The following is a 72089-nucleotide window of genomic DNA, read 5'->3' as shown; positions in this document are numbered from 1 at the left end:
TAATCCTAGTAAAAATTCCCTGTCTTAGGTCAGTTAGGATCACCACTTTATTTTAAGAATGTGAAATGTCAGAATAATAGTAGAGAGAATTATTATTTCAGCTTTTATTTATTTCATCACATTCCCACTGGGTCAGAAGTTTACATACTATTTGAGTGTATTTGGTAGCATTGCCTTTAAATTGTTTAACTTGGGTCAAATGTTACGGGTAGCCTTCCACAAGCTTCCCTCAATAAGTTGGGTGAATTTTGTCCCATTCCTCCTGACAGAGCTGGTGTAACTGAGTCAGGTTTGTAGGCCTCCTTGCTCGCACACGCTTTTTCAGTTTTGCCCACAAATCTTCTATGGGATTGAGGTCAGGGCTTTGTGGTGGCCACTCCAATACCTTGACTTTGTTGTCCTTAAGCCATTTTGCCACAACTTTGGAAGTATGCTTGGGGTCATTGTCCTTTTGGAAGACCAATTGCGACCAAGCTTTAACTTCCTGACTGACGTCTTGAGATGTTGCGTCAATATATCCACATCATTTTCCTACCTCATGACGCCATCTATTTTGTGAAGTGCACCAGTCACTCCTGCAGCAAAGCACCCCCACAACATGATGCTGCCACCCCCGTGCTTCACGGTTGGGATGGTGTTTTTCGGCTTGCAAGCATCCCCTTTTTCCTCCAAACATAATGATGGTCGTGATGGCCAAACAGTTCTATTTTTGTTTCATCAGACCAGAGGACATTTCTCCAAAAAGTACGATCTTTGTCCCCATGTGCAGTTGCAAACTGTAGTCTGTTTTTTTATGGCGGTTTTGGAGCAGTGGCTTCTTCCTTGCTGAGCGGCCGTTCAGGTTATGTCGATATAGGACACGTTTTACTGTGGATATAGATACTTTGTACCTGTTTCCTCCAGCATCTTCACAAGGTCCTTTGCTGTTGTTCTGGGATTGATTTTCACTTTTCGCACCAAAGTACGTTCATCTCTAGGAGACAGAACATGTCTCCTTCCTGAGCGGTATGACGACTGTGTGGTCCCATGGTCCAGCTTGCGTACTATTGTTTGTACAGATGAACGTGGTACCTTCAGGCATTTGGAAATTGTTCCCAAGGATGAACCAGACTTGTGGAGGTCTACCATTTTCTTAGTGTATGTAAACTTCTAACCCACTGGAATTGTGATACAGTGAATTATAAGTGAAATAATCTGTCTGTAAACAATTGTTGGAAAAATTACTTGTGTTATGCACAATGTAGATGTCCTAACCGACTTGCCAAAACTATAGTTAACAAGAAATTTGTGGACAGGTTGAAAAAAGAGTTTTAATGACTCCAACCTAAATGTATGTCAACTTCCGACTTCAACTGTATGTTTAATATAAAATATTCTCTTTTATCTGTCTCATAGTCTAAAAACAAAGTCCTACCTGAATTCAGACGAAGCAGATTCAAATTCAATTTCAAAGGAAATGTGCCTATCATTCTAAAACCCATGATCTCAGGATACATCAAAAGTATAAGTAAAATCCAATTATTGGAAATTGTATTTATTGTACATTTTTCCTTAGAAAATAAGCTGAATGAGTGAATGACAAAGTGGAGGCAAAATGAGGACTAGTTCCTCTGCTGGTAAAGCAGTAGAAAGACACTATGGCAGGAGTCCAGCCTCCTACAGACACACTCCAGGCATGCACTGCTGGTTTAAGGTTTATACCTGTATTCATATGTATAGTACACGCTCACAGGTAAAACTACATCCCCCTAAGCATTGTAGACTCCAGGTTTCATTAACTGAAGGAACATAACGTTTTTAATTTTATAAAATCACAAGCTGAAACTTTATGTTTTTCTGAAGTTGCTAAAATTCAACAACTATGTTATGTTCTGTATTTGGTTATGTTTCGTGGATCTATTATAATATGTTGGTAATTTTGGGGAGTCTCTGAAGCAGGACAAATAAGTGCCATCTGACAGCAGTGCTAGCTTAGTTCCAGCGTGCTCACTGACTCATAAGTGATGAATAATAATAATTAACACACCAATTAGACATCTGTTTTATCTCCAGCGCTGTCGTGAGGATAAATTGTTTACAATTGAAGTAAAGTGATCAATTGAGCAAAGAAACACACATCATCCCTTCATGGGCAGCGATCAACAGGGCGATGGGCTTCAAAGTGATGTGCTGTGGAGTGGAGTTTGATTGTTTTGTGAAGAGGTGCCCGTGGAGCTTGTCATATCTAATTAAGTGAAGAGAGATAAGAAGCCAATGAGCTGGATTGAGCTGTGCGCACCACAAGTGGCACTTAAATAACCACTGGGTGTCAGCACCAATCACATCACAGCCTCCCTCTGACAACTAAATCAATGATCTAATTGGCCAGGACCATGGCCACTGTAACACCAGTATTAAACACTCAGGACTCAGGAACCAACCAGTCAGCGCTTGTGATGTATGATTAATAACCAGTTAAGGGTTCAGGGACAACCTCGGGAGGACGGTGAGGGAGCCAAGGACTTTTGTTTGACCACAAGATGGCACAGTTAGACCATAAAAAGTCAAGCAACTTAATATATCATCCGTTGACGGGAGTTGATGTTTCAAACTTGGTTTTCTGTCTCGCCACTTAATTCATGTAATTCATTATACTAACACAAACTGAGGATGGAGAAATTAATTAACGTTCAATGTCATCATAGAAGGGCCATCTACTTGGTATGATTTGAGTGTAAACACTGATCAATATTGCCATCAGTGTGGGAGTTCTGTATTGTACTGTACAGTGCATGATGCACGTTTTGTCAGGCAACACGGTCAGGAATGCAGACTACGTCCATATTTAGAAAAGAGTGGAATCGCTCACCGAGACCTCTGACCTCTCCTTGTCCAGGTTCACAGGGGTCACATGACAGAGGGACTCAAACACAATAGCAGGGGAGGGAAATATGGGCTTGTATTTTTTTTAAATTCCTACCGGACTTCCGAGACATTTCCCCCTGGGCCAGGGAATAATGAACGTGTCGATAGTCGGGACGAAACAGACAGGCAGGCAGTCAAAGTCATGAATCAGCTGGCATCATTTTTATGGATGTATACAAATAAATGTAAATTGAAAAAAGGTCAACAAACCGAGGTGTAGCTAGTTTTCAGTCTTTCCAGCTTCAGTTTGAAGTGATTGTGTTAGATGTGTTGTTGGTTAGCTCAAATGAACAACAGTGTCCTAACGAAAAATGAAAGAGCACATTTTCTATGCCAGGTGAAACCGCACCTAATTAGCTCATTGTTATGGATGTATCCAAATAAATGTCACTAGAAAACAGCTTAAACAAATGCAAAGGCAGCTACTTTCCTGTTATTCTGGCGGCACTTTCTGACGTGACTGTAAGTTAGTCGTAGTTGGCTAGCTAGAAAGCAAGGTATAAGAACATTGATAGCCAGTATGGCAATGGAACGTTTAGATTTGTGTGTTGGAGGATATACTGGCACGGTTTTGTCTTGGGCCTAACACCCGTGCCAATATATCCTCCAAACACCGGCTTCTCGGGCATTATCACATAAATATACGGGCTCTGTGATTATGTATATTATTAGGATCTCCATTAGCTGTTGCAAAAGCAGAAGCTACTCTTCCTGGGTTCCACACAAAATATGAAACATAAAGCCTCAAGGGTTCTGATGATGACCCTAGTTATATCACATTGTCAACACATTTTCACCCAGAGAAGTGTCAAAGAAGAGGGCAGACATATGCTGAATGTAAACATCCGTGGACACGTTGAATTCCCATGGGACAGCAGGAGATCGAATTTTAATATTGTAATGAAACAGGCAGGGAGCAGGTCTCGAACCCTCGACCTTCTACGCCCGAGGTCCGGCGCGCTATCGACTGTGCCGCAAAAGCATGCTCGTGCGGCAGAGTCGACTTCCGTGCTTATGAACCCAGGGTCGTTACACTACTCCCTCCTTTCAAAGAGCGCGTCCTCGCGCTAGCTTGCGACTCTACGTCTTACAGGAACGCGCTCACCGGCCAAGCACACGCACTGTCGTGGATGCAAGGTCCGATCACTTCTGACACCAATGTAATGAAACAGGCAGGGAGCAGGTCTCGAACCCTCGACATTCTAGCCCAAGGCCCGGCGCGCTATCGACTGTGCCGCAAAAGCATGCTCGTGAGTCGATTTCCGTGCTTATGTTACATAAGTACATCGTTACAATATTGAAACAATTTTGCAAATGTTGGCGAGACAGAGAGCAAAGTTTATACAAATCTCCGCTGTTAAAAACTAAATGTTAGTCGAAAAGAAATGTGAGATAATGTCTAGATGCTTTTTATAGTGGAGATCAAGTTTATAAATAGCTTGGCTGATGAGACAAGGCTCCAAATTAACAACAGTTCATATCGTCTATCTCTTTGTTGTAATTCAACACTATTATTGAAATCTTGTTCGAGCATTCCATAGGAAGATCACATATGAGCACCAAGCCATGGCACCAGAGTAAGAGCAACACAACTCATTCCAGAGGCTCCTGTCTACTGTACGTTCGCTGCTTCCATCCCTGTTTCCAAGGCAGCAAAGCAACCTGCTTTCGCATTCATAGAAATCCTGCCCATTAATTTCCAAGAACCCTAGATAAGTTCCACACTGATGAAATACTTATGTGCGAGGAGGAGCAAAAGCAATCTTTAAGGCAACAGACACCTTCAGTTCATTCTGTTGTGGCTGTCTGGGGTATGTGGAGGGTGGGTGATCATTTTTTCCCCCTGGCTGTGAGTTCCTGCATCTCAATCAGACTGAGAAAACAGCAATCTGGCCAAGGTGGGTGGGATGTTTTTTCACAATCCACCTCTAGTGTCCATATGACATCTAGACACAGGAACAGAGTGAACACATATAGGCTTCCATCAATGGAATCAATGACTTGATGTCAAATATCTGATAGTTATGCAAAAGGAGAATGCTAATTTAGAGGTTTTACAACTCCAAACTGTATAACGCCTATCCAAAAGACCAAAGGTCTAAGCTCAGCCCAGTGTATTAATCAAATTTGTTCAGTTCATTTGGTCTATCTTGTTTAACATCCCGTACATGTAGAGACTAAATCACATAGGGCTTGCTAGATTACTGTATGAATGATTCACCAGCCCACTGCTGACTGCGGGTGCCTGCAGTGCTCTCTGGCTGCTCTCTGGTGGAGACACTCAGTATGCAGAGACAGAGTCAGAGACATGCCAGCTGGCAGAGTGGAGGGGCAGTTTGGCACCCATCACACCTCTTGTAGGTATGACACATCAGACAGGATCATAACATCCCAACCTGTCCTTCCCCCGGGTTCTGACTGACATAAAATCCATTCAATGGGAGTGATGCAATCCACAGCGGAGCCTGCAATAAGACTGGAGCTCATCCATACTGTACATAACAACTCTGCATCGAATTATGGTTCCCAGTTCCCTCTGGAATGAAGCATGTGGGCCTGACGGACTGACTGAGTCAGAATGGCCTTGGAAAATAGAAGCGTGACATGCATGGAGCGATGCAAAACATTCAGTTCTGAAGCCCATCACCTCACTACATTCATAAGTAAACACTTATGTACCAAAATGGCAATTAGAGTAAAGGTAAAGGTAAAAGGAAGCTTGTCCTTACTTGAACATTACTGAGCTTTTAACATCCCCACCACTCTCATTATAATTAACATCATTGTCATTATCAACAGCAGCAGCGAATGCAACTGTCTACATGATTGTCAACATCCATCATCAACACCACGAAAATCAATCACACTATAAACACACACACGCACACACAACGCATGCGGATACATAATCATACTACTCAGGGTGTCATATTGATTTGAAAGCTTCTATAAACAATCTCCCAGGCAGGCAGACAAACAAACACTCAGAAATCCCAAAGGAAAAAGAGGAGTCCTTATCGGTGAGTTGATAAAATAGCACTTCAGTAGCAGTGTTGCCATATAGCAGAGTAGATGGCTCATCACAATCACTGAGCTCTCTCTGTCTCTCGCTCTCTGCCCATCTCCCCGCTTCTATCTCTCTACTCTCTCTTTGCCTAGCTCCCTGTTTCTCTCTCTCCTTTATCTTTCTCTCTGTCTCTCTCTACTATCTCTGCCTCTGCCCCTCTCCCTGCTTTTCTCTCTCTGCCTTTTTAGCTCTCTCTGCCTCTCTCTCACCCCCCTCTCTGCCTCTCTCTCTCTATCTTTCTGCCTCTCCGCCTCTCTCTCTCTCTTTCTCAATTCAATTTCAATGTCATTTCACTTTCAATTTAAGGGGCTTTATTGGCATGGGAAACATATGTTTACATTGCCAAAGCAAGTGAAAAACGATAATAAGCAAAAGTGAAATAAACAATAAAAAAATTCACAGTTAACATTACAATCACAAAAGTTCCAAAAGAATAAAGACATTTAAAATGTCATATTATGTGCAAGTATTAAAGTACAAAAGGGAACACAAATATGGGTTGTATTTACAATGGTGCTTGTTCTTCACTGGTTGCCCTTTTTTTGTGGCAACAGGTAACAAATCTTGCTGCTGTGATGGCACACTGGTATTTCACCCAATAGATATGGGAGTTCATCAAACTTGGGTTTGTTTTTTAAATCTTTGTGGATCTGTGTAATCTGAGGGAAATATGTGTCTCTAATATGGTCATACATTGGGCAGGAGGTTTGGAAGTGCAGCTCAGTTTCCACCTCATTTTGTGGGCAGTGGGCACATAGCCTGTCTTCTCTTGAGAGCCAGGTCTGCCTACGGCGGCCTTTCTCAATAGCAAGGCTATGTCAAAGCATTCCTAACTTTGGGTCAGGTATTCTGCCACTGTGTACTCTCTGTTTAGGGCCAAATAGCATTCTAGTTTGCACCGTTTTTTTGTTAATTCTTTCCAATGTGTCAAGTAATTATGTTTTTGTTTTCTCATGATTTGGTTGGGTCTAACTGTGTTGCTGTCCTGGGGCTCTGTCGTGTCTGTTTGTGTTTGTGAACAGAGCCCCAGGACCAGCTAGCTTAGGGGACTCTTCTCCAGGCTCATCTCTCTGTAGGGGTTGGCTTTGTTATGGATGGTTTGGGAATCGCTTCCTCTAAGGTGGTTGTAGAATTTAACGGCTCTTTTCTGGAATTGGATAATTAGCGGGTGTCGGCCTAATTCTGCTCTGCATGTATTATTTCGTGTTTTACGTTGTACACTGAGGATATTTTTGCAGAATTCTGCATGCAGTTTTTGTCCCATTTTATGAATTCTTGGTTGGTGAGCCGACCCAAGACCTCACAACCATAAAGGGCAATGGGTTCTATAACTGATTCAAGTATTTTTAGCCAGATCCTAATTGGTATTTCGATTTTATGTATATTTTGATGGCATAGAAAGCCCTTCTAGCCTTGTCTCTCAGATCCTTCACAGCTTTTTTTTTATTTTATTTAAACAATAAACAAGTCAATAACATGGTAGAAAAAAGAGAATCTATATACAATGTGTGCAAAAGGCATGAGGTAGGCAATAAATCGAATAATTACAATTTAGCAGATTAACACTGGAGTGATAAATCATCAGATGATCATGTGCAAGAAGAGATACTGGTGTGCAAAAGAGGAGAAAAGTAAATAAATAAAAGCAGTATGGGGGTGAGGTAGGTAAATTGGGTGGGTAGTTTACAGATGGACTATGTACAGCTGCAGCTGCTCGGATAGCAGATTTTTAAAGTTGTTGAGGGAGATAAAAGTCTCCAACTTCAGAGATTTTTGCAATTCGTTCCAGTCGCAGGCAGCAGAGAACTGGAAGGAAAGGCGTCCAAATTAGGTTTTGGCTTTAGGGATGATCAGTGAGATACACCTGCTGGAGCGCGTGCTACGGGTGGGTGTAGCCATCGTGACCAGTGAACTGAGATAAGGCGGCACTTTACCTAGCATAGCCTTGTAGATGACCTGGAGCCAGTGGGTCTGACGACGAACATGTAGCGAGGGCCAGCCGACTAGGGCATACAGGTCGCAGTGGTGGGTCGTATAAGGTGCTTTAGTAACAAAACAGATGGCACTGTGATAAGTTACCTGTGGCGCTGATGTTTAGGCCTAGGTATGTGTAGTTTTTTGTGTGCTCTAGGGAAATGTTGTCTAGATTAATTTGTATTTGTGGTCCTGGCAACTGGACCTTTTTAATAACACCATTATTTTTGTCTTGCTGAGATTTACTGTCAGGGCCCAGGTCTGACAGAATCTGTGCAGAAAATCTAGTTGCTGCTGTAGGCCCTCCTTGGATGTGGAGAGAGGCACCAGATCATTAGCAAACAGTAGACATTTGACTTCAGATTCTAGTAGGATGAGGCCGGGTGCTGCAGACTGTTCTAGTGCCCTCACCAATTCGTTGATATATACTGTATGTTGAAGAGGGTGGGGCTGCATCCCTGTCTCACCCCACGGCCCTATGGAAAGAAATGTGTTTTTTGTTTCTCTCTCTCTGCCTCTCTCTCCTCTCTCTCTCTCTCTCATCATTGTGCCAGTTGGCATGCTGATGAAATAGAAACTCTACTCTCCTGAGACATAATGTGTACGGTCTCTTTCATAATTCAGTCTTGGTGAATGAATAAGAGGTCTACAGTAGGAATTAATCACATCAGTGGCTCGTCACCAAACATTTGTCAGCGTGTAGAGTAGACTAGTTAATCAGGGGAGGACAACACTGATACTGTATTGTCGAGCTATTGAGAAGCAAAAAATATACATTTGATAGTCCACATAGGGGATGAGAGGATAATTTGAAAACCAAAAAGAACAGCAACACAGATTAAGTTGCATGTGTACACTAGCCATGCATCCTCCTGTGTAACTAAACATGGACAAACAAAAGAAAGAGGATCATCGATTGGAAATCCTTACTGATTTCCAATCAATAAAGGATGAGCTTTTCTCTGCTGTGATGTGTTGATTCCAATGGAAATTCTCTTAAGCCTTTGGTCAATTGAGTGAATGAGTTCACGTTTGGCTCCCCCTCCCCCTCCTCCTCCCCAACCCCCCTCATCCCTGGATCTCTCATTACGATTGCTTTGCCGAGCACTCAGGGTTTTGTTTGGATGGCTCCCAAATGGAAACACACATTTGGAGTGGTGCCAGGTTGTCAGCTTCTTGCATGATTTGCAGTGTGAATAATGGCTGCTCGTCGGAGAGAGGCCCATCACACAGTACAAGGCAGTCAAAAAGAGTCCTGAATTCATTCAGGGAGAGTTTCACATTATCCCAGAGATGAGTATGCAGAAGAATTTCTGACTCTAAGACAAAAGGACAACTTTCGAGCACCATGCTTTAAACAGACAGGACCAATGCATCATCACCTCCCTATATCTGCACGATCGTACAGTAACTGCACAAAATGCAGTAACACTGAAAAACACCCTGTGCACACTGGAAAACATGACCTGGTCCATCCAGCAACAAGGCAGGTTGGAGAACACAACACAAACCCTGCACAAGATGCGTTCTCTCCAGAGTCAACCAAGCTCTGTGTGACCACAGTGATTAAGGCCTCAGACTTAAATGGATGGTGCATCCACTGCAATTTAGTCCTATTAATTATTAAGCCGGCGATGTTGAGTATTATACAGTTCACATACTTAATAAGTGGAGTTCAGTGAGTAGGTCAAGGATGATTACACACTGCATCAGACAGGCGGTGAGCAGCCATTTGTTCAGTAGTAATTAGCCCCAATAATAGAGCAATGCACTGCATTAAGTGAGAGAGGATAGGACATGTTCAACCACTTTAACACTGGGAAATTAAGACAATAATTGACAATAATGGTCAGCCAATTTGTATGAAGACAACACAATCTTTTTCACCCTCTGATAACGGTGAAACAACTGCAGTTGTAAGGTAATTGCACTGGTCAATCGTTAGTCCCGGTTTAGTCCTTAACTCATTCATTTCAGCATGACTTCAATCAAGCAAATATTCAGTAAAAAGAGACAACGGTAAAGGCTTTAAGCTAGCGTGGTGTAAAACAGCTTAGACAGAGACAGAGCCAGGTATCAGGTAGTCAGGCCGTGTAAATGGTCCCAGCGAGCAGGTGAAGCTGAAGCCAGGCCCCGAGGTGCAGACATGACAGATAGAAATGTGTTAGCTATCAGAGGCTGGGTTTCTGACCTCCAGGTATGTCTGCTTAACAAGCCTCTCAAGGCGCCAGAGTTCATCAATAATTTACCGCACGGCTGCTCGTGTTAACACTATCCTTAAGCGCAGTCATTATGTATAAGAAACACACACACGAACGTACGCATGAGCACGGACGGACACCACATGAGGTTCTGTGGCACCTTAATTGGGGAGGATGGGCTAATGGTAACGACTGGAGCAGTATGAGTGGAATGGTATCAAATACATCAAACGTGTTGGATGCCATTCCATTTGTTCCGTTACAGATATCATTATTATGAGCCGTTCTCCCCTCAGCAGCCTCTTGTGACGCACGCACGCACGCACGCACGCACGCACGCACGCACGCACGCACGCACGCACGCACGCACGCACGCACACACACACACACACACACACACACACACACACACACACACACACACACACACACACACACACACACACACAGATAGTGTGAATGTTATGAAATGATCCTCATTATCTCATGTCATCATGAGAAGGTGTAATTTTGCACATAATAATGGATGCAATGGATGGTCAGTATAAGAAAGAGGATTCAAGGCTGTCCAATTTCCTAGAAAGTATGGATTGTCTAAATTAAACTACATAATCCATTTCATTTCAGTTCCTGGCACAAATATGAAGACAATGCGTGGCAGCTGTAAAAGCAAATGTGTCCTCCCACAGACATGGTGGGAAAAAGAAGCCAAGTTCTTGAACAGAGATTTACAGTTCCAGTTTATGAGAACTGGGGGCTGCTGCTCAATAAATCCTTTATCATTGGGCTTTTATTGGGAGATTATTTATTCTCAGCAGACAGATGGGGATTGTGTTAAAATCATTCTGACTGCACCAAGATGTGGTGCCATCCATATAGACAGGCACTATAATAATTGTCAATAATTGAAATATAGTTAGTAGTTATGTGTCTATCACAAATCATGTCTGCTCCTAATGTGCTATTTGTGCTTTTGTCAACTCATGAGTGGGTAGCAATCCGGTATTCTCACCAGTTCAGCTGTTGCTGCTGGCAAAATAACAGGTGTAGACTAACAATGAACTGCTTACTTACGGGCCCTTCTCAACAATGCGGAGAGAATGATATAGAAAAATAATAACATGAGGAATAAATACACAATGAGCAACAATAATTTGGCTGTATACAGGGTACCAGTGCAGAGGCTAGTGCAGGGGTACGAGGTAATTGAGGTAAATATGTACATATAAGAAAGGGTATAGTTAGGGGTAAAGTGACTAGGCAACAGGATAGATAATAAACAGTGGGATAGATAATACATGTGATGAGTCAAAAGAGTTCGTGCAAAAATTGTCAGTTCAGATAGTCCGGGTAGCTATTTGGTTAACTATTTAGCAGTCTTATAGCTTGGGGGTAGAAGCTGTTCAGGATCCTGTTGGTTCCAGACTTGGTGCATCGGTTCCGCTTGCTGTGCGGAAGCAGAGAGAACAGTTTAAGATTTGGGTTTTTTAGGGACTTCCTCTGACAATGCCTGCCTGGTATAGAGGTTCTGGATGGAAGGGAGCTCAACCCCAGTGATGTACGTACTACCCTCTATAGCGACTTGCGTTCGGATGCCAAGCTGTTGCCATATCAAGAGGTGATGCAGCCAGTCAAGATGCTCTCAATGATGCAGCTGCAGAACTTTTTGAGGATCTGAGGCCCATGCCAAATCTTGAGGCGTTGTCGTGCCTTCTTCACAACTTTGTTGCTGTGTTGGGACCATGTTCATTGCTCAGCCCTCCGTTTGCTGTAGTCCACGATCAGCTCCTTTGTTTGCTGACGTTGCGGGAGAAGTTGTTGTCCTGGCACCACACTGCCAGGTCACTGACCTCCTCTCTATAGGCGGTCTAATCGTCATTGGTGATCTAGCCTACCACCATTGTGTCGTCAGCAAACTTAATAACGGTGTTGGAGTCATCCGCGGCCACACAGTCGTGGGTGAACAGGGACACGCAAATGTGAGTTGTTGTTGCCCACCCGCACCACCTGGGAGCATCCCGTAAGAAAGTCCAGGATCCAGTTGCAGAGGGAGGTGTTCAGTCCCAGGTTCCTGAACTTAGTGATGCGCTTGAAAGGCACTATGGTGTTGAACACTGAGCTGTAATCAATGAACAGCATACTCACATAGACTGGAGATCAATGTAGTATTGACTCTTACCTATCAAACTAAATGGTTTCCCCCATTGATTGCAGTGGAGAAATGAGATGTGAGTGTGGTGTGACTTGTATTCATGATAAGCAACGCAAAACTTTTCAGTGGAATATCTCAGCATGTATCCTCAAAACGTATCCTATTTGCTGGAGTTCCTTGTTGGAGTCAGAGAACTTAATAATGTTCAAAGAAGCAGTGGACCAACAGACTTTCTAAGCACCAGTTCAATTCCATTTTCTTAAGTGAATTGTCTGCGCGTGCATCTGGACAACATCAGGTATCAAAAGGACCATGTGATCTGTTCTGTCAGGTTTTACAGTTAAGAGTTCGAAGGACATGTGGGGCTTGTAGACCTGGGTGGAGTCCAGCGACAACCTTTACTGCGCTCAAGGCCACTGCAGTTGTGAAGGCGTTAACATTCTGCAGTAAAAAAAGAATCCACAAGGAACAGAAAGAAAATGCAGCAGATATCACTCTTGCAATTCCAAGGCATGAATAAACAGTTTCTCAGTGGTGTTGCTCGAACAAGCACAGTGCTTTAATTTCAGCTCTTGGATGGTACATTATATGGAGAGGCTCTGAGAGAGGTCTGACTGCTGAGGAGGGAGTGGGTTGAGAGCTGCAGCTCTATACAGGGCCTGGCAGTCTGAGGAGATGCAGGTGGCTGTCCGGACCCTGTGGTGGCCACCTCCCAGGAGCCTACTACCTCTCCTGCTGTATTATCTGCTCAATACACACTGATACCCATATTTCCAACATGCAATACATACACATAACACATGCATTCTGCAAAATGTTAACATCTACTTTGTTGGTTGAGAATGCTAGAATCATGGGGCAATCTGGGAAACGATAGAGAAAATAGCTGCACATTTTCACTAGACTAATTGGTGGGAGACAAATACAAACTTAGAAGTGAAGTCTGCATAGAGACAAAGAGGATGGTCTTGCTTTTAGACTAGCCTACCACGGACTCTGTTTGGAAGCAGTTAATATATGCTGTGTGCTGTCAAAACAACATTTGCTAGATTATTGAAATCATAGACAATACTTTGTAATCATACCCAATCAATCAAACTGGTGCTCGAATTATGTTTTAACCATGATGCTTGACCTTGCCACATGCTCTGGATTCCGTTTAGCTGACACGCTAGCTAAGAAATGTGAAGCTAATCATGCAGACGACCCTCTCTGTGGTGAAAATCAATAACAGTAAATATATCTGGCATCATTTTTACATGATAAATCAGGCACTACAAAAATATTGGGAGATTGCAGAAACAGACACATTCTCCTTCTGTTAAACACATTGTTCAACATTAGGTGTCTTCATTTTTTTCTTTGTATCAAAGCTGCTCTCTTATCTGCAACGTACAATCGTTCCTCACCATATGGATTCATTCACAGTGCAGTGCGGTTAAGTTTTGGCTGGAGGAGAAGAGGGGGTCTCCAGTGGAAGAGAGCCATCTGTTGGAACCTGAGTGGAGCAGAAGTCATTCTGAAGAGCGTCTCTCTCTAGGGGAGAGTCCGGAAGTGGAGTAAGCAGCAGGGAAGGCCAAACCCTGTCACTGGATAGCCCAAAGACATTACAATGATTGTAATGAGCCACAAGAACTACTGCACAATCTGAGACTAGAGCCACAACAACAGAGGTGGAATAGGAACAAGGTGTTATGATTCAACAAGGTGTAAAATTATACTTCCTTGGTCATATTTTGTTGAGGAGCGGTTGAGAGTCCGGTTTTGCAACATATTGCAAGCAGATGACGATATAGCAAGCAATTGGATAGCAATTCAAGTTACCTTTAAGTTTAACTCATTCAAATCAAAGTGTATTAGTCAGGTACACAGTTTAGCAGATGTCATAGCAGGTGCAGCAAAATGCTTCTAATCATCATGTATCTTTGACTCATCTGTGGTGTCTAGTCATCCAGGTTGTGACAGACAGCAGAGGGCTGCTGCTTCTGCCCCCGAGCCCCTCCTCATCCTACTGTCTGAGAGAGCTCTGCTGCCCTGCTGCTCTGTTAACCAGCCACTGGGGAGGAAGGATTTCCCCAGCAAAGATGACTGGGGGGTGTCTACCTGTAAGGATCCCCCGTGTCTCGTGTCACTGCACTGTGTAGAAGGAAATCCCCCTCACACACCCTCACCTCCCTCCCTCCCTCCTCATACACTCAGACATCTCAATCAGGTCTGAGTGATAGTGCGGGAGACGACCAGGCCGGCGTGACGGCTGATCTGTGAAGGCAGCCAGAGATAACTGATAAGACATGGAAGCCACAGCTCAGGACACTGCTCCATCAGAGGGGGAAATAAAGAAAACAAAATTCCCAAGGAATAGATAACTTTAACAATTTTATTTGTGAAAAACTACAAGCAAAATTCATAAATATACATTTCTATTTGAAGCAGAGGAAATAATAAGGTAGCCTATAAGCGTTAAGCCGTGCACATGCCAGGAAACATGTATTATTCAACATTGTATAAGCTAGTAGACAAGAAGCGGTGATCCTTTGAAATTCGCTCCATACATTTCCACACTAGTGAAGTAATGTGACCATCTCACAGGGTGACCAATGACACATCAGCAAGTAGTAAGAAAGAAAACTGAACGCAAACAAGATTAAACAAAAAAAAAGATTAATATACTGACCATACATACTTTTACTGAGCATTAACTTTAAAAGCATTGTACAAGACATTGTAAAACGGTAAAATGAAAAGAGCTTGTTGACAATTCCACAATAAATAAGTGATGCCGAGACAGATTTTTCACTTTAAAATGTATGTCAAACAAAAACCAATGATCGCAAAGTTAAACAAACCATACAACTTTATGAATAATTTCTTACCATTTTAAAACACATTTGACAAAAACACATTCACTTGAAGAGCAGTGCAGATGCGACACACTGGGCAGACGTCATTTCAACATCTAGTCTTGATTTACATTTGGTTGAGTTGTCAACTAAGATAAATTTAACGTGAAATCGAAATAAAATATTGACCATGTCAATAAAGTTGAGTGAAAAAATTAAAAACAAATCCCTTATGTTGGACTTCTTGCAAATCCAATGAGTTTCCCCGTTGATTCAACGTCATCACATTGAATGTTTTTGTTGAAATGATGTGGAAACAACGTTGATTCAACCAGTATTTGCCCAGTGGGAAAGTCTTGGAGAACAATGACGGTTACCAAACTTCGGATCGGCACTGTTCTTCATGTAAATGTGTTTTGTAAAATTTCAGTGGAAATTGTTAAAAGTAGTCCTTATGGATAGAGTTATATGGTTTGTTTAACTTTGCAATCACTGGTTTTCGTTTGACATACATTTTAAAGTGAACAAAGTGAGTCTCAGTATCACTCTTTTACTGTGGAATTGCCCTAGTATAATACATTTAAATTGGAAATTCAAGAGATTAATGTTACTCAGTCAATTAACAAGCAGTCTATATTTAGGTGTCTGACAAACAAAGCTAAAAAAAAAATGTAACCATCTTTACACAGTAAATTAAGGTTACTGGTCGCACAAGAACAGAACTGCTTGCGCGTAAAAGAAAGGAAAAATATATCAAATAAAACAATGCCATTCTAATAAAGTTTGCTATTTCAGATTATACATACAAGCAAAGTTTTATATACCCAGCAAATGGCCATTTTCAATAATTTAACATACAATGAATCAATTCTATAATAATGTCACAGAAGTCAGTCATGTGAATATGGTTGCGGGTAAGGCATGTGGAAATATGGCTTTTAAAGCCAATTTCTTCTGGATTGCATTACAAAGCAAAGAGTTAACATTCTCAGTAAAAATGTGACCGATAGCATATTTTTCTTCATATCTCAGCCAGACACCTCATTAATTCTGTTCACATTGCATTTTCTTTGAATATATCTGATCTTCTTCCTCATTCAATGTAGCCTAGAGACTCCATATCTTAGCACAAAATATAGAGTTTAAATAGATAATTATTACATATCATAATCATACAGCTGAACAGCAAAACGAAACTCAGGGAGGAGTCAGAAGAAGTTACAAATAATGCTTAGGCCATACAAAGTTGATTAACTTTCAACGGATAATTTTTTTTAGTAAACTGAGGCGTGTGAGCAAAAAATATATAAATAAAAAAAAGAATTGAACTAAAGCAACCTTAGTACAACACCTAGCAACATTACCAACAGAATTGAGCCTTTTGGTAAAATGGTTTTGGAATGAGTCACTTTCCCCCACCCTCCCCCCCATGTCAGAAGCTGGACAGCACCCTTGAAAACCTGTCCTGGCACAGTTCATTCAGGTTTAGGCACTGTACATTTTTTCAGTGGCATAGTTGTGCCATTTCTAATAAGTGATGTGCCATCTGAAATAAATAGCAGTCTCCTAAAGAAATCGGACCTACTCTCCCTATTATGATCAGCTTCAGCTTCTATTTAGCTGGAATTCTACATTCTTCACATCTCCCACTAACATACAAATTGGATTTTTAGAATGCTGAAGTTAACACACACATTGTCTTCGGGAAATGTGCCTTTTCTAGTTGCCATATTTATCTTTCTTTAGAAATGTTTACTTTGCAGGTTGACTAGCATCTATTGAGTTGTAATGTTCCATAAATTGAATGCCCAACTCTACTTGAAGTATCAACAAAACACGTTTTGTAGCCACATAATCCAAAAAGGAAGGCTCCAGCTTATCTTTTGCCCCAAAAATACTGCTCACAATTCTCAAATTCTTATTTTGATTCACAGCAATTGAACCAAATCCCAACAATAGCGAAGTGAATTGTTTGTTTCATCAACAAATCATTTAAAAGAATCGATACATATGAATCAAATTAATCGTTAAAAAAATAAAATAAATGTAGTCGAGAAATGTGAAGCAGGCATCTGTTAAAACAGTAAATCAACTTTGTATGGTCTTATTTGGACAACAAACATTGCTTATTCACAACACACAAATATGATTATCGTATCTACACTAAATAGATCGTAAAGCCTTTACTACAACACCTGCCCGGTGGACTCATGGTCACGGTAAGTTAGAAGGGTATGCCTACCTTGCCTGACCTGCTTTAGAGAAGTCTATAGGTAGAGATTGAACTGGCCTGCTCAGGCCAACTGGTTCTCTGCAGGGGGAGATACTGTACGGAGGACAGTGGAGCAGAGGCTCAAAGCACAGGGCTTTACATGGCTCCAAGAGCTTCTGAACACTGCAGAGTTCCCTGCAGCTCACTGCCCATTGAATGCTTTTCATTGCCTTTCATTGTTCTCTAAGTAGAGAAACTGACTTGTGATTGAAATAATGTTAGTGTTGTTATTTTCTGTTCTGCTTATTCTCAGGTTTATCTAGGTAAGTTCCTTGTAAAGTGGACAAGAATTACACCATTTAAATGGATTATATTAGTCTTTATTTAAAATGTATTTCATTTCACACATTTTAGAATTGCATCTCAAATTGTTATTCATTTGTCTATGTATCATGTCATTATGAAATTCCTTTGGTCCTTCAATAAATAAAACTAAGATATACACATTTATTCTTTATACAATTTAATACATTTAAAGAGGAAATTAGGGTCTATTTTCATCTAAGGAGAATGAGAATTAGAACCATTTAATTGGTTATTTAGGTAAGTGTTTACTGCTTTGAAAATGCAAAACAAAAATGTAATATTATTCAATTAGCTATATCATCTACTTGCAATGTTTCTGCCTTCACTTAACCTACATATTGGAGTCTTAAATATATCTTAGCAGAAAAAGTCACTCAAATCAATTCTCAAATCGTCATGAACTGTCCAGGCCTTTGCACTAAATAAACCGGGAAAAAACACAACTTTGTAAACCAGAGCATTCAAAAAAAACATTGGTAAAAGTTCGCTAAGACGTCTAAAAACCTGAAGTCCCTTAGCATCAGTTGGATATCATAAACGGTATATGGCATCACTATATTACAGTTCAAACTGTGGTCTTGACAGGTGGATCTGAACTTGACCTTTCCTTCAGTCATTACAGAAATAAAAAAGGTACCTCAACTGGCTAACCAATATTAAAGCGACGGAATGCAAAAACATCAACAACTTTAGTGTTTTTCACAATAGCCTACACTATAGAGTTAAGGACAGGAGACACAGATTGTATAAGATTGATATATAGCATCTGACTAAATGATAGACAAAGGTTTGGGTGTGTGTTGAGTTGACATTGTAGGCCCTTCAAATCAAAACAAAGCAGGTGACCTTTATATGCTGCACATTCACCTCTACACATCAACCTGAAAGACCACATGGAGGTTCAAACTAAAATCAGACACGAGTGTAAGAGAGTGAGAGAGTGTGCGAAAGAGGGAGAGAAAGAGAGCAAGAGAATTTCTGGGTTATTAGCACTTTTGTTGGATCGTGTGAATGACAGTCCCACGTCGGAAACTGTTTCACAGTGTATCGATGTAGCACCAGTGTGTAGTGGTCTCAAGCATCTTGTCCCATCCTACCAGTTCAACCATCAAAACAAGTGTCAAAGTGAGAGATGGGTACAACTACACAGCAAAGCCTCAACAAAAGAAAAGTCTCTCAAAGTATAAGGGTGCAACAAGTAATAAATAAGGGTCATGTTTCAGAGTTGCTAAAATGGTGGTGGTTATTGTGTACAGCAGATCCTTTCTTTCCACAAAAACAAAATGTCGGCCACACATCCACGTACAAATATCAAACAATACATACAAGTGTCAGGATGCCACCGGTGGGGGCGCTATTCCCATCAGCCCCACTCTCCCGCCTGGGCCATGCTCAACGTGTACCCATGATTGGACGTTTCTCCATTAGGCGCACGCCATGGTCTGCTCCAATCAGACCGCTCCAATCAGACTGCTCCAATCAGCTAGCTCTCTCAGCATCCTGGGACGGTGATGGAAGGAAGGCGGAGGCAGGAGGCAGGAAGGTGAAATATCTCCCCCTAAGGGATCCGATCCACAGAGTCATCACGGAGCACCTGGACTGTAGGGCTCAGAAGGACTCGTCATGCCCCACAGAGAGCTCTCCTTTGGGGGTGGAGGCGCGAGACGAGCTCTTGTCCATGCTCTCGGAGCCAGAGCTCTGGTGCCGCTGCTCGGAGCCCGAGCTGGACGTCACGGTGGACGAGGATGTGGACGAGGAGCGGGTCTTCTCCTTAAAGTCCGTTATGATGACCGTCACGTTCCCCACCGTTATGGCTAGCTGCTGAGCGGTGCTCCGGTCAATGTTCTTCAGTTTGGGCCTTGTCAGCAGGGGGGGAAACACAGGGTTAGGATTACATTGATAAAACTGCCTTACTAAGATACAACCACATTAAGGTGTGTAGTACAGTGTGGGTGGTTAGACCCAACCGCTCATTTCAATGTATACTACAAGGCCAACAGGAGTAAGAGGGAGAAAGTGGGTGGGTTTAGAACATGAAATAGCATTTATGAATCACTTGAGTTTGATTTTGGGATTTTGGCAACGAAGTCCTTTTCTACTTACCCAGAGTCAGATGAATTAGTGGATACCATTTTTAAGTCTCAGTGTGCAGTGTGAATAAAGTTGCTAACTAGTGTTAGCACAATTGCTTGCTAACATTAGTGCAATGCCTGGAAGTCTATGGTAACAGCTAGCATGCTCCCCTAGACGTCCAGTCATTGCGCTAAAAACTAGTTAGCATTGGCCCACAAAACTATGTCTAACTTCCTTCATACTGGATGCATAGACATAACAATGGTATCAATGAGTTCATCTGACTCTGGGGAAGTAGATAAAGTACATCATTGGCAAAATTCCAAAGTATCCCTTTAAAGCGGCAATCAGCAGTTGAAACAATAACAGTGTTCTTCCCACCTTCGTTTCGGGAAAAAACTAAGAGATGGGGCTGGAGAAATGTAAGCACAAATTCATATACAAAGCTATGGATCCATGATATTAAAAAAATGAGTTTTAACCATGTATTGAGACTATAGTGTTTGTTCACATTTACTTTTACAAACATTGGAGTAAAACAAGCTTATATTTCAGGTTCTCATGGGGTACGACAGTTGAACTAAGCTCATGAGACATTTATAGGTTATATTCTTCAAGCATCCATGGGAACATATTCATTTATTAGTCCAAAAATGGATGTAGCAACTGCTGATTGCCACTTTTAGAATATCTTGTATGAGTTCCAATTTAAAAAATGCCATGACAGGTTCTCACAATGTCCAAATGGAAGATAAGGTCAGTACTAGTAGTGGAAGACATCTGTAAGAGGAGAATGACCCACCTGGAGAGGTGAGAGTTGTTGATCTTGGTTGTTGACTCCCCAGACTGTATGCTGGGTAGGCTCTGATGAACGTCTGTCTTGGGTCTGCACAAAAAACACAGAGTAGTATATATATATATATATATATATATATATATATATATATATATATATATATATATATATATATATATATATATATATATATATATATATATATATATATATATATATATATGGGTTTTTTTCTTCAGGGGTTAGATCAGCTTTAATATTGCAGATAGATTGTAGCTTCCATCAATGTAATTGTCTGCATCACTTTCAATCCTCCATATCTTTTTTTTCCCAAATACACATACATACAGTCAGAAGTTTACATACACCTTAGCCAAATACATTTAAACTCAGTTTTTCACTATTCCTGACATTTAATCCTAGTAAAAATTCCCTGTCTTAGGTCAGTTAGGGTCACCACTTTATTTTAAGAATGTGAAATGTCAGAATAATAGTAGAGAGAATGATTTATTTCATCACTTTCATCACATTCCCAGTGAGTCAGAAGTTTACATACACTCAATTAGTATTTGGTAGCATTGCCTTTAAATTGTTTAACTTGGGTCAAACGTTTCAGGAAGCCTTCCACAAGCTTCCCACAGTAAGTTGGGTGAATTTTGGCCCATTCCTCCTGACAGAGCTGGTGTAACTGAGTCAGGTTTGTAGGCCTTCTTGCTCGCACACTTTTTTCAGTTCTGCCCACACATTTTCTATGGGATTGAGGTCAGGGCTTTGTGATAGCCACTCCAATACCTTGACTTTGTTGTCCTTAAGCCATTTTGCCACAACTTTGGAAGTATGCTTGGTGTCATTGTACATTTGGAAGACCCATTTGCGACCAAGCTTTAACTTCCTGACTGATGTCTTGAGATGTCGCTTCAATATTTCCAAATAATTTTCCTTCCTCATGTTGCCATCTATTTTGTGAAGTGCACCAGTCCCTCCTGCAGCAAAGCACCCCCACAACATGATGTGTCATGCACAACGTAGATGTCCTAACCGACTTGCCAAAGCTATAGTTAACAAGAAATTAGTGGAGTGGTTGAAAAACAAGTTAACGACTTCATCCTAAGTGTGTGTAAACGTCCGACTTCAACTGTATGTACATGTTTTGGGCACAGTATATTTTACATTAGTTATCTTGTTATTAAGTGCCAACCTTCAGCTCCATTCAACCTCTTAACACCATCCATATTGGATTCTATTTGCCATATATTTTTCAACTGTGCTGTTTCACAAAAGTTCTGAACCTTTCTATTTTCATTGTTTCTACAGATTGTAAATTGGAAATACACATTTTTGCTAAAATTATTATTATATTATTGATCGATTGATTATGACTTTTCAGATCGCCCAGTAGTGCTATCTGCAGGGTTAGCTTCAGGTAAATGTTGCAATTCTTCAGCCATTGCTGGACCTGTGACCAAAAACAAGCTGCATATGGATAGTACCAAAACAAATGATCTAATGATTCTGCCTCTTCGCAGCAAAATCTTCAGAGCTGGGAAGGTTGTATCGCACATATAAATAACATTCTATTGGTTGCAAGAATTCTGTATAATAATTTTAATTGAAAAATTAAAAGTTTTGAATCCGGCATTGTTTTGCTTATTAGTTCATAAACCATGCACCATGGAATAGGTACATCAAAAATCTAAACTATTTTGCAATCTATATGGCACAGCTGTACATGTTTTGGTCCTTAAATGAAATTGGTATACCTTTTTATATATATTACAGTTTTCTTTAACCAAATATGGTCTTTACTGTAGGGCCAACAGACAAGTTCCTTACTTTTTCCCCCTTCTACTTCCCTCTTCTATTTTTGCAGTAACGCTGAAATACAACCAAACAATGAGTTGGTTGTAATTTTGAGTAGAGCAGACATTTCTATATGTTTTAGTTAGCTGCATGTATGACAATTTACTTAGATTATAGCTTCTTTTTTTTTTTTATAAAAAAAAAAAAAATCAAATAGTATATTTGAGTTTAACCACAATATTTGTTGTATTATTTGTTCTGTCTTTTCTGGTGGATTAAATTGAAATCGCAACCAACTTTCAATGGCTTATTTTAAAAATAGTGATATTTGGGAAATAATGTGAGAGGTTATAATCTGAATTAAGGGAAAAAAGCCTTTCATGAACATGGGGTGAGACATTCTTACTAATTTACTAGAGAACCAGTTCGGATTTAAGTATGACTGAAGCCATTAGTGAGAGGTTTAATACTTTAATATTTAAGACTTTCTGCCCTCCGAATGTATAGTCATTATATAAATAGGCCTGTTAATTTGTCTTCCTTGCCATTCCAAATAAAATTGAATCTTTTTTCTCATACAATAAGAAAAAGACAACTGTTCTCCAGGTCTAGGCAAGACCATAAGCAAATAGGTAAACTGGGATATGACTAAAGAGTTAATCAGGGAGATTTTTCCACAAATAGAAGGGTATTTACCTTTCCATGGTAGCAAGATCTTATGTATTTTTACTAACATTTTATAAAAATGTATTGGAGTATCACGATCGTTATATGGTGGAAGAGAGGAGGACCAAGGCACAGCGTGATAACAATACATCTTCTATTTATTAAAGACGAAAATGAAGAACACTTAAACAAACGTGGCGCTATAAACAAATAGTGCAGACACAGGCAACTAACATAGACAATAACCCACGAAATACCCAATGAATATGGCTGCCTAAATATGGTTCCCAATCAGAGACAATGATCAACAGCTGCCTCTAATTGAGAACCAATCTAGGCAGCCATAGACATACAAACACCTAGACTGCCCCCGATAGTGGACCACCTTGATTTACTCCTCTCGACAGTTTAAAACTTTCTAAGTAGCCATTATTTACTATTTTACACCTAGGGTTACAATACACAATTTTAACCCATTTTATAAGAGATTCTCCAAAATTGAAATGTTCCAAGCATTTCTATAAAAACTCCAGTCATACTTTATCAAAAGCCTTTTCAAAGTCAGCTATGAATAGCAGGCCTGGTTTCCCAGATTTTTCAGTGTTTCCAGTACTTGCCTTATATTATCTCCAATGTAAAAAACCTGTCTGATTAGAATGAATAATGTCTGACTAACTTTTTAATTCTATGCGCTATACATTTTACTAGAATTTCCCCATCACAACACTGATAAGATGCCTCCATTGTTTAAAAAAAAAATGGACTGGATCTTTATATTTCCCACTTGTATCCTGTTTCAGTAATAATGAAATCAGACCTTGTTGAGTGTCTGATAATCTACCATTTACATAAGAGTGGTTAAAACATGCTAAAACGGTCCTCTGAGTATATCAAAAAAGGTTTGGTATACCTGAAATGGTATGCCATCCAGCCCTGGATTTTTCCCAGAGTTAAAGGCTTTAATTGCATCAAGAAGTTCCTTCTCTATAATTTCACCTTCACATGAGTCTTTCTGTATGGCTGTTCATTTAAAGTTATTAATAGAAAAAAGTCCATACAATTAGCTTCGGTTAAAGGAGTTGAAGGAGACAAATGAAAACACATGCCTAAAGTACTTTGCTTCCTCTTTCAAAATATAATTTGGTGAATCATTGGTGACTCCGTCATTTGTAACAACTTTCAGCAAATTATTTTTGGAAGCATTTCTATGTTGAAGATTAAGAAAATATTTTGGTGCATTTTCCTCCATATTCCATTCAGTTTGCTTTATTATTATAATATATTACACTTGATCTTTGTTGAATATGTTCCTCCATTTCTTTTTGTTTTTCCTCCAACTTATTCTGAGCCTCTATGGTACAGTTTTCATTGCCATCTATCTGTTCTGTTAGACCTTCTATTTCCTTTGTTAGTATGGATGCCTTTGACCTAAATTGCTTTTGTTTTAGAAAGGAGTACAGAATTGCATGGCCTCTAAAGGCACATTTAAAAGTGGCCCGTACAATAAGCGGATTTGCTGTACCTATGTTATGTCAGAATTTTAAAAATAAATTCCTCTGTCCTAGTTAAAAACAAGTTATCATCCAATAGGCTTCAATTCAATTTCCAATATCATCACCCACGTGGAAATTCAGTAAGAGTAATGTATATGCCAATTATTTGATGGTCCGACCACAGAGGAGTTCATTAGTAAAGTTCATGTCTGGAGAGGAAAGATACTTACAAACAATGAACAGACATCTTATTCCTTTATAAAACACACACTGACCTGATCTTTTTGATACTGGGTTTCTTGACGATGGGCCTGGCTGGGCTGCTCTCTTTGATGCTGGGTTTCTTGGCGAAGGGCCTAGCTGGGCTGCTCTCTTTGATGCTGGGTTTCTTGGCGATGGGCCTGGCTGGGCTGCTCTCTTTGATGCTGGGTTTCTTGGCGATGGGGCTGGCTGGGCTGCTCTCTTTGATGCTGGGTTTCTTGGCGATGGGCCCGGCTGGGCTGCTCTCTTTTATGCTGGGTTTCTTGGCGATGGGCCCGGCTGGGCTGCTCTCTTTAATGCTGGGTTTCTTGGCGATGGGCCCGGCTAGGCTGCTCTCTTTGATGCTTGGTTTCTTGGCGATAGGCCCGGCTAGGCTGATCTCTTTGATGCTGGGTTTCTTGGCGATGGGCCTGGCTGGGCTGATCTCTTTACCTTTTTCTTTCTCCTCCTCTTGCTCTGGCTTTTCTGCTTGATCGTTTTCCGGCTTCTCCTTATCGCTCTCGTCTTTATCCAGGGGAGGTTCTCCTTCTCCTTCTCCTTCTGGCTTCACTCTCTCCAGAAGCTCTCCCTCGGGGTGCTCCCCCTCCCCGTCCAAGAGCTCCCCGTCCGGGCCATGCTCCCTCTCAGGCCTCTCCTTCCTCTCCTTCTTGGGCGGGGGAGGCATCGCGTACTGTTGAGCCACCTGCTGGGCCACCAGCTGGGAGTTGATCCTGGGTTTCCTGTAGAGGCCAGGGCACAAATAGGGATTAGCAGGCAGCATCAACTCCAGGCTCAGCTTAGTCAGGACAAGATGACCATGAGCAGCCCCTGCCTGACCACATAGCAACACACACACCATCTCTGCATCATCTTATAAGGAGTTTGCTGGATTGAGTCACAGTGCCTCTGTGGAGTGAAATGGTTAATGTACACACACGGCTGGCTGACTGGATGCAAGTGACAGCTCTTGGTCGGGCTGGTCTGTTTGAAGAGTAATCTCACTAGATCAGTGTTATAATAAAATGCATGTGAGGTTTCCCAAGGTGGGACAGTTGGAGCATGTCATTTACGTCCTCTAATCTGATTACTGCAGCATTGGCCCCATTTGTCACAGACTGGGATACACAGATACGTGTAGCCACTCACTTACTAGCTGGCTAGCCCACCAGAGCAGAATGAAGTCACTCTCTGTGGCTCTCTGTCGTCACTCACACACAGACACACCTAGCCTATTCTCTTTGAGCCAAACCATTCTCGTTCAGCAGGCAAATGCGTTGTGAGTGAGAGATGGAGACAAATGAGTGCCTTGGTGGATGAATAAAAATATCTAGGATAAAAGGCTCATTACTCTTCATCCTGAGAGGTTAGAAGAGGTTCTTCATGGGGGGGAAACACTTCAGTCAACTGAATGAGAGCGCGAGGATTATCGTGTGAATAGCTCCAGACTAGGGGCTGTTCTTAGCCCGACACGAAGCAGAGGGCCGAGGAAACAGCCCTTTGGAGGGTGATATTAACAATAATTCCCGGATTATTGCTTTTATAAAACAGTTACTAACATATTTTTCTAAAGATTACATGTTCCCATTCAAATAATTAAAGGGCCTCCCGAGTGGCGCAGCAGTCTAAGGCGCTGCATCGCAGTGCTAGTGGCGTCACTACAGATCCGGGTTTGGTCCCGGGCTGTGTCGCTGCCGGCCACGACTGGGAGACCCATGAGGCGACGCACAACGATCCCAGCGTCGTCGAGGTTAGGGGAGGGCTTGGCCGGCCGGGATGGCCTTGTCCCATCGCGCTCTAGCGACTCCTGTGGCGGGCCGGGCGCATGCACGCTGACACAGTCGCCAGTTGCACAGTTTTTCCTCCAACACATTGGTGCGGCTGGCATCTGGTTAAGCGAGCAGTGTGTCAAGAAGCAGTGCGGATTGGTAGGGTCGTGTTTAGGAGGACGCATGGCTCTTGACCTTCGCCTTTCCCGAGTCCGTACGGGAGTTGCAGCAATGGGAGTAAATTCATTTTTTACATCCTTCCACGATATTGTCCGGGCAAAAGTCGTTAGCCAAATGAACTGGTTGTCCATTCCAAATGTTCAAAGCAAAAACGGATGCCATGCAGGCTACAGTAGCTACTTCATTGCTAGCTAGCCAACTAGATCAAACACAATCACACCAAGCAGCTGAAATGACAGCAAATTGATTTTATCTTTGTTTCTATTGCCATTTATTTGGATATATTCATTATAATCATCCTGATAAATGAATTCACCCAGCTCAGAAGTTGTCAGTCTCTTCACGTTCGTTCTCTCTACGAAAAAAAAAAACTGCAAAGTTGTTGCACAGGTCAATGACAAAGGCAGCAAGGTTTAGACTAGAGGTCAATCGATTAAATCGGCAACCAAGCCGCACTGCTTCTTAACACAGCGCGCCTCCAACCCGGAAGCCAGCCGCACCAATGTGTCGGAGGAAACACCGTGCACCCGGTTACCTTGGTTAGCGCGCAATGCGCCCGGCCCGCCACAGGAGTCGCTGGTGCGCGATGAGACAAGGATATCCCTACCGGCCAAACCCTCCCCAACCCGGACGACGCTAGGCCAATTGTGCGTCGCCTCACGGACCTCCCGGTCGCGGCCGGATGCGACAGAGCCTGGGCGCGAACCCAGAGTCTCTGGTGTAGTGGGTCAGAAGTTTACATAAACAAACAAATACTAATTGAGTGTAACTTGGGTAAAACGTTTTGGGTAGACTTCCACAAGCTTCCCACAATAAGTTGGGTGAATTTTGGCCCATTCCTCCTAACAGAGCTGGTGTAACTGAGTCAGGTTTGTAGGCCTCCTTGCTCGCACACTTTTTCAGTTCTGCCCACAAATTCTCTATAGGATTGAGGTCAGGGCTTTGTGATGGCCACTCCAATACCTTGACTTTGTTGTCTTTATGCAATTTTGCCACAACTTTGGAAGTATCCTTGGGGTCATTGTGTATTTGGAAGACCCATTTGCAACCAAGCTTTAACTTCCTGACTGATGTCTTGAGATGTTGCTTCAATATATCCACATAATTTTCCTGCCTCATGTTGCCATCTATTTTGTGAAGTGCACCAGTCCCTCCCGCAGCAAAGCACCCCCACAACATGATGCTGCCACCCCCGTGCTTCACAGTTGGGATGGTGTTCTTTGGCTTGCAAGCCTCCACCTTTTCCCCCCAAACATAACAATGGTCATGATGGCCATTCTATTTTTATTTCATCAGACCAGAGGACATTTTTCCAATAAGTACAATCTTTGTCCCCATGTGCAGTTGCAAACCGTAGTCTGGCTTTTTTTATGGCGGTTTTGGAGCAGCCTTTCAGGATATGTCGATATAGGACTCGTTTTACTGTGGATATAGATACTTTTGTACCTGTTTCCACCAGCATCTTCACAAGGTCCTTTGCTGTTGTTCTGGTCCACTCCACAAATTTCTTGTTAAAACCTGTTGTTTGGTCTAGGGGTCAGCATTTTCACTTTTGGATGAAAATCATGCCCAGAGTAAACGGCCTGCTACTCGGTCCAAGATGCTAATATATGCATATTATTAGTAGTATTGGATAGAAAACACTCTGACGTTTCTAAAACTGTTTGAATGATGTCTGAGTATAACAGAACTCATATGGCAGGCTAAAACCTGAGAAAAAATCCAACCAGGAAGTGGGAAATCAGAGGCTTGTAGGTTTTCAACTCAGCCCCTATTGAATACACAGTGGGATATGGGTCATGTTGCACTTCCTAAGGCTTCCACTAGATGTCAGTCTTTAGAACAGGGGTGTCAAACTCATTCCACGGAGGGCCTAGTGTCTGCAGGTTTTTGGTTTTTCCTTTCAATAAAGCCCTAGACAACCAGGTGTGGGGAGTTCCTAACTAATTAGTGATGTTAATTCATCAATCAAGTACAAGGGAGGAGCGAAAACCCGCAGACACTCGGCCCTCCGTGGAATGAGTTTGACACCTGTGCTTTAGAACATTGTTTCAGGCTTCTACTGTGAAGGGGGGCTGAATGAGAGGGGATTGAGTTAGAGGTCTGGCAGAGTGCCCAGAACTGGTGATGCACGTTCATGAGAAAGGTAGCTCCCGTTCCATGGCTTTTCTACAGGCAATAGAATTCTCCGGTTGGGACATTATTGAAGAAGTATGTTAAAAACATCCTAAAGATTGATTCTATACTTAGTTTGATATGTTTTTACGACCAGTAATATAATTTTTTCGAGTTTTCGTCCGACCTTTCCGCTGGACTTGAAATTATTTATTTACCAAACGCCCTAACAAAAGGAGGTATATGGACATAAATGTTGAACTTTATCTAACAAATCAAACATTTATTGTGGAACTGGGATTCCTGGGAGTGCATTCTGATGAAAATCATGAAAGTGAATATTTATAATGCTATTTCTGACTAATGTTGACTACACAACATGGCGGATATTTCTTTGGCTAGCTTGGGCTCGGAGCGCCGTACTCAGATTATTGCTTTATTCGTAAAGATTTTTGGAAATGAGACACAGCGGTTGCATTAAGGAGACGTGTATCTATAATTCCATGTATAATAGTTGTATCTTATCAATGTTTATCATGAGTTTCTGTCAATTGATGTGGCTCTCTGCAAAATCACCGGATGTTTTGGAAGCAAAACATTACTGAACGTAACGCGCCAATGTAAACTAAGATTTTTGGATATAAATATGAACTTGATCGAACAAAACATACATGTATTGTGTAACATGAAGTCATATGAGTGTCATCTGATGATCAAAGGTTAGTGATTAATTTGATCTATATTTATGCTTTTTGTGACTCCTCTCTTTGGTTGGAAAATGGCTGAATGCTTTCTGTGACTAGTTGCTGATCTAATATGTTCTGCTTTCGCCGAAAAGCGTTTTTGAAAATCGGACACTGTGGTTGGATTAACGAGAATTTTATCTTTAAAATGGTGTCTAATACTTGTATGTTTGAGAAATTTGAATTATGAGATTTCTGTTGATTGGCGCCCTGTAATTTCATTGGCTGTTGGCAAGCGGAACCCCAGTCCCAGACAGGTTAACAAACTATAGTTTTGGCAAGTCGGTTAGGACCTAAAATTTCTTAACTGGGAATATTGAAGACTCATGTTAAAGGGAACCACCAGCTTTCATTATTGTTATCATGTTCTGAGCAAGAAGCTTAAAACGTTAGCATTTTTTACATGGCACATATTGCACTTTTACTTTCTTCTCCAACACTGTTTTTGCATTATTTAAACCAAATTGAACAGGTTTCATTATTTATTTGAGACTAAATTGATTTTATTTCAGTATTATATTAAGTTAAAATAAAAGTGTTCATTGTTCATTTAGTATTCTTGTAATTATTACAAATAAATAAATAAATAGACATTTTCCGATTAACCGGAATCGGGTTCTTTTTTTTTTGTCCTCCAATAATAGGTATCGGTGTTGAAAAACCACAATCGGTCAACCTCTAGTTTAGACTAATCACAACTGTTGCAAACCATATGCTAACCTAGTAGTATAGGGAAATAATGTCTAGACACTTTTTTCCAGGGGAGATGAAGTTTATGAATTGCCTGGCTGGGCTGTGGGACAGTGGAACTGTTAACAGGCATTACCGAGGGCTTGTGGTGAATAACTTCCTGCTAGCAACCAATCAGCATCCAAACAACCTGTTTTATAACAGATTTTAAGTCCCTATACCCCCCCCCCCCCCAAGTGTCACACCACACATACACACAGTTCGAGGTCTAAGATGTGAGGGGTGAGTGCTGCGTGTCCCGCCTGCCTCCCTAATGGACAACAGCTGGCAGCAGGGGGGGGGGGGGTCTTAGGGGCAGAGAGAGAGAGAGAGAAGACCATAGAGTGCCACAGACACAGGGTTAGCCAAGATTTTGCTCTCACCGGCACAGATAATCACATCACTGGACTGGGCCAGCTCAGTGAAAAAATACCAGAGTATACCACACACTCAACCACGCCTGAGAGGTGCATGGTTTTCCAGCTACTCAGGAGGCACAATCCACCTATGGCATAGCCTCCACATCTCTTCTACTGCATTGCCAAGAGGTCCTGTTTATTGTCTAGCTGTTCAGAGTGTATCATGTTTAAAGAAACTCTGCAGGTTTGAGGGCAGATGGGCACTTCCATGCTTTCTGATCCACCTGCCTGAGCCTCCGACTGAACTGATAAACAAGCTCTGTCTGGCTCCTAGAAAATGTAGCCTACCTGTTGACTAGAATACCGATGAGGTGCTGACTCGTTCTCTCAGAGAGTCTGTTATCGTTAAGTTGGTCATAACATGAGCAGAAACTTGATGACAATACTGAGTGGGACTGTTCTGATACAGCTGGCGCTGCTCAATACATATTTTAGACATGGCCCCCAGGCTTTACTTATGGTTAATTTCAGATGTGGTTGTCTGATTACGATGGGTACATTGATAATGATGCATGGCTGATGAGGTCTATTTGTGGAGAGGAGAGTGTTTTTCACAAGGCTGCTGGAGTGATTTACCTTAGAAACAGCACATCCTGGATATCAACCCTTTTACTTTCTCCCGACCTCTCCCTGTCTCTCTATCCCCATTCTGCAGGAGATAGAGAACCCACCGTCTCTGCCTCAGGGGGGACCAGTCGATCAGAAGGCAATCAATTGCTTCATAATATGGCATCATGTCGTAGCGCTCGCGCCACGCTCCAATCAATAGGCAGGCTGTGGTGAATGCTGATGACCTTGTAGTGACTCCACCCAGCACAGCTGGCATGGCTCTGGAGCTGCAGCATAAAGCTAGCCTACTCACTCACTCCTTCAGAATCAATGCCAGTCACACTCCACAGGAGAGGAGGGATTGACATGCTCACGGTCAGCAGCATCTGGATAATGAGACACTCAAAAAGAAACTTAAGTGACTTGACAAGGTTTGAGCAACTTCGTCACCAACGGCAGTGAATATCGTCGCCAATCCATCACAGGATTTGGCAGGACGCATGCAGACCAAACACTCGTAAACAGGTTCTCAGCGCAGCCCGCGTCTGACGGGCCCAGAAATCATTTCCCGTGGCAGGTTAAGCTGTCAGCAGAGTGCTGGAGGTAGAAAGTGAGCGTGATTGATTGGCTCAGCGCCTCCTTGGCCCATCACCCCAGATCCAGAGATTTGTGTCAGATGCAGCAGCAGCAGAGCTCAGCCCAGAGAGAGGGAGGCAGCAGGAACAGCCCCAGTAGTTAAGCTGTGATTCAGTGCCAGCTGTAACTCAGCCATGGAGTTGTTGCTGGCATGATCGGAGCGCTGCTCCCTGTTGGCCTGCCCTGTGGTGCGCTTACTCTACAGTGTATTATTAAATTTACCAGCTACGTCACTGCTGCTCTGAACACCACCACTCTGACCCATTAACACAGCTGGCTGGCTGGCTGGATCCACACCACCGGGCTGGCCACACTCACCTTGCTGGTAGGCAGGAAACCAGCGCCACTGCATCTGTACCAAGCCACTTCTCACTGAGAAACACCAGATAAGCCTAGACCGATTAACTTCCTCCTTTTCACACCTCCATAGATAATGATTGACATTGTCTCTGCTGACTGACCCTTAAATTCCCTTTAATATGGGGTGTGGATTCTTACTCCACAGGAGGCTATGAAATGACTGTCATCAGCACTAAACACTAACCCAGGCAGACTGAGACCTATGGTTATGCTGCCAGCCACACCCACTATATTGTCAATCATAAGAAGTACTTCCAAGGATCTACTCATGCATGTCAATATTAGCCTCCTACCTGAAGAGCATAGCAAGTGGAGACCTAGAGATGCCAATAACATACTGTTGAACTTAAAACCAAGCAGTGTTGTGACAGAATTTAGATATTGAGTACTTCTGTAGACAGACACGGAGAGAGAGGTGACCATGCGACCACAGGAAAGCCCTCATTAACACGGCTCTTTATTTTGAGTGATAATTGGACAGGCTATTACTCCCAGCCAGCCACAGACCCAGAGCATGCAGCAGCGGCAGCTCGAAGAGAGGCCTAGACAAAAATGTCCCCTCTAACAGGGACAGCCAACTGTAGTCAGACAGTAAGATTTCATCTGAATCTAAAAACAATACTGTGCACCTGGAGTTAGGACTACACGATTAATCGTATTCAGATCAAAATTGCGATATTGACATTTGCAAATATCCATATCGCAAGAGGTTGCAATTTTCTCCTTTCTTTGACACTGTTAACAAGAAAAACTAGACTATGGTACCACCTCCAATGAGAGGCGCTAGACTCTGTTCACTCACCCTCTACGTGCAGAGGATGCTGACCAATCACAAGCGGGCACTCCCACTCTCTGCACGGCATGCACATACTGGCCAATCACAAGCGTCCGCGCTGGTGAGGAGAGAAGGGGCTTCACCAAAGACAGTACAGTACGAGGTTCAGAAACTTTGTGGCTTTACCTCAAAGTGTGTGTCAAACATGAATGCTGCAAGTGCTAATTAAAATTTCAATTTGGTGCCAAAGAAGGGCACATCTTCAGCAGTATTTTGGCAAAAATATCCCCAGAGCTGTGGTGACAAGAGGCAACACAACAAATGTATTCAATCATTTGAAGAATAACCACCCCCACTTTGCGATGATTGCACGGTAAAAAAAAAGAGCCTAACAGCAGCAAAGCCCCTAAACCACAACCAACCACATATGTTAAACAGGCATCGATTGTCCATGTATTTTCAAGTGTAACGCCCTATGAAAAACATCCTGCAGACACACAGAAATCAGAGGCCATCACATAGCCAAAGACATGGTTCCTATTTACACTGTCAGCAAAGACGGCTTCAAAAAATATATAAACAAGCTGGACAGGACATACAAGATTCCATCTTGCACATATTTCCCAAGTCGCCATCCCAACACTGTATAACAAAATTAAAAAGGGAGAAGTTGAAACATGTCGAGTCGAATGACTGGACGAGACAGTTTTTGGACACAGGCTGCACCTTGCAATTGGTAGGCTACATGTTACATGCTATGGCACTTTGACTCATCATTTCAATTATAAAAAAAGCATACTTATACATCATTTACACACTAACAAGTTTCCTATTCCATCTGCAGCCTATGGCTGCCTGAATAAATAATTAACTTAGGTAATTTAAGAACTAAATGGTAAAATAAGAAATAGGACCTAATGTTATTTTATTAAATTAATAAGTGGTGGGATAGAGGAGCACCATTTTGATGATCATGTTAAAAATGCATTTTAGTTAAGAGGTAGGTGTAATAATCCTATGTATTATCACAGTACCAGTCAAAAGATGACAAAAAAAAAAAAAACTTGAATTAGTTATTTTTACTATTTTCTACATTGTAGAATAATAGTGAATATATCAAAACTATGAAATAACACATATGGAATCATGGAGTAACCAAAGAAGTGTTAAACAAATCCAAATATATTTTCTATTTGAGATTCTTCAAATAGCCACCCTTTGCCTTGACAGCTTTGCAGTCTTGGCATTCGCTCAACCACCTTCATGAGAAATGCTTTTCCAGCCGTCTTGGGAGTTCCCACATATGAGAAACACTTGTTAGCTGCTTTTCCTTCACTCTGCGTTCCAACTCATCCCAAACCATCTCAATTGGGTTGAGGCTCAGGTAATTGTGGAGGCCAGGTCATCTGATGCAGCACACCATCACTCTCGTTGGTCAAATAGCCTGTACACAGCCTGGAGGTGTGTTTTGGGTCATTGACCTGTTGAAACACAAAATGATAGTGGGACTAAGCGCAAACCGGATGGAATGGCGTATCTCTACAGAATGTTGTGGTAGCCATGCTGGTTACATGTGCCTTGAATTGTAAATAAATCACAGCATCACCAGCAAAGCACCCCCACAACATCACACCTCCTCCACGCTTCACGGTGGGAACCACACATGCGGAGATCATCCGTTCACCTACTCTGTGTCTCACAAAGACACAGCGGTTAAAACCAAAAATCAAAATTTGGACTCATCAGACCAAAGGACAGATTTCCACCGGTCTAATGTCCATTGCTCGTGTTTCTTGGCCCAAACAAGTCTCTTCTTATTGGTGTCCTTTAGTAGTGGTTTCTTTGCAGCAATTCGACCATGAAGGCCTGATTCACACAGTCTCCTCTGAAAAGTTGATGTTGAGATATGTCTGTGACTTGAACTCTGAAGCATTTTTTGGGCTGCAATTTCTGAGGCTGGTAACTCTAATGAACTTATCCTCTGTAGCAGAGATCTCTGGGTCTTCCTTTCCTGTGGCGGTCCTCATGTGAGCCAGTTTCATCATAGCGCTTGATGGTTTGTGATACTACACTTGAAGAAACTTTCAAAGTACTTGAAATTTTCCGAATTGACTGACCATGTCTTAAAGTAATGATGGGACTGTCATTTGTCTTTGCTTATTTGAGCGGTTCTTGCTATAATATGGACTTGGTATTTTACCAAAAAGGGCTATCTTCTGTATACCACCCCTACCTTATCACAACACAACTGATTGGCTCAAACTCATTAACTTCCCTAGGATAGGGGGCAGCATTTTCACTTTTGGATAAATAGCATGCCCAATTTCAACTTCCTTCTACTCATCCCCAGAATATAAGATATGCATATTACTAGTATATTTGGATGGAAAACACTCTGATGTTTCTAAAACTGTTTGAATCATGTCTGTGAGTATCACAGAACTTATTTGGCAGGCAAAACCCCGAGGACTAACCATTCAGATTTTTTAAAACATTTTTTAAGGTCACCATCTGTTCAATGAGTTGTCATTGGGATACTAGATTTCTAATCAACCTGTTTGCAGTTCCTACCGCTTCCACTGGATGTCACCAGTCTTTGGGAAAAGGTTGAGGTTATTCCTTTGTGCAATGAAGAAGAACGGCCATCTGGAATCAGTGTAACGTTATGTGTACTGTTTGATAGTTGTGCAAGAATAGAATGGTGGCGTCAGTTTGTTGACCTCCTGTATTAAAAACAGATAGACCCGTCTTCAATTTGATCGATTATTAACGTTTACAAATACCTTAAGTTGTATTACAAAAGTAGTTTGAAATATTTTGGCAAAGTTTAGAGGTAATTTTTGAGATATTTTGTAGTGACGTTGTGCAAATTGGAAGCTGTTTTTTTCTGGATCAAACGCGCCAAATAAATTGACATTTTGGACATATATGGACGGAATTAATCGAACAAAAGGACCATTTGTGATGTTTCTGGGACATATTGGAGTGCCAACAAAAGAAATTCGTCAAAGGCATGATTTATGTTTTATTTCTGCGTTTTGTGTTGCGCCTGCAGGGTTGAAATATGCTACACTCTCTTTGTTTACTGTTGTGCCATCATCAGATAATAGCATCTTATGCTTTACATTTACATTTAACATTTAAGTCATTTAGCAGACGCTCTTATCCAGAGCGACTTACAAATTGAAAAGTTCATACATATTCATCCTGGTCCCCCCGTGGGGAATGAACCCACAACCCTGGCGTTGCAAGCGCCATGCTCTACCAACTGAGCCACACGGGACCAAGGATGCTTTCACCGAAAAGCCTTTTTGAAATCTGACATGTTGGCTGGATTCACAACGAGTGTAGCTTTAATTTGGTATCTTATATGTGTGATTTAATGGAAGTTTGATTTTATATCATTTTTATTTTATTTGGCCTTCTACATTTTCCCTGGCTATTGGCCAAGTGGGACGCAAGCGTCCCGCCTATCCCAGAGGGGTTTAAGGAAAGAAATTCCACAAATTAACAAGGCACACATGTTAATTGAAATGTATTCCAGGTGACTACCTCATGAGCTGGTTGAGAGAATGCCAAGTGTGCAAAGCTGTCAAGGCAAAGGGTGGCTACTTTGAAGAATCTGAAATATAAATATGGTTTGATTTGTTTAACACTTTTTTGGTTACTACATGATTCCATATGTGTTATTTCATAGTTTTAATGTCTTCACTATTATTCTACAATGTAGAAAATAGTACAAATAAAGAAAAACCCTTGAATGAGTAGGGTTGTCCAAACTTTTGACTGGTACTGTATGTAGCCTATAAAACAACGTTGAAAAAGATTCGTTTCATATTCAGTTAGCACAATATGTATTTATATGATCTAATTTTACAAGTTATTTTCTCTACCCTGACACAGTTTAACCATGTCTGACGATATTACAAGTTTTCACCCAAGTGTTTGAAAAATCACAATCTGCCCCCCCCCCCAAAAGAAATGTTTTGCTATTAGACATAGTGCAGCCCGACCTGGATTGGAGAGCAGCTCCAGGCTGCAGCACTGTCTGCATGACTCAATGCTGGCTAGAGCCAAGGGCATTATTAAAAACATTGAATTAAACATTAATCCATCTCCTCCAGACACAAAATCCTGCATGCCTCCCCATGCCCCGGGTACTCAGTGAGCACAGTGGGCCCCAGCAGAGCCCTCCTTCTTCGCAGCCCTCTGTCATCTTCCCTCAGAGGAAAAGAGCACGGCAAGGCAGCTGAGCATGACATTTCGTTCCCACGGTGATGTAGTGACAGCTATTTGGGACAGTTGACAAAAGAGAAACAAATCAATGAAAATCTTAAAAACAAAATAAGTCCCCCATCCTTAAAAAAATAAAATAAAGAAACTAGCACCCTTTAACCTAAACCAGTATGGGGCTTCTGAGTGTGTGTGGCCTCCCACTGCGAGATATTCCCTCCAATGTCTGACCTTCAGGCTACAAATTGCTTCCCATCAGGGTGATTGACAGCCGTTGTTGTGACAGCACTAAGCATGCATGAGCTCCCTCTATTAGAGGCTCCCTGACACAGTCTTCTTTGTATCACTTGCGCTCTCCACCCTCGCTTTCCATGCTGAATCATTATCTCCTCTTTATCTCTAGTCAAATGTATCATCCACTTTTTCTCCAGTCCCCATTCTAAATATGTAGCCATTGCTTCCCTACTATACTTTTTCTGTGCTGTCAGTCACACACTGTTTTTCACTCTTCCTTCCCTTGTTATTTCTCATTCCGTGGCTCTCACCTCAAGCTCCTCTCTCTCCCTGTAGTCTATCTCCTCTGTGTCAGTCTGCCTCCCTGCTATGTGAGGGGTGTCTGCCAGTGTCTGTTGGAACCAGTCACCCTGCAGCGGTCATGCGTTGTCATACTTGTCTTGTGTAAACATGGCCTGTTTCAAATTAGCTCAACAAGTCATCAAGCAACACTGCTCAGGGGAACACAGTGGTTGACAGCAGGCGTTTCATATTGTACAGTGCATTCGGAAAGTATTCAGAACCGTTGACTCTACACATTTTGTTACGTTACAGCCATATTCTAAAATGTATTAAATATTTTTTCCCTCTCATCAACCCCCCCAACACACACACACACCATTATGACAAAGCAAAAACAGGTCATTTAAAAAAACTGAAATATTACATTTGCATAAGTATTCAAACCCTTTACTCAGTACTTTGTTGAAGCACCTTTGGCAGTGATTACAGACGAGTCTTCTTGGGTATGAAACTACAAGCTTGGCACACCTGTATTTGGTTTCTCTCATTCCTCTCTGCAGACCCTCTGAAGTTCTGTCAGGTTGGATGGGGAAAGTCACTGCACAGCTATTTTCAGGTCTCTCCAGAGAAGTTCGATCGGGTTCAAGTCCGGGCTCTGGCTGTGCCACTCAAGGACATTGAGAAATTTGTGCCAAAGCCACTCCTGCGTTGTCTTGGCTTTGTGCCTTAGGGTCATTGTCCTCCTGGAAGGTAAACCTTCGACCCAGTCGGAGGTCCTGAATGCTCTGGAGCAGGTTTTCATCAAGGATCTCTGTACTTTGCTCCGTTCATCTTTCCCTCGATCCTGACTAGTCTCACAGTCCCTGCCGCTGAAAAACATACCCACAGCATGATGCTGCCACCACCACCATGCTTCACCGTCGGGATGGTGCCAGGTTTCCTCCAAATGTGACACTTGGCATTCAGGCCAAAGAATTCAATCTTGGTTTCATCAGACCAGAGAATCTTGTTTCTCATGGTCAGAGTCCTTTAGGTGCCTTTTGGCAGTCTCCAAGCGGGCTGTCATGTGCTTTTTACTGAGGAGTGACTTCCGTCTGGCCACTACCATAAAGGTCTGACTGGTGGAGTGCTGCAGAGATGGTTCTCCTTCTGGAGCTATGTCATAGTGACCATCGGGTTCTTGGGCACCTCCCTGACCAAGGCCCTTCCCCGATTGCTAAGTTTGGCCGGGCAGCCAGCTCTAGGAAGAGTCTTGGAGATTCCAAACTTCTTCCATTTAAGAATGATGGAGGTCACTGTGTTCCTTCAATGCTACATAATTTTTTTGGTTTCCCCTCCCCAGATCTGTGCCGCGACACAATCCTGTCTCGGAGCTCTACAGACAATTCCTTCGATCTCATGACTTGTTTTTTGCTCTGACATGCACTGTCAACTGTGGGCCCTTATATAGACAGGTGTGTGCCTTTCCAAATCATGTCCAATCAATTAAATTTACCACCGGTGGACTCCAATCAAGTTGTAGAAACATCAAGGATGGAAACAAGATGCACCTGAGCTCAATTTCAAGTCTCATCGTAAAGTGTAGAAAGAGGAGGAAGGGAAGCGCTACTAAGGTACACTATAGTATATTTTGGTAGATAGAAGGTGCTCTTTGGTAAAAGGTGTAAATTGGTCATCAAAAAGAAAGGAGGACCAAGGCACTCTTCATATAATTAATTAAAATGCCTTTATTAGTATGGCATGTTCAATAGAAACAAAGTTGTTTAAAAACCGACGCGTTTCGGCTGCATGGCCTTCGTCAGGGAGGGGTCTGGCGTCATCGTAAAGTGGCGTCATCGTAAAGTGTCTTAACACTTTTATTTTAATATATTTGCAAAATATCATTATGGGGTAGTGTGTAGATTGATGAGAGAAAAAAGGGGGAAAGGGGTCTGAATACTTTCCAAATGCACCGTAAACTATACAAAAGGGAAGAATACAAAAACATAGCCTAAATACAATCAGAGAAACCTTCTATCCTGACACTGCTAGTCAATAAACACTACACGAACTGCAATAATTGGGCGACTTCCAATGTTCACTCTAAGCTCCGTGCTTGCGAGGCCGCGCACCTCCAGGACTGCCGCACAGAAGAAAATGTCAAGCAGCGCAGAGAAGACCCAAGAGATTGAACTTCACTGAGTTCACCCTATTAGTTTGCCCTATATAGATGGTTTTTTTTGTGATCGAATCAACATTATATCAGCCCCTTTTCAATGCAAAACCAATCTAACTTTGCAAGATTGAGTCTGTGATTTTGTTGTAGGCAGAGCCAGAGCACAACAGAGTAGAATTCTATTGGCGGGTACAGTGGTTCCTCCTTTAAAAGTTGCGTCATACTGCGGCACACCCTGCGTGCTGCTGCAGCATTCTGTGGCACGTCATTTAATTCTCAGCCATTTCTTCTGTTACTGCTAGTTTGACCACCAGAGGGCATCTTTGAGAAACACTTGGTAGTATTACGCATTGGCATTACCAGAGAATTTAAAACCTTTTTTGTAATAACATAGTATATGGGATTGATTAAGAAATTTGGCTTAATTAAAATAAAATAAAATTTTATTTTTTATTTTTTAAATTTTTAACCCCTTTTCTCCCCAATTTTCGTGGTATCCAATCGCTAGTAATTACTATCTTGTCTCATCGCTACAACTCCCGTACGGGCTCGGGAGAGACGAAGGTCGAAAGCCATGCGTCCTCCGAGGCACAACCCAACCAGCTTCTTTAACACAGGGCGCCTCCAACCCGGAAGCCAGCCACACCAATGTGTCAGAGGAAACACCGTGCACCTGGCCCCCTTGGTTAGCGCGCACTGCGCCCAGCCCGCCACAGGAGTCGCTGGAGCGCGATGAGACAAGGAAATCCCTACCGGCCAAACCCTCCCTATCCCGGACGACGCTAGCTCAATTGTGCGTCGCCCCACGGACCTCCCGGTCGCGGCCGGCTGCGACAGAGCCTGGTGGCTTAATTAATTTGATTAATATTATGGTGTTTCCATTCATAGAAAAATTGTCCGTTTGTAAATTCAGACCGTTTCGCAAACGGAGCGCACAGTGGACGTTCAGGGCGAGGAGTAGTATTGATTTGAGCGTTCTGGCCTTACAACGGCAGTCAAGCACCCAAGCTAACGTTGGCTAGCTACTTCCAGACACAAATGAGACCACTGACCATTTTACTCACCCTAGCAGAGCTGGAAAGGCAGTATGTGTTAACCAGAGTGTTGGTGACTGTAAATGTGCTCCTGGAAACAATTTAATTATGTTTTTTCCCTGACGTTGACTGACACCAGCCATATTCAACGGGTGTTGAGCGCTCGTAAGTAATTATTCTGCTCTCTGGTACACTGAGGAGAGTGTTCTGAAATCCGTGTAGATAGTTGGCTGGACACATTAAATGAACGTTCTTTTCTGATCAAAACTAGTTCATTGCATCCGCCGTGGAGCCCAGTTCCATAATATGACCATATTTCCCAGCTGCTTGCCGTCGTTTTGAAGTAATCGCGAAAAAAACTGGCCTTATTTTAGTGCATTTTTCACCCTGCCAGCTCCTAGTAGTTCTTTTGAGCACCGTGCCACCAACTCGCCTTCTGAACTTTTTATTCCCAGCTTATTGTTCAACGTCACAATGACTGCTTCACTATTGTTGGCAATGAGACCTGCTCATGTTGTTTAATAGTTAAAATGTAAAGAACAAAATGTAAACCAAAATAATCACTGGAACTCTGCGGTCTTCCCATTGTTTCCTATGGGGGAAATATAGGCATAATATAGTCTGTCTATTTCGCCAAATATCTCATGTGTACATTTAGATTTTTTTAATGTCGGGTGTAACTGGTGTGAAATGGCTAGCTAGTTAGCGGGGTGCGCAATAATAGTGTTTCAATCGGTGACGTCACTCGCTCTGAGAAATTGAAGTAGTTGTTCCCCTTGCTCTGCAAGGGCTGCGGCTTTTGTGGAGCGATGGGTAACGATGCTTCGAGGGTGGCTGTTGTCTGTGTGCAGAGGGTCCCTGGTTTGAGCCCAGGTAGGGGCGAGGAGAGGGACGGGAGCTATACTGTTATACTGGCACCATTTTAAAAATCAGGATAATCTCCTCTTTGTAATTACGTAAGCCTGGGCAGCGAGCTCGTTTGTCATCGATCGCTAGACAAGAAATAGTCCAAATTTTTAAAACAAATTTGTAATGGAATTCTTAGCTTCATTACTGTCAAAACAGGCTCTGCGAACGTTAAATTCAATTAATTTGCTGTGGGCTCCCACTAGTGTTCCAGTTTAGCCAACGTTAAGACGTTTTTCAGCCTTGGGTGAATTTTGACTCGTTCTATTGTCCAGCCTATAGATAGCCAGAGCAAATTTACGAAAGCACTCAAATATCCATTGAGAAAGCACAAAGACTATACCATTTAGCTAAGCTAAGAACGACGAGAATAATCAAGTCAATAAACGCTGGGTAATTAGATAGCCTATAGTTAATATACTGACAAGTTTGATGTATAACTACTAACGTTAGGCAGCTAGCTACCATAGCTTATCATTACAGCAGTATGTACCAGTATGTGGTTCGTAAGGACAGCGTAGCTAACAAATTGTCAGCCAACATAACGTGTAAGGTAACTTAATTGAAGTCATTACTTTATTACATTGAGTAGCAAGCTACCCCTTGGTCGTTGGTGTAAATCTGGTCTGTGATAGGCAAGGGGGGGGGGGGGGTTCACATCTAGCTCCGCTATTAGACTATTCTTTAGTAAAGGTTGACTAGTCTATTGTTCAGCTATTAGTCCTCCTCCCCAACTTGCTTTTCCCATCTCATTCCTTTCCCTCTTCCACGCGTCATCATTCTGCTCCCGAGTGGCTCTCTTGTGGGCGTGATGGCAGGATATGGTAGCATCTTCGGTTGTGCGTCAAGAATTCTGCATACAGTAGCACGTTTGTATGAAGGTGTGGTTATTCACAGGCATATTGTTATATGCTATGGAGGTAGATGTGTCTTTTGTCGAGAGCAAAACCTTTTTTATTTTCAATCAAAAATAATTGTTCTGAAAGCAACTTTTTTTCCAACACAAAGTAAGTCAAAGCGGACACCTACGAAGATGGCATCTCAGGAAAGCAGCACTGTGCTGTATTGACGTATCCTAAAAATGACATCTGCTGCTTTAGATTGAACGGTCATCAGTTATTGTTTACATATCTACAAAAATAAGCTGTTCTCTTTACTTTCAGAGAACGAGCTGACCAAGGGGTCGAAAATGTAGTTATTGCCAGATGTTCACTGTCCGAAGAACAGGCCGTGGAAGCTTTATTGCTGGCAAAAGTGTTCATAACCAGAGGTAATTAAACTGTTGTGTTATTTTTCTCCATTTCTGCCTGTTTTGTTGTACATGGAACCTGTCTCGCATGCATTAATTTAAAAAAAGTTAAAATGTCAGCTGCTAATTTTCAGATTTACACCACATAAACACAGCCGTTTTCACTGGACTATCTGTTGCTGCCAAGTCATGATTTCCATGGGGGTTAGCCTTGCAATAACCAAGTGGTGAGACACATAGCCCTCAATATTTAAATGTTTCAGGTACACTCCGATAGGTGTCTGCGTCACATACAGTATCTTCTATTGACATTATCTTCTATCTTCCATTGTTTGCCATCATGTGTCTGTTTTTCAGCATAAAGTACTCTGTAGCCACTTAGTGTGGACACCAGGTGAGACCACACACAATAACATTCTCTTTTTCCCCTTCATCCCTCTGCCCCTTCTCCCTGAAATCCTCTAGGTTATATCAGCTGTTTTGGTGAACCCCTCCTGCATCTGAACTGGCTGACAGAGGGCACAGCATGATCATAGGTGAGATGTCACTTGGTCGGGTCAACAGGAAGTATTATTAAAGAGATGCTTTACATTGAAATACAGATGTAGTAGTCCCAGAGTTAATGATCCAAGGTCAGTTCCGCATTTCACCTCTTGATTTAAGATGACCGTGTTAGAATAAAAAAAACAAGGCTTAATCATGCTCTCTCTCTATCCATTTGTCACTCGTCTGCAGGTATGTTTTGATGTGAGAGAGGAAGCCAGTCCCGTCATCACCACCTCACCCGCTCTTAAGATAAACTTCGGGCCAACTGGGAGCACAAGGCTGGTTAGGAGACACCGCAATTGTGATAAACCGAGAGAGTATTAGGGTAGCACTGTAATTCATGAATCATATTCTGTCTGCCGCTGTTCTTACCTCTTTCCCTTTGTCTTCTACACCTCTCCCCACCTCGTCTTTCTTCCTCGTTTTATAATGCACACCATATGTGCATTGAAGTACAGATTGAACTTCTATTTATAAATATTACAATTATCATAAATGCATTATAATTATGTAATTATAACACCTGTATAATGAACTTCTTTCAGTAAAGCTTTTCACATTCTCCACTGGTTGAAATACTATCCCGTGTCCTCAGATTAATGCAGATGTAGGGAGCTTAAAAACTATGCATATCTTTCTGTATATATGAATTACAAATCAATCATGTTTCTAGTCTATTGCATAGTTACAATGTGTAATCATTGATGTCCCAGGAGCAGTAAACACTGTTGAAGTGTAAAATTGTAATACATTCATGCAGACACAGCATTATTCAAATAATGGAGTTTGATATAACTGAAAAAGAATGTCTCCGAGATTCATACCTGAACCGCACCTTTATTTGCCAAGGAAGAGTACATGGTCAGTGAATATATTCAATGTACAGGCTACAATGTGGGAATCTCATACATGGTAATAACTACAGTACATGTGTATATAGGACTTGCATCCTTGGCACAATAAAGTTATTATATTCTACTCTATCCATAAGCTTCATTAATGCCATTCAGACTTGAAGTTGATACAACAACTATGATAGCTGAGGTTCACAGACTGCTATGAATATTAGTTCAGAATCTAACGTTTTAGGGTCCTTAAATAGATTGGTTACATGCTGTAGCTAGCTACACGTCTATAGGCATACAGTTATTTTTATCCTTCACTACACAATAAGCAAGTAAATAGTTAGCTAGCTATGTTACTTCAGCTGCATTGCAAGGCAAGCTTACACAATTGTACATTCAATTTGCAGTAAAAGCTTTAGCTAGCTAGATTCATTACATTCACTGTTTCACAAGAAGACAGCCTGGTTTGCTGGTTTCAGGAGTCCCTAAAACATTACACGAACTATAAATTAATTCTCCTAACACTAGCAAGCTGGCTAATGTTAGCTAGTCAGGTAACTTGCTAAAAAGCGATTTTCGTGAATTAGCTTTATGACAAAAAAATATGCACAAAAGTTTCTCTACATTAACTAGCATATTTCTCTCAATTGTAAAAATTTTGCTTGACTTGTTATGACGTTATAACAACTTACATCTGGTTCCACCGTAATGTTGTGTCAGCCATCTTTGTTGAAGAACTCCACAAGGCAAGTGTGGCTAGCGTCAAAAGTCATCATTGGAACCACTCGATATGATGTGTCATAAAAACCTTGGGACCCAAATGCATAATGAGTGCTCTAACTCCCCCTTGTAGTGGTCTGGAGCAATGAAGCCATGACGCTGGGTACCTCCAAGTCCCGCAGTGCAAGCTCGCAACTTTTAAAGGAGGAACCACTGTAGCACACTAGGGTCTTTCAATCACCAGCGAGTGAATGAACGCGTTCTTCAGATCAGAGTGTGAACATTTGTTATTATTTGCTAGTTAACGAGTTATTAGCCCAGTTATAGCTAAGTATAGGTCAGTAATGGGAAGTTACTGCTTCCTACAAGAGCACAAAACGTGTAGGCTACATTTCAAGCAGTCTTTGAAAAGCCAGAAAAGCCGGCTTATATGCATATTCTGTCTTATTTGCATATCCAAGCCTATAGGCAGAGGGGAAGCCTACATTGTCTAATTCACTATATGGTAATAATAATATTTCATTGTATTTTGTAAAGTGATTTCTTGCATCATACAACAAGGTACAAAGCAAGTTACAGTCACCCATTTGGCCCATGGTGTTAGACTAGTAAAAAAAAAAGTTTAATTAATGTCAAGCCCTTCATAATGTAAAAATGTTTTTAAAAAGTCTCATGCAATGTAGGCCGTCACAAATTTGCTTTAATGGAAATACCACTTAGCCAGTCTCCAAATTTCAAAATATTCTATACACAGAAGACTAGCATGTCACAATCTTAACTGAATAAAAAGACAATTCATTTGTAACTTGCCTAGTTAATTAAAAGGTTAAATAAATCAATAAATATTTTTCCCCAGATGACACTACCGCTGAGCTGTTTCTTTCACTGTCTCGTGTTGTGAAAGACACGGATGGAGTTGTGATCCAGAGGGATGGCCATGGTGGAAAGAGGCGTGTGTGAGGGCCAGCCCAGCTCTTTCCTTCCCTTAGCTCCCTGGGTAATTATGTGCTCCATTCTGTCATCCCCCAGGAGACTCTTGGCTGAGAGAACACAGCCCCCCCCCCCCCCCCCCCCCTTCAGAGCACGACCGAGCTCAGCCACTCCAGCCCACACTCTTGTATCCCGTATGCTTCCCCTTGTCCCCCTCCGATTCCCCTTGTCCCCCTCCGATTCCCCTTGTCCCCCTCCGATTCCCCTTGTCCCCCTCCGATTCCCCTTGTCCCCCTCCGATTCCCCTTGTCCCCCTCCGATTCCCCTTGTCCCCCTCCGTACCCTCTGATTCCCCTTGTCCCCCTCCGTACCCTTTGATTCCCCTTGTCCACCTCCGTACCCTTTGATTCCCCTTGTCCCCCTCCGTACCCTTTGATTCCCCTTGTCCCCCTCCGTACCCTCTGCTCTCGGTTCTTCTCCCGGCTACTTTGCCTCCCCACTCTGTCACTCCACACGCCTGTCTCGTTCTCTCACTTGCTCGCTCCCTCTCTCCACCCTCTGAAAAAAAAAATTCAACAGCTCGTTCTCTCAACGTTTCTCCATTTGTCAGATTGCGAAATGGGCCATTGTATTTCAAAATCACTCACATTCTCTCAAATCTCATGAAGTAATTAAGAACTCTGAAATCCGCCAATTAACACAATAAGATTAGGGCCTACCTGCTCATGCTTAAGGATTAATGCAGATGCTGATAATGATTGATAAGCATAAGCCTTTACAAATACAAATGGAGTGTGCAAGCACGTCCTTCTTAAGTAATTCCATTAGCCTTGACAATTTGTGTTAATGTGACAGTGGTAAAATCCACAGATTATAATGACTATGGCTGGGCGATATGACGATATATATCGTGTGACGATAGAACAACGTCTATCGTTTCATATTATGCTCTATCGTTTATTTAGTTGTGTCTCAAATCACACTCTTTACAGCAATATTTCTCATCAATTGGAAGGAAATTTGCAACACAAACAAACATGGAGGACAGTGAACGTGACACGAAGCTCGTACCTGAAAGAGTGGCTACGTCGGTCGCATGGACGAGGTTTGGGTATGAAAAGTCTGACACGGACCAGAAAACCGCCCTCTGCAAAATATGCCGCAGGCCGGTCCCGACAACAGGCTCAAAACACCTACGCAAGAATAATGTGAAACAGTATGGAGAAAGTCTACAAAAAAGTACAGTCGAGTGCTCAAAACAAACCCGACTCAGACGCTGCAAGAGGCTTTTGCCCGCGGCACACCATATGGCAAAGAATCACAAAAGACGGAAGGAGGTAACAGCTGCCGTTACAACTTACATCTGCAAAGACATGGGCCCCAATTTACACTATGGAGAAACGAGGGTTTCGTGAGTTGGTGCCAACACTCGACCCAAGGTACCAAATTGATATGCGACACGTATTAATGCCAAAATAACATGCAACAGGCAAGCACCCTGCCCCCAAAAATATATATTTTAGGCCTATATTTATGTTGTTTGCAACTATAATTGAAGTGTTTTCTATTTACCTTTTTAGATTTTATACATTAATACTTTATATTTTGTTACACGCTTAAAGATTTGCACAAAGGTTCTAAATAAAAGGAGAAATAATCAAATATGAGTAAGAACCTTTTATTTGTTGAGTATAATTCAACATGTAATAAGAAATAGGCCTTTACGTGGTCATTTTATATAAACATTGAATGATCATTGAATTTACAGAAAATGTGCTATATCGTGATATGAAATGACCTATCGGGACATGAGATTTTGGCCATATCGCCCTAAATGACTCTATTCCATAATTTTAACAGACGCGCACGCACGCACACTGTAGGCTATTATTGCTTTCAGTGTAACCCGATCAAAGCGGTCAAAGAGGATATAAATATTCAAGTAGGCCGAAGACTTATAATTCAATTACCATTGAAGTCCCTGTCCATTGTGAAGCTACACTAAAATAGATCAATACATGCCTCCCATTCCCTCCACTTAGATGAAGCATATTCTTGCAGAGCAGAACATTTGTGAGTGTGCAAGTTCAGTCTGAGTGCTACTGCAAACCTCAGTTTTACACCATCACACTAAACTGACAAAAACTCAAACATCTGGACATCAAAATGTCGATGTGAAGCGTCAACAGGTTGCAGTCTACATACCAAACAGTAGTCGAGTTAACGCAATTCTAATAATTTGGTTTGGAATATGAGAATCACCAGCGCGACGCACAGCAGTGAGCCAAAAATCCTACCTCTGCACAAACATGTCTGGAACAAAGTGGCAAGCAACAATCAACAAGGAACGTCACGTCCCCCAAAACCACAGCCTGAGGCATCACGCCACAACAACCAAAGAACATTAGCCCCTGATCCCGACCATTAATCAAGTCAAAAAGGCCCAGCCAGGACCTGGAGCAGCTCAAGGTGCAGCATACCAACACACAGCACAGCCATCAGGAAAACTGTGCTGATCCAGCAGCAAGATGTCACAATCTAGCACTGATTGGTTTCATGTGCTGGCTACTTTCGAATATGATAGCTGATCACTGCTGTCAGACGTATCCTGCTAACGCAAAGATGTGCATCTTCTGGTATAAGAATGCTTCAAAAACGTACTCCAACTATTAACAGCAGAACTCGGGAGGTCAGGTCACAAAACACACAGTGCTTTCTTGTTGGAGAACCAAAGTGAGTGCAGTGGCAGTGCACAGATTTAGCATACTTGGGCATTGTGTGGGATTGGGTGAGAGTTGGGCCTCCCCATGCATGTTGATATTGCTTCTGTAGCACATGTTAGCACTAGAGGTCTTCACAGATTCACCTGTACCCCAATACCCGAGACCAGATCCAGGACCCTGATTTAATGGTCACGGGTATGAGTAATTTTAACTGACTTGTCCAGAAGGACCCATACAGAGCCGAATGCGCCTGCTGCAGTAGAGAGAGAATTTGTATAATTTATGCTGCTGCTCTGTGCTTTTCACGAGAATGCCACGTGTAGCTTGTTGTTGGCCAATCATAAAGCAACGTTACACTAGTCATAGATCCTCCATGTGGGGCAAAAGTTAGGAGAAACACTACATGACCAAAAGTATGTGGACACCTGCGCATCAAACATCTCATTCCAAAATCATGGGCATTAATATGGAGTTGGTCCCCCTTTGCTGCTTTAACAGCCTCCACTCTTCTGGGAAGGCTTTCCACTAGATGTTGGAACATTGCTGCTGGAATTTGCTTCCATTCAGCCACAAGAGCATTAGTGAGGTCGGGCACTGATGTTTGGCAATTAGGCATGGCTCGCAGCCGGCGTTCCAATTCATACCAAAGGCATTTGATGGAGTTGAGGTCAGGGCTCTGCGCAGGCCAGTCAAGTTCTTCCACACCAATCTCGACAACCCATTTCTGTATGGACCTCGCTTTGGGGGGGGGGGGGGGGGGGGGGGGTACTGTCATGCTGAAACAGGAAAGGGCATTCCCCAAACTGTTACCAATGTTCAAAGTACAGAATCGTCTAGAATGTAATTGTATGCTGTAGCATTAAGATCCTCCAAACTTTACAGTTGGCACTATGCATTGGGGCAGTTAGAGTTCTCCTGGCATCTGCCGAACCCAGATTTGTCCGTCCACTTACCACTTTGCGGCTGAGCTGTTGTTGCTCCTAGACATTTCCACTTCACAATAACAGCACTTACTGTTGACCGGGGCAGCTTTAGCAGGGCAGAAATGTTTCGAACTGACTTGTTAGAAAGGTGGCATCCTATGACAGTGCCACGTTGAAAGTCACTCAGTTCTTCAGTGAGATCATTCTACTGCCAATGTTTGTCTACAGAGATTGCATGGCTGTGTGCTCGATTTTATACACCTGTCAGCAATGGGTGTGGCTGAAATAGCCGAATCCACTAATATGAAGGAGTGTCCACCTACTTTTGTTTATACATTGTATCTAATCAATAGAGGAAGATGGAATTAAAATGTCAGCTGCTACTTTATATTCGGAATGGAGTTGTTTGTAACTGTGTAGGACGATAAAGCGTGCCAGATGTTGCCTTCCCTCACCACCTGGGGGACAGCTCGTCTGGAAGTCCAGGATCCAGTTGCAGAGGAAGGGGTTCAGTCCCAGGGTCCTGAGCATAGTGATGAGCTTGGAGGGCACTATTGTGTTGAACGCTGAGCTGCAATCAATGAACAGTATTCTCACATAGGTTTTCCTCTTGTCCAGGAGGGAGAGGGTAGTGTGGAGTGCAATAGAGATTGTGTCATCCGAGTATCTGTTGAGGCAGTATGCAAATTGGAGTGGTTCCAAGGTGTCTGGGATGATGGTGTTGACGTGAGCCATGACCAATCTCTGAGCACGCATCCTGGTAATCCGTCTGTCCCCGCAACCTTGTGAATTTTAACCTTGACTAGGGAGAGCGAGATCACACAGTCATCCGCAACAGCTGGTGATCTCATGCATGGTCCAGTGTTGCTTGCTGCAAAGCAATCTGCTATCCGAGCAGCTAACCGATCGCTGCAGCTGTACATAGTCCATCTGTAAACTACCCACCCAATTTACCTACCTCACCCCCCATACTGCTTTTATTTATTTACTTTTCTGCTCTTTTGCACACCAGTATCTCTTCTTGCACATGATCATCTGATGATTTATCACTCCAGTGTTAATCTGCTAAATTGTAATTATTCGATTTATTGCCTACCTCATGCCTTTTGCACACATTGTATATAGATTCTCTTTTTTCTACCATGTTATTGACTTGTTTATTGTTTACTCCATGTGTAACTCTGTTGTTGTCTGTTCACACTGCTATGCTTTATCTTGGCCAGGTCGCAGTTGCAAATGAGAACTTGTTCTCAACTAGCCTACCTGGTTAAATAAAGGTGAAATAAAAATAAAAAAAATAAATAAAAAAAGCATAAAAGGCATTTAATTTTTGCTTGTAAGCAGGAATCAGGAGAATAGATTTATGGTCAGATTTGCCAAAGGGAGGGCGAGCATTTCATGCTGGTCCCTCAGTTGGTAGAGCATTTCATGCTGGTCCCTCAGTTGGTAGAGCATGGCGCTTGCAACGCCAGGGTTGTGGGTTCAATTCCCAAAGGGGACCAGTACAAAAAAAGTATGAAAATATATGCACTCACTACTGTAAGTCGCTCCGGATAAGAGTGTCTGCTAAATGATGTAAATGTAAAAATGTTGTGAAACGGATCAGTTACCCTGCATTAAAATCACCGGACATGAGAAGCGCCGCTTCTGGATGTACATTTTCTTGTTTGCTTATGGCCCTACACAGCTCGTTGAGTGTGGTCTCAGTGCCAGCGTCGGTTTGCGGTGGTAAATAGACAGCTACAAAAAATATAGATAAATAGGTAAATAGTTTGGTCTGCAGCTTGTCATGAGGTATTCTAACTCAGGCAAGCAAAAACGTAATACTTCCTTAAAGGGTAGGAAACACGCAACACAGTGTAGTCAAAGACTTAGTAACTTAGAAGTAGTCACGATCTGGTTACCTATACATGCAAAAAGTTGCTACATATTCAGAATTTATTAACTTATTTCCAGATATCTTCTAAACTACCCACAATGCACTATTTCTCAACATCAAGTGGAGGATCTGCTCTGTACTACTGAGCAGCTAGCTCAAGCTGGCCAACATTAGCCACTAGCGATGACAGCATGTAATTACATTCCAAACCAAGTGTTGGCGGTGGTGAGCTACAATCCACCAATCGCAGGAAGTGTGATGTAAACAAGAAGTTGATGGGGCACGTGCGGCCATGAAGCATGCTCTTCACGGACTTTGTGGATGTGTTATCTATTTGGAACCTGTTTGCATGGCAGGCCCTGGTGCCTTCTACCCGTGGGCTCAAATCGATAGAGAAAATCAAACTTTGTAGTACCTCGTCTGTTCTCCTTTTTGTTTTGTCAACTTTTCATCATATTCCCTGCTTAGTACGCTATAGGAGTTTTGTAACCTTTTCCACCTTGGCTTAGTGCTAGCGCGATAGCTGACGGATATCTGGAATCTATCTATCTATTTGGGATTTCCCTGAGACTCTCCATCAGCCAGTGAAGCGCGCGCCTCCTCCTGGCTTTGGTAGCTAACTCAGATCCAAAAATAGTTATCCATTTCCAAAACTTTGGTTAACTTTAATGTAGCTGTAAGCTAGGTGTTGATAGCAACTGGCTGACTCGTGTAGTGCTAACATAACATTAGCAGGCAAGTAGGGCTAACGTTGGCAGGCTAGTTGGCTATCAACCTTGCAAGTTGGTTTGTAACAATAAATTCATTAAGTAATTACTTGTAAGTTGCCTGAAAATTACACTGAAACCAGTATTTATGACCGCAAACAATTTGGTTTACTTTTAAGTTATTTCTGTTGGAGTTTACATTATAGAAGACAGGCTGGCTTGCCGGGTCCTCCATATAACATCACCTTACGGAAAAATATTTTCCGACATGACTTCGGCATTCTGATCAGTTTTATGTAATAACTCAAATAATAGAAAAGTGAGGTGTGACTTTGCATTAAGACTTTTGAGGTGTATACTAATGCAAATACAAATGCTACGTTTATGCTACCTACCCTTTAACAGAGATCACGCACCAGCTGTTAAAGATACACACCCCCCCTCTTAGTCTTACCCGAGGCTGCCGAGCGGTCTTGACGATGCATGGAAAAAACAGCTAGATTTATGTTAGCCATGTCCTTGTTCAGCCACGACTCCGATAAACATAAAATAATACATTTCTCTAGGTCCCGTTGATAGGATACTATCGAACAGAGCTCGTCCAGTTTGTTCTCTAGTGACTGTACGTTTGGCAATAGAACGTAGGGTATAGTAGTCTCATCAAAGTAGTCTCGTCTGGATGCCGGCTCATCTGCCTTGCTTGCACTGTTGCTTCATCTTTCAAATAACAGATTAGGGCATGGTCAGGAGTAGGGTTGGGTGGTATCCTGGTTTTCATATCGTCATACCATCCTTCTCTCACCCCGGGAGATACATTATTACCAGTTTAGTACACATGCGACAGTCCACAAAAATGCCAGAAACCCAATTGGGTGTCTATTACCAGAATGCTAACAAAATTAGCACAAGTAATAGCGAAATTCAATGGAGCCTGCTAGCTAAATGTAATAAATTGCAAAGACAGGCAAGCCAGCTCAAAGTTTTACATATATAGGTAGAAGCTACCGAATGTCATTTTTGGTGAGTTTGGACATTTACAAGTGAATGTGAACGAGAGAAAGTTTTGACGCATGCAGTACCGGCTCTCGAGCAGCATGTCTACACCAAAGATTTTTTTATAACTAACCCCATCTGTGTCAACACACTGTCTGTGTGGAGTCTGCTCTGCTCGGAGGGGGGAGGAGCAGGTTGGCCGAGAACAGAGAGGATAAAAAAAATGAAGGAAATCAACATAGCAATGACAGCTGTACAGATAACTCATGCAAAAGGCTTTGACTTCTCCAACATGGCAAAAAGCTAAAACAATATGATGCCCCGTCACCTTATTAATTCAGTCACTTACTTAGATTAGGCCTCGTTCGCAGACGACGTTCCAAATCATCCCAACGGTGTTTGATGGGGTTGAGGTCAAGGCCCTGTGCAGGCCAGTCAAGTTCTTCCACACCGATCTCAACAAACCATTTCTGTATGGACCTCGCTTTGTGCACAGGGAGCATTGTCATGCTGGAGCATTGTCATGCTGAAACAGGAAAGGGCCTTCCCCAAACTGTTGCAACAAAGTTGGAAACACAGAATTTTCTAGAGTGTAATTGTATGATGCAGCGTTAAGATTTCCCTTCTATGGAACTAAGGGGCCTAGCCAAGCCAGGAAAAACAGCCACAGAACATTATTCCTCCTCCACCAAACTTTACAGTTGGCACTATGCATTGGGTTAGATAGCGTTCTCCTGATATCCACCAAACCCAGATTCGTCCACCAGACTGCCAGATGATGAAGCGCGATTCATCACTCCAGAGAACTCGTTTCCACTGCTCCAGAGTCCAATGGTGGCGAGCTTTACACACCACTCCAGCCGACGCTTGGCCTTGCGCATGGTGATCTTAGGCTTGTGCGCGGCTGCTCGGCAATAGAAACCCATTTCATGAAGCTCCCTACGAACAGTTCTTGTGCTGACGTTGCTTCCAGAGGCAATTTAGAACTGAGTGTTTCAACCGAGTACAGGCGATTTTTACACACTACGCGCTTCAGCACTCACTGGTCCCGTTCTGTGAGCTTGTGGCCTACCACTTCGCAGCTGAGCCGTTGTTGCTCCTAAACGTTTCCACTTCACAATAACAGCAATTACAGTTGACCGGGGCAACGCCAGCAGGGAAGAAATTTGACGAACTGGCTTGTTGGACATGTGGCATCCTATGACGGTGCCACGTTGAAAGTCACTGAGCTCTTCAGTAAGGCCAATCTGCTGCCAATGTTTGTCTATGAAGATTGCATGGCTGTCTCCATATGGTCACATGCCACAAGGCAACTTTGAAGCCAGAAACTGTCAATAGGCTGGTGTTCCTGGCACAGAACTTGTGAAGAGGGAGGCAGTGAACTGTTACATGTTGAACTGAGAAACATACAGACTATCTGGTGAATGCTTGAAGTTAGTTTGAAAAGGTTTACAACTTGAATTCATAATGTCCAGTATTATGCTGAAAAAACAGACTGCACTTCTTATAGTTGGCAAGAAAAAGTTTAAATAATTTTACATTTTCTTTACATCCTGAATATTTTAAATATTTGTTTTATATAATTTTACTGCATATATATTTAACTCATACCTTTGCTTATGTTTCATGTTTGCACAGGTTTACCATAGAAGTAAAAAAAAATACAAAATACAAAAATAAAGTGCAATGCTTTCTGTTTCTATAGGGTTAAAAGCAATATTTTATAATTTATTAACTTTGAAGGGCTCATAAAATGTTTGTTTTATTAAAGTACAGTATATCGTGATATATCGTTATCAACCAGAAAGTGGAAAATATTGTGAAATAAACTTTAGTTCATATCGCCCACCCCTACCACACACACACACAGTTAAAGTGTGAATCATTTGGCTGAGAGCATACTGCATCAAACAGAGAGAAAATATGCCTAATTAGTACTCATTACAATAAGAGCCAGGCTTACAACAAGCAAACACTGCATCAAAGGTTAACAATTCAGATCAAATGGGAATGTGACAACCCACTTCAATGATGTCATGCAATTCCATTTACCAAATAGAGGCAATTGGGCTGTTGCCAAAAGCTCCATGGTAAGGGGCTTGGACATACTTGTCATGACATCCCCTCATTAACGTAAAGCATGCTAACACCCACTGTGACGTACCAGTATCTGTTAATTTGCCCTGGACGGACGAAATCTGAACCAATCATAGACGTAGATGTTTCACAAGTTTGGACAGCACAGTAGAGAACAGTACAGTAAAAGAAATGTAGAGTACAGTATAATGTACTGTATTCTACATAGGCCATCTACTTTGCTGCACTGTGATGTCCAAAATGGTGAAACATGGATGTCCATGATTGGTTCCGATTTGGTCTGGTCCGGACCAAACAAATGTGGTCTTTGACACAGGAGGTTGGTGGCACCTTAATTGGGGAAAACAGGCTCATGGTAATGACTGGAGCGGAATGGTATCAAATACATGGTTTCCAGGTGTCTGATGCCATTCTATTTGCTCTGTTCCGGCCATTATTATGTGCGGTTCTCCCGTCAGCAGCCTCCTGTGCCTTGGGAGCGGAGCTCATTACAACAATAGCCAGTGTGTAGAATAATACCCAAATACGCAAAAGGAGGATATTACATATTTGTACTTTTGTGTACCTATTCTGGATACATCACCATGAAGAGAATTATATTCATAATGCATTTCTGTATAGTACAGATAAGGGACCTATGATGTAATTCCGTTGCCGTTATTTCGTTACCAGATGTAAATCCACCTCACCTACTATAGTTTAATAAAACTATTTATTTTCAAACTCAAGGTATCATGTCGTAAAATCTGAGTGAGATTCTACCGTAATTCTGTTACCAAACTTTGCATCTGCACAGTTCTTCCAGTAAATGTGTTATGACATTCTCTGTGTAACTTGTTCAAAGTAGGTCTGGTGCTTAGAGTTGTATAGTTTGTTAAACTTTGAAATCAATGTTTTTTGCTTGGCATACATTTTAAAACAAAATCTGAGTCAAAGCATAATTCCGTTAATGTGGAATTGCCCAGTACACAACAACATTTCGATTAGCAGTAAACCGGTCAGTGTTTTCCCAGTGGCAGACCAAAGGTGTCAGCAGAACACTCATTCTAAAACCACAGCTGGAAAGGTTAGAGTATGGAGGGACTCTTCTGCAGGCTCACAAATGACTCATCTATCTCTAGATTTCGTCAGGCAGCTGATGATAAGTACCTGTAAACTCACACTGACAACTTATCAGCAGTACCCAGAACTCAGGCTGATGTGCTAAACATGAAATTTAAAGGGAATCACGTAAAAAATTCTGAATGCATATCATGGTGATGTCATCTTAGTTTCCCATTGCAGTGACAGCCCAGAAATAGGTTTCTAATGGGGGGGGGGGGGGGTCATTTCTCTCACTCACTCTGCTGAGTAGTATTTATGCTCCACTCATACAGGAGTAATAAAGGCCTAGTGCACTAATTTGGTGGGGGAGAGGGAATAATCCCAATTATTTGTATTTCTTTTTTTCAGGGGGTGCTGCAGCACCTCAGCACGCCTAGCTACTTCCCACGGCTATGCCAACTACTGATGTTTAATCCTACAGGTAGCCTAAGTGATATATTCTAACAGATGTTTCAAGTTACAGATGTCTTGTTTCAATCTGGTGATACTAATGTCAAATTCAGAGATTCACTTGGGAGCTGCTTTATTCTAGCAGCTCCATACAGCTATTATGAAGTAAGGTCCCTCATTCCCACCCCATCCCCCTCTCTGGCTACCAACAGCACACCTAGATGACTCAATTCACTCACTATCCATACAATAATGAAATGCATGGTCACACAATGCAACATGCCTACGTCAATCAATAAATCAAAGTATTACTACGGAAATTGGTAGACGATTAATGTTGATTTCAATAAATTGCGATGCTTTACTGCAGGAGTAAAACAACACCCGTTCAGACGTACCTTGTGGATGTGCCCTTCCTCACATCGCATATGCTGCATTTAAAAGCCTCTGCACTGTTCTTGAAGGTGCAGACGCTACAGTCCCAATATCCGTCGTCAGCACTTGGTTTAGCTTGTCTTTTTGGCCTTAGAAATATAAAAATGTAAAGTCAAGTTAGTTTATTACATATAATTAATTTGGTTATGACTGTTGTTAGTGCTGACGACATGCAGTACCCCCTAAATTAAAAATCGGCTAACTTAAACTAATACAGGAAGAAAAAAAATCGCTGTCAGGTTATCCATTCGAATCCCGAATAACCTACGCAGCGCGAGTTTCTCGATTAGATCAGTCACTAGCTAAAATTAAGGTCCTTGCTATCTGGGATCCTTGGGACGTCCCTATCCCATTGAAGTTGACGTTTAAAATTGTTATGGTAAGGGTTGTTATGGTTGGGGTAGGAGTTAAGATTAGGATAGGGATGACCCAAGGATTCTGGATAGCACTAACCCTAGAATCAAGCGACCTAGCTAGAATTTCGGTTAGCTAGCTAGCTAACGTTACAACATTCGATTGTATCGCGGCTTAGCCTAATGTCTGTTCGGGGCTAAGCATGTTAGCTAGCAAAACGAATGTCAAATAATGTCCACTCGACATTGATCTTCGAACGACTTCTGTTGACATTGAATATAATTTTCTAGAATGGCAGGCATATCCACTGAAAATTTCCCTTTGTCTGAGAGTGACTGGTAGAGAGTAGGGAGCGAGAAGCCGCCATAGTGCCTGTGCACTATTCTAGCTCTGGCATACAAACTGAAAAAAGGGAGAAACACTCCTTGAGAAATCATCCGAATATCAACCGCAAACGCCATGGAATTATCGCAAAACAAGTCTAAATCGACACAAAACCGACTGGGGTATACGGTTAAATACCTGGTAGGGCTTTTCTTGTCGCCCATGGTGAAGAACTGTCTTCCAAAAGAAGAAAAGGTCTTCAGTAATAATCAGTAATTGTTGTAGGTTGTGCGCGGAGGATCCAGATAGAACCGCTGCTAAAGCTGGCAGTTAAGCTCGCATTCAGCGGCAGGGCGACTGCACACCGCGTGACTCCAAGACGCCCAATCACCGCATGCCTCGGTTTAAAAGTCTGGTTGGAAATAGAGAAATTGGTAGCTCGCTATATATTTCCCCGAAAAATTCTGTATCGAAATGAGATGATGCGCTTTATAGTCGAAATGTAGGAATAACAGTGCCAGCCCAATGTATTCAGAGGTTTCGTGAGTGTCATACTGTGCAGTACCACAGCATGAGCTGGTGTCATTGCATTTTATGCCTACTCACATTGAAGATGTAGCTGGTGGAGTTCATCTTGGGACACAGGTGCATATAAAGTTATTCCCCATCATCCCTTTTCAATCGTGACAGGTGTAAGTCAAAATGTCTAGGCCTACTAATAAACCAAATGCAAAAATGTATGTTGAGTGCTATCAGAGCAGTCCAGTCAATTTAGCCTGTAGGGCTTTTGTCCCTATCATACCTGTCCGTGAGATTAGCCTACTGTCTTTGCATTGAGATGGATATGTTTCAGTTGTTTCATCTTCTGTGGTTGTAGTGTGCCCACACTGCCTAACATTTGAAAGGACTCAAGGAAATGGGGATTGCCTTATGTTTCAAATAAGACATAGAAGAAAGGATTAACTCAGATACTAAACATTCACCTTGAATGATCATTTGTATTTAGATACAAATGTTCACCTTACTCATCATTTCCAAAATTCCAGACATCCTGGAGGACCCCCTAAATAATTTGCAGATACTCCTAGCTTTAGTGGGCTACTTCATCATGCACCCCTTGAAGGCCTCCCTCCCTCCTGCACAGGACAAGACTCTCTCTGTGGAGGAGATGAAGCATGAATCGTATAGCCTCATTAGCCACTTGCCATGGCTCCTGGTCCTCTATGTATGCACGAATGACTAAATCGCTTTGGATAAAAGTGTCTGCTAAATAGCATATATTATTGTGAATCTCTCCATTCTATCCACCAAGTTGAGAGGAGAAGATACGATCACGTACTTCTGCTGTGTCACTGTCATTCTTATCACACCGGCTCTGCCCTCTACCCAGTGAGTATACACTCTTAGAAAAAAGGGTTAAAAAGGGTTCTTCAGCTGTCCGCCATATGAGAACCCTTTTTGATTCCAGGTAGAACCCTCTGTGGAAAGGGTTCTACCTGGAACCAAAAAGGGTTCTTCAAAGGTTGTCCTATATGGGGACAGGCGAAGAACCATTTTTGGTTCTAGATATCTGTTTAGCTCATAGCATGCTGCTCTAGAGGCTCATCTGCTCATCATGATATTAATAACCTGAATTCAATCATAACAGCATTACGCATTGCCTGGCTCATTCTGTAATTCATTCAAGGGAAAATTGGGCATTTTTGATGTTACAGTAATAAGGGAGACATTATAAGAAAAGCAACAAATGAAAAGAGAATTGGGGGAGGGGACAGAGACGAGAAATGATACCGTGCATTAGGCAATTCAAGAGTGTGACTGAAACAGCTCTACCCACATCAGAGTTCCTTCCTTTACTGAATCTTGTTATTGCTCAGAAAAATAATCTGTGATTGGCATGTTGCCAAGCTGTCAACAACCCAAAGTGCATGGTAGCTCTGACATACATTTCCTCTGACTGAATCTCTTTGGAAAAATACACATGGTGCTGAAGTTCTGGTATGATCAGTAAAATCTGTTTAACTCTGAGTGTAGTATGATGAGAGATTGAGAGATTATACGTAGGGATTACAGTTGGCTCAATTACATACAGTTGAAGTCGGAAGTTTACATACACCTTAGCCAAATACATTTAAACTCAGTTTTTCACTATTCCTGACATTTAATCCTAGTAAAAATTCCCTGTCTTAGGTCAGTTAGGATCACCACTTTATTTTAAGAATGTGAAATGTCAGAATAATAGTAGAGAGAACGATTTATTTCAGCTTTTATTTATTTAATCACATTTCCAGTGGGTCAGAAGTTTACATACACTCAATTAGTATTTGGTAGCATTGCCTTTAGATCGTTTAACTTGGGTCAAACGTTACAGGTAGCCTTCCACAAGCTTCCCTCAATAAATTGGGTAAATTTTGGCTCATTCCTCCTGACAGAGCTGGTGTAACTGAGTCAGGTTTGTAGGCATCCTTGCTCGCACACGCTTTTTCAGTTCTGCCCACAAATTTTCTATATGCTGAGGTCAGGGCTTTGTGATGGCCACTCCAATACCTTGACTTTGTTGTCCTTAATCCATTTTGCCACAACGTTGGAAGTATGCTTGGGGTCTCTGTCTATCTGTAAGACCCATTTGCGACCAAGCTTTAACTTTCTTACTAATGTCTTGAGATGTTGCTTCAATATATCCACATCATTTTCCTCCCTCATGATGCCATCTATTTTTTGAAGTGCACCAGTCCCTCCTGCAGCAAAGCACCCCCACAACATGATGCGGCCACCCCCGTGCTTCACGTTGGGATGGTGTTCTTCGGGCTTGCAAGCATCCCCCTTTTTCTTCCAAACATAACGATGGTCATTATGGCCAAAAAGTTATATTTTTGTTTCATCAGACCAGAGGACATTTCTCCAAAAAGTACGATCTTTGTCCTGATGTGCAGTTGCAAACCGTAGTCTGGATTTTTTTATGGCGGTTTTGGAGCAGTGGCTTCTTCCTTGCTGAGTGCCTTTCAGGTTATGTCGATATAGGACTCGATTTACTGTGGATATAGATACTTTTGTACCTGTTTCTTCCAGCATCGTCACAAGGTCCTTTGCTGTTGTTCTGGGATTGATTTGCACTTTTCCCACCAAAGAACGCGTCTCCTTCCTGAGCGGTATGACGGCTGCGTGGTCCCATGGTCCCACTTGCGTACTATTGTTTGTACAGATGAACGTGGAACCTTCAGGCATTTGGAAATTGTTCCCAAGGATGAACCAGACTTGTGGAGGTCTACCATTTTTTTTCTGAGGTCTTGGCTGATTTCTTTTGATTTTCCCATGATGTCAAGCAAAGAGGCTTGGCATCAAGGTAGGCCTTGAAATACATCCACAGGTACACCTCCAATTGACTCAAATTATGTGAATTAGCTATCCTATCAGAAGCTTCTAAAGCCATGACATCATTTTCTGGAATGTTCCAAGCTGTCAAAGTCAACTTAGTGTATGTAAACTTCTGACCCACTGGAATTGTGATACAGTGAATTCTAAGTGAAATAATCTGTCTGTAAACAATTGTTGGAAAAATTACTTGTGTCATACACAAAGTAGATGTCCTAACCAACTTTCCAAAACGATAGTTTGTTAACAAGAAACTTGTGGAGTGGTTGAAAAACGAGTTTTAATGACTCCAACCTAAGTGTATGTAAACTTCCGACTTCAACTGTATAAAGCAGGTGTTCTGCCTCAAGCACTCACTTATATTAAATTATATTAACTGAGAATATAGCACTTCAGTAAAACTGTGTCTTTTGTTTCTTAAGTGGCAATTAAGATAATTATTGGCCAATTGATTTTTTTTAATACAATGTGAAATCAGGTTTCAGCATGTGGACAGGTTGTTTGTTCCAGAGAGATGGTAAAAAGCAGTTTATTTTTGCATATTTATGGTAAAATACAGCATTGTGTAGCGGAAACGTGTTGCACTTCACACAATTCCTTTCCTGTACACTTGTTCTGGAAAACATTAATTGGATGGAAAAACAGTGGAGTGGAAGTGATGAAGAGAGAAGGGCAGGTTAAGGTTGAGCCAGGGAGAAGAGAGGCATTGGAGCAGACAGGGGAAAATAGGCTGTTAAGAGACAGGTAGGATAGCAGACGAAGACACATACTCCTGCTACTGAAATCACACAGGAGAGGAAAGAAGCTCATGATTAATCGAGGTCTCTCACGAAGTTCCCTGATGACATTCCAGGATCAATAAAAGTCTCACAGGAAAGAAACTCAACACTTCCTCTTTGCCACTGCTTGCAATACACCCAAGATCCTCTTGCTCCCAATTAGTCCATCATGATATGTGTCCCTCATCTTACTTGCCTAATTAATTACACAATTATTAATCCTCATCAAAACATCATCATTATCATCTAATTATGAAGGACAAGTCAGGATGCATTTGGTCATAAAATTGAGGTTTACCATGCAGGCAATTAGACCCTCTTTGTTTTGCCTGTTCGGAAACTGGTAGGTATTTACTCTATTTCACCTTCTACCCTGTGATTACACCCAATGGTGTGTTTACCTACAGTGTTGATTACTGCCTGTGGGCATCTTTGTGGGCAGTGAAGAAAATACCTATGTAGCTGTCACACAAAATGGGGATGGAAATGGAGCAGAGGTATACTGTAGAATAGATAACCTACATCACACACACACTTCCTGCACTGAGCATTAAATGGCAGTGGCCTCACTGTGTGGGTGTGGGGGAATTGTAGTCTGGTCAGGACCCTCAGGAGTTGAGGGTTGTGTGGGTTGTGTTTAAGTGTCCGGGGAGGGGGTTAGGGGGTGGTGGCTGAGGACAGTTTCCTCCTCCAACAGAGAAATGTCTCCATGCGTGTTCCTGTTTGGAGAGGCAGCTCACAGCCCAAGATGTTGGCAGGAAACCACATGCTGCTCACACGACGCCGATAAGGAGGAGCAAGGGGAGGCTTTGCCAAACCTTCAGGAAGGTAGATTATCCCACGACATGCTGGCAGCGGTTCAGTCTTTGTGCATCTGCGAGTGTTTGTGTACACTGTGTGTGTGTGTGTGTGTGTGTGTGTGTGTGTGTGTGTGTGTGTGTGTGTGTGTGTGTGAGAGAGAGAAAGAGTGTATGTGAGAAAAAGGCTTCTTCAGTACACTCAACAATAGAGAGTTTCAGTGAATTCAGGGCAGACTCCACGAAAGGCAGAAGAACAACAGGCCTGCAAGCTAAGAATGTGCAGCCCAGAGGCACGGCCCAATCTCCCGGTTTGTTAATGCAGGAACACAACTGTGAATAAAGAATAAGACAATGATAAATCACTTGTCAATTACCTCCCTGATGATAAAGAGTAAGATAGTGATTTCATTTGTGTGTAGTTTGTGTTTCCCAAATTCCCTTATGTCAGAGCAATTCAATGTTACATCTACTTCATTATCTTAAACTGAGCTAAGTAACATGTATTTTAGGTGACACATTCAATTGAAATACTTGTAATGAGGAGTAACGGCACATATTGGTAACATAGCGGTAATAACAGTTTTGACCAGGTTACATCCCCGATCTGATTCCATTAAATCATTTGAGACATTATTTGAGACTACATCATTATTTAGTTAAAGTAATATCTACCACAAACTGCAATTGACCATCTGTGTAAAATACAAAGATTCCAACCAGTTTTCACTATATCATTCAATTGCATTCTCACAAATATGTGAGACATGAGCCTAGAGGGACACATATTTTAGACAGAATAGTCAACCACAGTCAAATGTCAAAACATGAAAATATTGTCTATGCATCTCCGTTGTATGTGCGTCAGCTCATCCCTGGCTAAGCAGTGGGAGAGAGAATGGAAAGGTTTTCTGCAATGTTCTTATATAGTACTTCCCACAAATGCACACAATCCATTGGATTATAAATCAGTGGCCCTGTGAAGAGGTTGCAGCCAAGTATGGACTGTGTTTATGGTGTTGAGACTAAATCCAGCTGTTTGGTCACACACAGCGCTGCAGAGCTGCTGTCAATTTGGCAAATTAGTGCATTGACAGACGGAGCACCATCCAACCAGCAATCAATACATACTTTATCATCCTGTTAAATGTTTGTTCAAGCCCTGACACAGTAACCCACGGACGATTCCCTCCCTGGGCTCTCATGGCTATTATATTGCTCCTCTTCTCAACCAACCAACTCTCGCTCTCTTCTGAAATGAAAATCTAACCCTTTCTCACCAAGTGCTAAGGCATGTGCCTCCCTCAAGTAGGACAACCAAATCGAGACACCCATCACTTTGTGTCAGGGTGGAGTAAATGACCTTGATGCAGTCTTCACACTTAATTGCAGATACCCTTGGGCTCCAATATGAAGAGATTTAAGTAGCGACCAGCCTTCAGTGGCCAGCCTTCACATTAGATTCCTATGACTTCTCCTTCACCCAAATCCAAACAGCTGATGTTCTGAAAGAGCTGAAAAAACAGGATCCCTACAAATCAGCTGGGCTAGACAATCTGGACCCTCTCTTTCTAAAATTATCTGCCGAAATTGTTGCAACCCCTATTACTAGCCTATTCAACCTCTCTTTTGTATCGTCTGAGATCCCCAAAGATTGGAAAGCTGCCGCGGTCATCCCCCTCTTCAAAGGGGGAGACACCTTAGACTAAAACTGTTATTGACTTAAATCCATCCTGCCCTGCCTTTCTAAAATCTTTGAAAGCCAAGTTAATAAACAGATCACTGACCACTGTGCAGCCGTCTTCATCGACCTGGCCAAGGCTTTCGACTCTGTCAATCACCGTATTCTTATCGGCAGTCTCAATAGCCTTGGCTTCTCAAATAACTGCCTCGCCTGGTTCACCAACTACTTCTCAGATAGAGTTCTGTGTGTTAAATTGGCGGGCCTGTTGTCCGGACCTCTTGGAGTCTCTATGGGGGTGCCACAGGGCTCAATTCTCGGGCCGACTCTTTTCTCTGTATATATCAATGATTTCGCTCTTGCTGCTGGTGATTCTCTGATCCACTCAGTCGACACAATTCTGTATACATCTGGCCCTTCTTTGGACACTGTGCTAACAAACCACCAAACGAGCTTCAACACCATACAACACTCCTTCCGTGGCCTCCAACTGCTTTTAAATGCTAGTAAAACTAAGTGCATGCTCTTCAACCAATTGCTGCCCGCACCCTCCCGCCCGACTAGCATCACACCTCTGGACGGTTCTGACCAAGAATATGTGGACAACTACAAATACGTAGGTGTCTGGTTAGACTGTAAATTCTCCTTCCAGACTCACATTAAGCATCTCCAATCCAAAATTAAATCTAGAATCGGCTTCCTGTTTCGCAACAAATCCTCCTTCACTCATGCCGCCAAACATACCCTCGTAAAACTGACTATTGTACCGATATTTGACTTCGGTGATGTCATTTACAAAATATCCCCCAACTCTCTACTCAGCAAACCCTGTAGTCTATCACAGTGCCATCCGTTTTATCACCAAAGTCCCATATACTACCCAGCACTGCAACCTCTAAGCTCTCGTTGGCTGGCCCTCACTACATATCCGTCGCCAAACCCACTGGCTCCAGGTCATCTATAAGTATTTGCTAGGGAAAGCCCCACCTTATCTCAGCTCAGTGGTCACCATAGCAACACCCACCCGTAGCACGCACTCCAGCAGGTATATTGCACTGGACATCCCCAAAGCCAACACTTCCTTTAGCCGCCTTTCCTTCCAGTTCTCTGCTGGCAATGACTGGAATGAATTGCAAAAATCTCTGAAGCTGAAGTCTTTTATCTCCCTCTCTAACTTTAAGCATAAGCCGCCAGAGCAGCTTACCGATCACTGTACCTGTACACAGCCAATCTGTAAATAGCACACCCGACTACCTCATCCCCATATTTTTACTTACCCTCTTGCTCTTTTGCACCCCAGTATCTCTACTTGCACATCATCATCTGCACATATATCACTCCAGTATTAATGCTAAGTTGTAATTATTTTCACCTCTATGGCCTATTTATTGCCTACCTCCCTACTCTTCTACATTCGCACACACTGTACATAGATTGTACATTTTTCTTTTCTTTTGTGTTATTGACTGTACGTTTGTTTATGTGTAACTCTGTGTTGTTGTATTTGTCACACTGCTATGCTTTATCTTGGCCAGGTCGCAGTTGTAAATGAGAACTTGTTCTCAACTGGCCTGCCTGGTTAAATAAAGGTGAAATAAAAAATTTAATAAAAAATACTGGACACAATAAGTGTGAGATGCAGAGAGCCTCGAGAGTAAGAGTAGAGGCAAGGGAAAGAGGAAGGGTAGGGGAGAAACGGGATGAAAGTAACATTTCTTTCCCCTAATTACTCAGAGATCAATAGAGCTAGAGACACCATATTGTATGACAAAACATATAGACACTGAGTATACAAAACATTAAGAACCTGGCATAAACTGACTAGGTGAATCCAGGTGAACGCTATGATTCCTTATTGATGTCACTTGTAGTGTAGATTAAGGGGAGGAGACAGGTTAAAGAAGGATTTTCAATCCTTGAGACATGGATTGTGTATGTATGCCATTAAGAGTGTAAATGGGCAAGACAAAAAATGTAAGTACCTTTGAACAGGGTATGTAGGTACATCCGACACCTTGTAGAATTCATGTACCGACGAATTGAGGCTGTTCTGAGGGGTGTGTCACGTTGTTTAATGACTGGAGACAGGCGTAGAAATACGTAATAGGGGGTATTATTTACTCCATCCAAACAAAAGAGCGAGGTGTAAACCTCTAAATAATACATGGGATGAGACCCGTAAAACAGGTGCACTATAACACGTAGCATGGAAGCCAGAACTTCTAATTTTAAAAATTAATCTCTCCAGAAATAAGTCTCTCACTGTTGCCGCCTGCTACCGACCCCCCTCAGCTCCCAGCTGTGCCCTGGACACCATCTGTGAATTGATCGCTCCCCATCTAGCTTCAGAGTTTGTTCTGTTAGGTGACCTAAACTGGGATATGCTTAACACCCCGGCAGTCCTACAATCTAAGCTTGATGCCCTCAATCTCACACAAATCATCAAGGAACCCACCAGGTACAACCCTCAGTCCGTAAACATGGGCACCCTAATAGACATTATCCTGACTAACTTGCCCTCCAAATACACCTCTGCTGTCTTCAATCAAGATCTCAGCGATCACTGCCTCATTGCCTGTATCCGCCACGGGTCCACGGTCAAACGACCACCCCTCATCACTGTCAAACGCTCCCTGAAACACTTCTGCGAGCAGGCCTTTCTAATCGACCTGGCCCGGGTACCCTGGAAGGATATTGACCTCATCCCGTCAGTTGAGGATGCCTGGTCATTCTTTAAAAGTTACTTCCTCACCATATTAGACAAGCATGCTCCGTTCAAAAAATGCAGAACCAAGAACAGATATAGCCCTTGGTTCACTCCAGACCTGACTGCCCTCGACCAGCACAAAAACATCCTGTGGCGAACTGCAATAGCATCGAAGAGCCCCCGTGATATGCAACTGTTCAGGGAAGTCAGGAACCAATACACGCAGTCAGTCAGGAAAGCAAAGGCCAGCTTTTTCAAGCAGAAATTTGCATCCTGTAGCTCTAACTCCAAAAAGTTCTGGGATACTGTAAAGTCCATGGAAAACAAGAGCACCTCCTCCCAGCTGCCCACTGCACTGAGGCTAGATAACACGGTCACCACTGATAAGTCCGTGATAATCGAAAACTTCAACAAACATTTCTCAATGGCTGGCCATGCCTTACACCTGGCGACTCCAACCTTGGCCAACAGCCCCGCCCCCCCCCGCTGCTACTCGCCCAAGCCTCCCCAGCTTCTCCTTTGCCCATATCCAGATAGCAGATGTTCTGAAAGAGCTGGAAAACCTGGACCCATACAAATCAGCTGGGCTTGACAATCTGGACCCCCTATTTCTGAAACTGTCCGCCGCCATTGTCGCACCCCCTATTACCAGCCTGTTCAACCTCTCCTTCGTATCATCTGAGATCCCCAAGGATTGGAAAGCTGCCGCTGTCATCCCCCTCTTCAAAGGGGGAGACACCCTGGACCCAAACTGTTACAGACCTATATCCATCCTGCCCTGCCTAGCTAAGGTCTTCGAAAGCCAAGTCAACAAACAGATCACTGACCATCTCGAATCCCACCGTACCTTCTCCGCTGTGCAATCCGGTTTCCGAGCCGGTCACGGGTGCACCTCAGCCACGCTCAAGGTACTAAACGATATCATAACCGCCATCGATAAAAGACATTACTGTGCAGCCGTCTTCATCGACCTGGCCAAGGCTTTCGACTCTGTCAATCACCATATTCTTATCGGCAGACTCAATAGCCTCGGTTTTTCTAATGACTGCCTTGCCTGGTTCACCAACTACTTTGCAGACAGAGTTCAGTGTGTCAAATCGGAGGGCATGTTGTCCGGTCCTCTGGCAGTCTCTATGGGGGTACCACAGGGTTCAATTCTCGGGCCGACTCTTTTCTCTGTATACATCAATGATGTTGCTCTTGCTGCGGGCGATTCCCTGATCCACCTCTACGCAGACGACACCATTCTGTATACTTCCGGCCCTTCCCTGGACACTGTGCTATCTAACCTCCAAACGAGCTTCAATGCCATACAACACTCCTTCCGTGGCCTCCAACTGCTCTTAAATGCTAGTAAAACCAAATGCATGCTTTTCAACCGTTCGCTGCCTGCACCCGCACGCCCGACTAGCATCACTACCCTGGACGGTTCCGACCTAGAATATGTGGACATCTATAAGTACCTAGGTGTCTGGCTAGACTGCAAACTCTCCTTCCAGACTCATATCAAACATCTCCAATCCAAAATCAAATCTAGAGTCGGCTTTCTATTCCGGAACAAAGCCTCCTTCACTCACGCCGCCAAACTTACCCTAGTAAAACTGACTATCCTACCGATCCTCGACTTCGGCGATGTCATCTACAAAATAGCTTCCAATACTCTACTCAGCAAACTGGATGCAGTTTATCACAGTGCCATCCGTTTTGTTACTAAAGCACCTTATACGACCCACCACTGCGACCTGTATGCCCTAGTCGGCTGGCCCTCGCTACATGTTCGTCGTCAGACCCACTGGCTCCAGGTCATCTACAAGGCTATGGTAGGTAAAGTGCCGCCTTATCTCAGTTCACTGGTCACGATGGCTACACCCACCCGTAGCACGCGCTCCAGCAGGTGTATCTCACTGATCATCCCTAAAGCCAAAACCTCATTTGGACGCCTTTCCTTCCAGTTCTCTGCTGCCTGCGACTGGAACGAATTGCAAAAATCTCTGAAGTTGGAGACTTTTATCTCCCTCAACAACTTTAAAAATCTGCTATCCGAGCAGCTAACCGAGCAGCTGCAGCTGTACATAGTCCATCTGTAAACTACCCACCCAATTTACCTACCTCACCCCCATACTGCTTTTATTTATTTACTTTTCTGCTCCTTTGCACACCAGTATCTCTTCTTGCACATGATCATCTGATGATTTATCACTCCAGTGTTAATCTGCTAAATTGTAATTATTCGATTTATTGCCTACCTCATGCCTTTTGCACACATTGTATATAGATTCTCTTTTTCCTACCATGTTATTGACTTGTTTATTGTTTACTCCATGTGTAACTCTGTGTTGTTGTCTGTTCACACTGCTATGCTTTTTCTTGGCCAGGTCGCAGTTGCAAATGAGAACTTGTTCTCAACTAGCCTACCTGGTTAAATAAAGGTGAAATGAAATAAAAAAATAAAAAATAAAAAATACAACAGCACAGGTACTCACAGGACCAATGGGGTCAGAGGGCACATATATAACATACTAATCAGGGGGAATGGGAACCAGGTGTGCATAATGAGACAAAGCATTCCGAGGTTAGTGGTAATGAATCAAGTTCAGTGACTCCTAGAAGGCCGGTGACGTAGCCCTCCGGAGCTGGTGAACGGAATGAGCAGCAGTACCAGGGGGATCCATGACAGTACCCCCCGACCCGCTGCACTAGCATCGGGAAGACACCGGCCTCGGGGACGACCACAGGGACTCGGGTCAGTCAGGCGTCAGGCGGGGCATCTCCAGTACCTCATCGACTGGGAGGGATACAGCCCAGTGGAACGGTGCTGGGTTCCTGTGGTGGACGTCCTGGACACTTCGCTGACCAGGGATTTTCACTGTCGGTGCCCTTACCGACCCGCAGCACGTCCCTGTGGTCGTCTCTGAGGCCAGTGTCGTCCCGCTGCTGGTGCAGCGCGTCAGGGGCGGCAACTCATCCGGCCGCATACCAGCTGGGTTCGAGGGCTGACTTTCAATAGATTGCAGTGAGTGACCTGCTCTGCTTCGTACGAAACCCTGACCCAGAATCAGGTCGCCCCGCTCCTGATGCCCACCGCATGTTTGTGGGGAACCTGGTGCTAAATCACTCGTAGACGACCTGATTCTGGGTCAGGGACCGAGTACCCCGGATTTCCCTCAAAGTCCAGAGGAGGAGGCGGGGCGTCACTGGGTCCAGCCTCAGCGAGGGGACCAGGCACCACTGGCCTGAGGAGAGACACATGAAAAGTTGGGTTAATGCGGTAATCAGCAGGGAGTTGCAAATGGTACGTTACCTCATTAACCCTCCTCGGGACTTTAAATGGCCCCACAAACCGCAGGTTCAGCTTCCGGAAGGGCAGGCGAAGGGGCAGGGTCCGGGTGGAGAGCCAGACCCGGTCGCCTGGAGTGAAGACAGGCGCCTCACTGCGGTGGCGGTCGGCCTGTTCCTTGTGCCGACACACAGCCCACTGAAGACAAGTGTGCGCAGCGTTCCTCAGCGCGACGAAACCACTCATCCACCGCAGGGGCCTCAGTCTGGCTCGGATGCCAAGGTGCCAGGGCCGGCTGACACCCCAACACGCACTGGAAAGGAGTGAGGTTAGTGGAGGAGTGGCAGAGTGGCAGAGGGAGTTCTGTGCGTACTCACCCCAAGGTAGAAAAGGTAGAAAATCCGGCCACACCTCAGGAACCCCACCTCCTGATATACCCTCTCCACCTGCCCATTAGCTTGAGGACAGTACCCGGAGGTGAGACTGAGGTGACCTCCAGGCGTTCCATGAAAGCTTTCCATATGCGTGAGGTGAACTGAGGGCCACGGTCTGACACAATGTCCTCCGAGATCCCATAGTGCCGGAAGACGTGTGTATAAAGAGCTTCTGCGATTTTCATGGCCGATGGGAGCCCAGGCAGAGGAAGGAGTCGACAAGCTTTGGAAAACCGGCCCACAACAACGAGAACGGTCGTGTTCCCCTGGGAGGGGGCAAAGTCAGTGACAAAGTCCCCCGAGAGGTGAGACTAGGGTCGTTGTAGATGCGGCAGGGGAAGGAGCTTTCCATAAGGGAGGTGTCTGGGTGTCTTAGACTGGGTACAGATGGAGCAGGAAGAGAAGTAAACCTGTGCGTCCCTAGCCAAGGTGGGCCACCAGTACTTCTCAGTCAGGCAGACGATGGTATGGCTTATCCCGACACAGGTGCCGTGTGCCAGGTAAGGAGGCGGTCCCACACACCCATGGGCATGTAGACGAGGTTCTCCGGGCACTGTGCAGGTGTGGGTTCCGTGTGCAGGGCCTGCCATATGTCGGCGTCCACGTCCCACACCACTGGTGCGATGATATGGGACGGAGGGAGGAAGGGGGTCTCTTCTCCTTCTCTCTCCTCTGCATCATAGAGGCGAGACAGGCTGTCCGCCTTCACGTTCTTTGAGCCTGGCCAATTAGAAAACGTGAATTGGAACTTGGCAAAGAATAGAGCCCACCTGGCCTGTCTTGGGTTTAGCCTCTTCGCTGCCCTGATGTACTCCAGGTTGCGGTGGTCCGTCCACACCAGGAAAGGGTGTTTGGACCCCTCCAGCCAGCGTCTACACACCTTCAGAGCCTTCTTGACCGCCAAGAGTTCCCAGGGCCACAGC

At 42.9% G+C, this 72089-nt stretch overlaps 1 protein-coding gene across 1 annotated transcript; it reads right to left on the bottom strand.

Annotated features, from left to right (window-relative positions):
* Nucleotides 1-14661: 14661 nt before the first annotated feature.
* LOC129815013 (RING1 and YY1-binding protein B-like) lies at nt 14662-58598 on the bottom strand. Its single transcript, XM_055868262.1, has 5 exons — nt 58318-58598; nt 57405-57530; nt 24820-25524; nt 20592-20675; nt 14662-19574 (listed from the first exon to the last, which is right to left on the bottom strand). Exons 1-5 carry the CDS (start codon nt 58341-58343, stop codon nt 19325-19327), a joined length of 1191 nt encoding a protein of 396 aa, XP_055724237.1. The 5' UTR covers nt 58344-58598; the 3' UTR covers nt 14662-19324.
* Nucleotides 58599-72089: the final 13491 nt, after the last annotated feature.

The sequence above is a fragment of the Salvelinus fontinalis genome, chromosome 18, assembly GCF_029448725.1.
Source record: "Salvelinus fontinalis isolate EN_2023a chromosome 18, ASM2944872v1, whole genome shotgun sequence".
NCBI lineage: Eukaryota > Metazoa > Chordata > Actinopteri > Salmoniformes > Salmonidae > Salvelinus > Salvelinus fontinalis.
The sequence above is the reverse complement of the archived record's forward strand: the minus strand, read 5'-3'. Positions and strand labels throughout refer to the sequence as shown.

Bases quoted from the DNA above. Each gene is read 5' to 3' on its own strand.
- LOC129815013 (XM_055868262.1), bottom strand. From the start codon at position 58,343: ATGGGCGACAAGAAAAGCCCTACCAG. The intron at 57,531-58,317 runs GTATTTAACCGT...TATATTTCTAAG, and splicing joins GACAAGAAAAGCCCTACCAG to GCCAAAAAGACAAGCTAAAC. The intron at 25,525-57,404 runs GTACGTCTGAAC...TGGCCTCTACAG, and splicing joins AGGAAGGGCACATCCACAAG to GAAACCCAGGATCAACTCCC.